General features: G+C 36.8%; 2 pseudogenes; both read right to left on the minus strand.

The window, feature by feature from the left end:
* Positions 1-5,435: 5,435 nt before the first annotated feature.
* On the minus strand, positions 5,436-6,356 carry LOC124959190 (olfactory receptor 4S2-like; annotated as a pseudogene).
* Positions 6,357-32,289: 25,933 nt separating this feature from the next.
* LOC124959191 (deoxycytidine kinase-like) lies at positions 32,290-42,549 on the minus strand (annotated as a pseudogene).
* Positions 42,550-72,089: the final 29,540 nt, after the last annotated feature.

The following is a 72,089-nucleotide window of genomic DNA, read 5'->3' on the forward strand; positions in this document are numbered from 1 at the left end:
TCTTAAAACTTATTGAGTTTCTCTATGAAGGCTTGCTTGGGTTTGGGAAAGGAAATTATGAAATAGGTCTGGAACATCATCCCCTAAATTAGGAGATAAATTGTGCATTGCTGGCATTTTTGTATAACAACAAACTGCTTCTGGTGGTCTTATTGAAAGGTATGGGATAGAAGTCTTTACCAGATCATTAGCTATATATAAGCTACAAGGGAGATGTATTAATTTGTTCAAGCAATGAAACCACTTTTGGCACAACAGCTGAAATTGGAGTTTCCATCTGATTAAGCATATGGAATTCCACTAGAATTTTGTCATAACCATCTGTCTTTTGCACAGAACTAGCAGTTCATTATAATGTGGTGAGAATCAACATTGGTGGATCTTTCAAGTCCCTGATGATGGCAGCAATCTCTGAAATCTCTCTAGGAATGCAATTGATCTTTGTAAATTGTAATACTACATTTACTGTGCAAAATAGAAGTTTGCTTTTGTTTCACTATTTCCCTGGATAGAGACAGTTCTACTAGTTCCTGCTTGGCCTTTTCCACCACAATATTCTTCCTTCCATAGGTTCAGTAGTCACAGCAATGCCTGATTATTTCAACAGTCTGACCATTCCTCAGCAGGTCACATATGTAGTTGTGGTATGTCCGGGAAATTCCATTTTTAGGGAAATATCCAAGAGAAATGAACACACTTTTGCACAAAAACTTATAAACCATGCTCCTGAAAACATTATTCAAAATAGCTAGAATCTAGAAACCATATACCTGTCAACTGATAAATGGAATATTATTTGATAATAAAAAGTAATAAATACTGGTAACATGCTGCAAAATGCATGAAAACTCTATGTAAATGATGATTAAAGAAGCATGTTACAAAAGGCCATATATTGTATGATTCTTTATTTGGCAAACATCTAGAAAGCAAACATACAGTCTAGAAATATTAGGATTTACTAAGGTCTGAGAAAGATGCTGGCTGTGAGTAATGAATACATTCTTCTTGCTAAGAGCATGAGTTTCTCTTTGCAGGATGAATGATGTTCTAAACTTAGGTTATGTTGATGCCTGCACAACAATGTGTTGTAAGTGTCCTTAAATTGCACACTTGGAGTAAGTGAATTCTATCCTCTGTGAGTTAAATCTTAACAAAGGTTTGAAAATATGTAAATGTAAAACCTAGTGAATGCTTCCATAGAACCTAAGGAGTAGAGAAACTGTCATGGCTGGGACTGTACCTCAGTGGCAGAGTGCTTGCCTAGCATGCATGAGGAACTGGGTTGTATTAGTAGCACCACATAAATAATAAACAAAGAAAATAAAGGCATTCTGTTCAACTACAAAAAAAAAATTAAAGTGTCATACTAGGAGAGAAAGATGTGAAAATATTCTGCTAAATTTGATAGAAAACAGGGATTAAAAATCCCTAGTTATCATTATTATAATTCAAAAGATCAACATTTTATTTGATAATTAAATACACATAATTCACACAGAGTAACTCTTACTAAGTTTTATCTTTGGGAAATGAAACACACATATCATGAACCAAGGCCACCTGCTTCTAATCTGTAACATGATGCCACATGGGCCACAGCAAGGACTTCTGCTTCAGCTTCTGCGGTGGTTTGTGCTGTTGCAGGGGAGAGGAGTATAGCCACTGAATGGAAGACACAGGAGGAAAAACTTAATATTCTTCATCCTGAAAATTAGAATGGTTTCCATCTTTTCATCAAAGAAGTTTCCAACCAAGATGCATCTTTTCTATCAATTATAACAAAAAGATATTTACAAGTTGGCTAATTCACTTGTTCTACTTTTTATGTTTCTCTGTCACCTCAGGACATCTAGAAATCTTAATGTTGTGAAATACAGTATGAACTTTGTGCACAATGAACACAACTACTTTACCAAAAATGCACATACAGATCTGTGGTTATAATCTACACCTGTCTTCCAGATATGGAGATACTAGCAAAGAGCCCTCCCCCTCCTCCTTCTTCCTCTTCACCATTCCAGTGCCTCTTCACCATTCCAGTGACTAAATTCAGGACTACCCCTAGCTCCCAGAGGTAAATTAACAAAGATCATTCCCAGAAGATAGTTCTTCCTAAAAACTAACAAGAGGATATTTATATAGGGATTATTTTGCTACTTTTAAACTTTGGGCATTAGGACTTATCCTTTAATACTGAGAAATATTAACTAAACTGCACACATAACAATGGTTAGACAATCTGAACTAAGGGGCACAGAGTGCTTCTCTATGTATATTTTCTCATTCCCCCACCCACCACCCTGGGCAGTGTGTATCAGAACTTGATCATTAGGCTAGCAGCAGAGGGGCACAAGAACACAAATACTGAAAAATGGGAGCAAGTGCTCAAGGATTTACATTTTGATGTGAGCCACTGGGTGTGCATCTTCTGGGTGTACTGTAGGAATATTTTAATTCATTGAGAACATGCATTCTTGCTAATATTTTAGTAGTAGAAATCTGGTAATGAAATAATCTTGGTGTTTTCTGTTGCTTTGTCTCATTTTAAATTTATCATTATGGGAATGCATTATTTTAGTTTTAATTCTACCAATGTCTATCTAGAGGTCTGTTGCCATTGGTCTTTGGTAAAATTTTTGTCCCCAAGAAAGGATAAAAGATTGAGTGGGTATGATGTATTCTTGGTTATCAAACATACTCATGTAGCTTTGGGATTTTGAATGGGTGAATATTCATGATGTGTGTAAAAGCATGATACATACAAGCTTTTTCTGATGTTGTATACATATATATACAACCTGGAGGGACACATCCAACTAAGCTGCTTGTGACTGAATGACTTTGTTACTTGCTTGTGTTTTTATTTTTCCTGTAATGCACACATTAACTTTTAAAAAATAAATGCTTTTTTTTTTTTTTAAGTCTCCAACCAAAGTCACGCCTGCCATTTTGTGACAGCAAGGCCATCATACTCCAGGGTGGCAGCCATGCTTATGCTCCTGCAGTCACAGAATCAAATGCTCTGTTGACCACCTCCTTCACTAGACTGGGGAGAGTGTGAGTTCTCATGATTCTCATTCATCTTCTTAGGAATCACAGCTCCTTTGATGGAAACTGACTCAGAGAAACTTTTATGAAAGAGTGTTAGTCTATAAAGCCACTGATGGAAAATTGTGTCATCTTCTATGTGTTCTACTTAATCTTTGAAAAGCACAAATCATTAAAATGGTACTTTCCCAGGGGCATCAGCATTCTGATATCACAAGTACCCCCAAGAGATTAATACATTAGTTCAATGGCATAATGGAAAGATTAGTATGGGAAAAAGTTATTGAATGGAAAACATACATATAACCCAGTTTTCTAAATTCAGTTCAGTTTTAGCAGAGCAGATGGTGCTGTTGGATTCCCATTTATGCATACATCTCTTGTTTTCTAAGTACAGCAAGAATCATCTATTCCCCATTTTTTAACCTAATTATGCAGATGTTCTATTGACTGTATGAAAATAACTAGAGGGCATAGTTAAAAACACAGATGTTTGCATAGTTCATATTCCTGGCTAAATGAGTCCAAACTGTCTTAGAATAGTTTGTTATATTTCCAGAAAATGCCAGAAGGTGATATTAATTATCAACATACTGTGAGGAGCATAAATCTACTTTTCATTTCGTAATTGATCTACTAGAGGCACATGGAAGCCCAGTGCATGCTTCTCCAAGCTGGAGCACTAGCCATGGATATGCATAGTTTTAAAGCAAGGCTTACACTTTTATTATAGCTACTTATATAGATGTCTTGCAGATCTAAAATATTTCCACCTTTATTTTTGGGAATTCACCCACACCAGATGTCACTTTTGAGCACCACAGTCTTTACCATATTATATTCCACCCCAACTATAAACACAATCCTAAGTTGATATAGCATCTATACTATTAGATTTGTGGATGTGACAAGGAAACAATGGCAGAGAGACAATTAGTGATATGTTTATTTACCATGAAGAATAATGTGCAGGTCATGGTTCATGGTGAGGAAGAAAATCTACCACCAGGGTACATAAAAGTTAACAATAATAAAAGAATATCTGTCCAGTATGGGACTCTTCTGTAATGCAGAAGTGGCTATAGTGTTTTTCCAGTCAAAGACAAGTGGCTCACTCTTTGCAGTAAAGCTGTTTGGCTCAAGTATTATAGGAATCATGGTTTTTGACATTTAATTTAATACCACTTAAACATTTAACACCTTTGCTTTTAATAAGGTTGTATTTACACTTTGGTTGAGTCACACTAGCCTAGTTCTCATATGTGACTTGTTTTCATCCACTCTATTGAGTTTGGCTACTAGTCACTTAGACCTGTTACAGATGGCAAGCAAAGATGAGAGTCAGAAGAAGTAAGTTAGTGAGATGGTACATTTGACAGAAGTTGGAGACAGTAGGGTGTGTATAAAGAAAATCAACCCAAGAATAGAAAAGACTTTTTTTCCCCAAGACCAACAAATGAAAGCAAATTTTTTTCTCTTTTGAGTTTGTGTTTTATCTCTAACTTTCTGAGCACACCTCTGATCTCATTTCAAGATTACTAGGCTGAGTTTTCACTATTTTGTGAGACTTACATCAAAATTCATTAGCTAAGATTTCATGTGTTTATATATTCTATCATTCATCCAAACTATACATTATTGATTTTTTAAATTATTTTTTAATTTGCTCTAATTAGTTATACATGACAGTAGAATGCACTTTGACACATTGCACACAAATATAGCATAGCTTTTCACTCCTCTGGCTGTACATGGTACAGAGTCACGCTGGTCTTGTGATCATACCTGTATATAGGGTCATAATGTCTGTCTCATTCTACTGTCCTTCCCATCCCCACTACCCCCTCCCCCTCACTCCCCTATGCACAATCCAAAGTTCCTTTGTTCTTCCTTACCCACCCCATAAACACTGTAGAACAGCATCTGCTTATCAGAGAAATTATTTGGTCTTTGTTTTTTGGGGAGTGGTTTATTTCACTTAGCTTGATATTCTCTGGTTCCATCCATTTACCTGCAAATGCCATATCCAAACATAGTTTTCAATGCCAGAAATAACCTCAAATATTTCAGAGTAGGTTTTTAATCACTTAAAGAATATGGCAGGAGACAAAAAGTGGGAGGAGAAAACACTGATGTTTACTCTGATCATGTTGAGATTCTGAGCATATTAAGACTCCTGTGATTTTGGATATTTAGAACATTATCTGATTGTGAAGTAGTCAATATAATGATCATGATTAAGAGTACCCTAATTCTGTGCAATGTGTATTTCTTGCATTTGTTACTTCTGAAAATTCTTTGATGTTATTATTTTGTTCATTGTATAGATGACTTAACAAAGCCTTCCACATTTACATTCATCCAGTTTGAATTATTATTTCCAACTATTTGCTGTCAGCATTCCAGAAAGCCTTCTTAACCCATATTTTTTTTCATGACATTCTTTACTTCTGCATTTCTCAGTGTGTAAATCATGGGGTTTAGTATGGGAGTGATAATGGTGTAAAACACAGCCACCATCTTATCCTTCGTAAACGTAACATCAGGGTGCATGTATGTGAAAGCACAGGGACCAAAAAAGATGATGACCACCGCAATGTGGGCTCCACAGGTGGACAGAGCTTTGTGTCTTCCTTCTGCCAACTGCTTTCTCAGAGACACCAGAATGGCAGTATAGGAGATGAGCAATATCACAAAGCTTCCCAGGGTGACGGTTCCACTGTTGGCTGTCACAACACCACTGGTAACACTGTGTCCATGCAGGCAAGTTTGAGCACAGGGTAAACATCACAGAAGTAGGGATTGATCTTATTGGGTCCACAGAAGGGTAGCTGAACTACTAGAGACACAGGGATGACAGTGTATATGAACCCACCTATCCAGTTCCCAGCAACATTTTATGGCACTTTTCCCTGTCCATGATGGTCATATAGTGCAGGGGTTTGCATATGGCCACATAACAATCATCTGCCATTACTATAAGGATAAAAATCTCAGTTCTTCCAAAGAAATGTACTCCAAAGAGTTGCAATATGCACCCTTTATATGAGATAGTTTTACTCTTTGCTAAAGGTCAACAATAATCTTGGGTGCTGTGGCTGAGAAACAAATGTCCACAAGAGACAAGGAGTTGAGAAGAAATACATGGAAGACTTCAGAAGATTCCCCATGAAGATGGTCAGCATGATGAGGAGGTTTCCCAGAAGAATGACTGTGTAGAAGAATGAGAACACCATCAAGCAGGCTCCTTCAACCTCTGGATTTTGAGAAAGGCCCCAGAAAATAACTTCAGTTACATCATTCATTTTCCATGTAATGAATCAAGTAGGTCAAATTACCAAACAGTTAAATTATCTGAAAGGAAAACATCAGAAAGATTATCAGCATTTATTTCTAATTCAGGATAAATTAATAATCACAGTTAAAAGTGGAAAAATGGGTACTGACTGCAGACTGACATGAATAATTACAGAAATTTTAATGTCTCCATTCTTATCCTTTACCTTAATAATATATGTGGTTTATTCACTTCAGATGAGGAAGCAGAGAACAGACAGACAAAGAAAATACCTAAAGTAACACATCTAACCAAAGTTCTCACATGACTAACATTTTCCTAGATTGACTTTCCTGGTTATGGACAAACATTTAATTAGTTCTCTTTCTGTAAAAGACACACATTCATATTTAAAGTGATCCTTTGTTTGGAGACAAGGTTTCCCTTTCTTTGGTGATGAAGTGAAAACATGCCCATAGGATCCCTTCTGAATTCAGCCAATTCTGGTCATTACATACACTCATGGATCCTTGGAATGTCCAGACTGGGTGACTTCTGCAGGCTCCCCTTCAGATCTGTGTGTGAATTTATGGCTTCTGTTTGAATTCAAGCTCCTGCAATGTGGAGTGTCTGAGCGTTCACCAGTATTTATTCTAGCACTATTTGTTACTAAACATTTGTGTAGTAACTGAAAACACACAAATTCCACAAAACTGAAAAATATAGAAAACACAAAAATGAAAGATTCTCCCTTTTTGTGTCAATATTCTTCATGTGTCCTTCCAAGTTTTCAAGTCTCATGCTAGAGTATTTTAGTTTTCTAATTTGGGGTGAATGTAGAAAAAGATTGTCCTTTAGTGATTATTATTATGGGTTTAGGAAATGCATAATGTTTCATGTAAATGGATACATCTCCATGTTGGAATTTCAGACACACTAGTGAGGTTACTTTTACGTTTTGGTAGAATGGCATACAGAGGAGATTTCAATGAGGGGTTTTCAAGGTTTTTCATGAACTCAAGACACTAGAGGATTCCTCTAGATTTTGATAGTCATCTCATCCCCTTAACATCTATCTAGTGCCTCACTTCCTACTGCTGTGGAATCTGCTCTCAACTAGTGTTTTGCAGGCTATGCCAGTCATTGTCAGCTTTATGACAACTACAGGTTTCATCAGGTCTGTGTACTAGAGGTTGTAGAGTTATCAGCACAGGTCTGCATACTTTGTGTATTACAAAATAGCAATACTAATGGTAATAATAGAAACAGCAATACTGCAAATCAGATCTAGAATCAGTCACATCCCCTGCTTCACAGGTTTCTTCCCCTGTTACTTTTCCTGCTGAACTTAGAAAACAGTACTATTCTCCACTGAGAGCACTTCACTTTACAAGAACTCAATTAACAGTGGTTTTCAATAGCTATCTATAATGTTGCTTGACTCTGTTGGAAGAGACAATGAGCATCCACACATAACCTGGGATCTGTTCCACTATTGTTCATTCTACAAAGTCCTAGAAAAATTCTGCTACCTTCTGAAGTCAAGACCCATCTCAATGTAATCCATTCTCCCCTTTCTGATCATTTCTAATGGGATTAAGTCTTTCTGTCCTTTGAAATGATTGGCATTTTCTATCCCTATTTGTGCTCCCCTGTCTCTTGGTTGTGCACTCATGCACTTTATTATTTATTATTTAAATTTCATTTCTCTATAATTTCTGAGAATAGTGTCTTCCAATTATATTACATATGTCAAAATATAGCCACTGAACTGAATTCCCCATGTTACCAAACACTCTATATTAGTTATAGAAGAAAATAATCTCACCATATTATCCAGGGCTTATATTTGTTTTTACTTTTCTGAGTCTTGCTGATATATTTTGGGTGCAGATTTGAGTTCTAATAAGAATGTGCTTGAGGAATTATTTTGTGAATAGGCCACATCCAATCAGAGAACATCCAATCACCTAAACTCAAAGTCTGCTAAAAAATCAGCATCCCTTCTTGTAGGTTCTTTCACGTAATGAAATCATCTGTTCTGCAATATATATTGGTAAGAAATGTTTTCTCCTCTGCTTATAAAGTTACTATGGAAGGAATGATGCAATATGGTAATGATTTTAGGGAAAGATTTTTTCCAAAATCTTTCACCATAATTACAACCAAACCACATACCTAAAGAGAGATGTAACCTACTGAATTCTTTTTCAATTATTTTTAGAACTAAAAGTGTCTGTTTCATTTTGAATTCAATTGACACTTTCATTTAGAACTGTTACCTAATTATAAAGCAATTCATCAAACATAAGTAATTTTAGGATTGCATATTGTTTCTTAAATTAATGACCCTGGCTCTATGCATAATATACCATATATTTTATATAAAATGTGTTACAATATGTATTTCTGTGTATTAAAAATGAATTAATCTGATCTTTAGAAAGCTCTCTTACAATGGAATGGATAGATTTGATGGAACTTTTGGGGTTCACTTCTTTTCTTTTTAATGGGATGTATGCATGAGATGAATTTAGGATACAGGGATGAATTGTAGTGTGGGCTATATATAATTCCTTTAGTTTTTGAGCTTAAATTATCCAGATTGACTCTTGTCCTAGTCCTTTTATTTTCCTCTCTGCCATGTCATGTGTGGAGGAGAAAAGGGTTAACTGTCAGAGGAGGATGTTGGCTGTATATCACTCAATCACCCCCAAAATTTATCTACTCAGTAAACACACAAGAGCCAATATTCTTTTTATATGAGAGGGGTCATGACTGGTCTGGCCATACCAGCTCTGGTCTCTTACAACAACAACTCACCCAACTCTTTTTTATTTAAAATATACAGGTAAAGGTGGCCAGGACTGGGAAGAGCTTTTTCTGTGATGGACAGAATAGGGTGGAGTTAGGGAAGCCACTGTCTTAGGGAAAAATTCCATAAGGAGACAGGGAACCACTCTGATACAGTGCACATACTTCCTGGCAGTTCTTAGAAGCCAGGGATCTGTGTCCTGTGGCTCAATCTAGTCTAATTCTGCTAAATAAAGGCTGCTTCCCACATTCCCCCTTTTTAATATTTTAAAATGCAAATGATGGGCAGTTATGTCGAGGTTTAGAATCTTGGGTCTGAGAGCAGCTCTGAGGTCCCTGCTCTTGGTTGGGAGGGCTACTCCAAGGTCTGGCTGTTGGTTCTGAGAGTATGGCAACCTATTATCATGACAGAAAAAGAATTAGTAGCAAACATATTATTCCAATACCATTCAGTTTAGGAAATACCTGATCAACCGGAAATGTAGAGTCCATGAGATTAATTCTATCTTTTGAATATACTGGGTGAGGTGATATGATTTTACAAGATCCAGGTTATTCTTACTGTTATGTCAAATGTCCATCAGAAGACTTTTAATTATCTCTTAGTCCCATTGGGAAGTATGATATTTAGTTGTAACAACAAACATGCTTGAAGTTATTATGACCTTTAAGTCTTTGTTTAAATGTGAGAGCAAAAGACTCATTACTGATATTTGTAATAGTAGCTGTTAAAGCATTTAATTTAATCTCAATTATTCTATTAATACTTAATACTTTCAGGGGTCATAGCATCTTAACAGAAGGAATCATGCCCCTAAATATAATGAATGTCGGAACAGATAGAAACCTAAAAGAAAAATTTAAAATATATATGAACCAATTACCATCAAAGAAATAACTGTTAGAATATAAATGTGAATTATTCATCTTTCTAGTGTAATATCAGTTTGTTAAATTCTAATTTGGCATTTATTGCATGGTTACCAGTAATGCAAAGTAATATCTAAGTAACAGGTAATAGTCCAAATTACATGGAGTTTCAAAAATCAGAATGATTGTATATTTAATCATATTTTATTCTGAAAATAGTTTTTAAACAACTCAACTATTTGTCTAGTTGCTTAGATCTTTTTCAGCATTAACAATTTAGATTAAACATGTTTGCTGGCAAATTCTTTTTAAGAAGAACTAAAAACAAAACATATTTAATGGCAATGTTGTCATATTAGGCTTTTCTGGTTTTGGATCTTCTAAAGGAAAATATTTTGATATGACTGCCTTTCATCAAATTTTTAAGGTCTATCCAAAAATATATCTGCCAACTTTAGAGATAATATGTAGCATTGTCAAGACATTTATATATTTTATCCATTTAGGAAAGGCAACAGATGTTATCACAGAAAGTTAAGGCAGTAAAATATTGGTGTATATGTCATAGAAATGACTGGCTTTATACGACAAAGTCCCATTCTAATAACTGTTTGAACATAAAATCCTATGTTCCAAGGACCAGTATAATTGACTGGCCTAGGTATTCCTTATGCTGTCTTTTTCTTAAAGGTTACATCTAGACAGTCAGAGAGTCTATCATGGGACCAGCATATAGGTAAGACAAGAGCTTCCATCCCTCTTGGGGAAAAATGTCAAAATACTTCCATATCCCATATTGTTAGACTTTAAATAAGCCAGTATCTCCTGAATGTCCTCTAAAAATATAGCTAATTTTACTTTTTAGTGTAGAGATTAACATAAAAAGTGTATAACATTTATTTAAATTTAAAATATTAAATAATATAATTTATTTATTTTTTATTATTATTTAAATTTGCAAGAGACCATTATTGAAAAGCTTTAGTTTGGGAAGTATCAGCTTAATAACATGTCCCTTTGTTGGGGTTCAATATCGACTGATCCCCAGAGAGTCAAAGTGCACACACAATAATGCAAGACACACAATGAGGTTTTATTGCAAGATCCGGCTTGGACTGCAACCAGCCTCTCAGACCACTATAATGACTGAGTGGGGAGTGGCCTCTAGGGGTGAGAAAGCACTCTATTTAAGAGATTTTCAAGCATTCACACACAAAGACCTGTATTTTATTGGTTAACATTTGAACAGCTGAACATTTGTCCTCTTTGGTTGGGTTCCACCAATCTATTTGATTCTCATTGGGTCCCACCAGAACTGAATGGTCCTGGAGGAAGAAGGGAGGAGGGAATGGGTGAACTTTATGCAGGAGATGAGTAGGGACTAGGCCCCCTTGTCCTTGATAGATAAGTTTCCCGGGCACCTGCACATTGCAGGTATCTAACCCCGGGGGCCCAGCACGTCCTATTTGTCCTGTATTGGCTCTTGAGGGTGCTCTGACAACCACCTGCATCCTGGTGATTAAGACAGTTTCTCATTCCTTAGTGTTTGCGTGTCCTTTCCTGTGGGGAGTTTTACAGAAGTCACCCTGTTCTCAACACCTGCAAATCTAATATTTTAAAGATTTCTTTATTTGGAAAATAAGGATATAATTAACATAAGAAGGACTAATTACCATGGTTAATTAAAATATAGTCATTGATGTTTTCATATAAATCAAATTTTTCTTTTAAAGAGAAATTTGAAATTTGGGATGCAGGGTGATATTTTAAAATAAGTTATTGTTAAACCAAATTGTATAAACCATAATGTCTTTGAAATTAGCCTTTTTTATATATAATAGAAATTCAATAGACAGAAGAAACTATTTTATTGTAATGAGAAATTCATGTTTTAAGTGTTTATTTTTCTTCTATCTTTTGGTTGAAGATCCAATTAATAGGGATTTTTTAAAAGATTTTATCTATATTTGTAAATAGCCTTTATGACAGAACTTAGTAGAATTCAAAGAATAAAAAACTTTTAATAACCTTTGCTGATTGTGTTAATTGTATATAGCCAATTTAATTATATATATAGCCAATTATATATAGTCAATTTAATTACATGTAAATCTTTTAAAAATTATTTTGTACAAATTTTGTTTTAATTTACTCCACATGTAATAGTCTTCTATTTTATTAGGTGAAAAAAAAGTTTTTAGACACTTACATATAACACCTGATAGTATAAGTGCTAGTATCTTGTTTCTCAATGAGAACATGGAGAATAAAGGAATATTAGATCTTATTTATATTAACCAAATTACAAATATGTCTAACATTTAAATATATTTTAGTTAAAAGTATCTGATGTTTTCATATTTAGTAGATGATGTTCCAATCAACAATCTTATAGCATTCCATCCTTTTAAATCAATTATCTCCTGTAATTAAAGCTTAGATAATTACATTTACATCAAATTAAATTTATTTATTCTTAATTACAAAAGTCAAGACATCAAACAAATGTAAATAATAATATTAATAATTTCTTTCCAGTTTTAAAAAAATTAGAAACAAGGGACATAGATAAATATTATAGAATTTAACAATTTTAGAATTTATTTGCCCACCTGGAAAAATGTGAATTAATTAAGAAGCCTTCTTACCTGGAAAAATCTGAGTTAATAAGTATAAAGAAACATGATTTATTTTTAGTTGTTTACCTAATATAAATTAAGTCATTAATTCACATGAATTAAAGTTATGTGGATCCATTTTTATTTTAATTTTAAAATGGGAGCATGTTTCTTGAACTGCAAGTAAATTTTGAGGTCATGTAAATATAGCATTTTGTGCACACATTTATAGATCAGTCAGGAAAAGGAAATTTTTATAATTTATTGTAAGCGAAGTTACACAGCAAAGAACATTTAAGTGAAGCTCTACAACAATGAACAAACATGCATTAAACATTCATTTAATTTGTCTAAGATCTTAAGATATAAAAAGAAAAATTTCAAAATATTTCTGGTTGCCAGGTTTTGTTCTGATGATTGTTATTCACCTGTAAAATCATCCCTTAAAAAGCAAAAAAATTAATCCACCAAAAAGCACAATCAGAACACCTTTATCAACTTCAGGAAAAAAATTCTTTACTTTCATTTTTTTGTTTTCTTTGGAACTGAGTGGACTTCTAATGAGCCTGAAGTTTTCTCCATTTACATTTCAATATGAGCCTTCACTGAGACCTGTAAGGAACTAAAGGAGATTAGTGGTGTAATACAAGGCTGCTCCCTGCCCTTTCCATTGCATCATAATCTAGCTTGTCAGTATGAAAGCTGCTCTCCCCGCCCTTTCCGGTGCAGCCATTTTCCCCACCTCCCAACTACTTGTCAGTCTGTGAACATCCTAGCTAGTTATTAGTTCATCAGTCAGCTTGCAAGTATCCTTCTCCGTTATTGGTCACCTGTTAGCCGGGCGGAATTCAACTGCTTAAGGGTAGCTACCCTGCCATCTTTTATTATGCTTTCTCTCCCCCTGACTCACTTTATTTCTCCTCCTCACTTTTCCACTCTGTCTAGCACGCACCCTTTCTCTTTTCTTTCTCTTTTCTTCTCATTTTCTCTCTTGCCCTGCAGGGAGACACTCTGTTTGCTTAATAAACTCCCTTATGTGATTTCCCATGTCCGGCGTGGTTTTTGTGGGATTTCTTACAAGTGGGTCCAGCAAAAACTTGATGCCAAGGGCATTTTAACCATTTCTTCTTATTTTTAGTACAGGTTTGTATGTCCAAGAAGATTATGGGACCTTATTTTCCATCACTTTTGAGAATGAAGCTACTATGGTAAGCTCCTTATGTATATATGCCACTGGCTGTGGACCTGATTTGTCTATGCTTGTCTGTTCAGTAGTTTTGGGTGAATATTTTTAGGGTTCTTTTTCTCTCAATGACAAACAGGTTAAATCTTGTTCCTTAGATAAGCTGAGAACAGGGACTTGAAGTAAGGTCCCTTTTTGATATTTTCAAAATCTTTAGTATGTTTTGGTTCTCATATCAGGGCAATTGTTCCTTGGTGAAGAGTTTTTTAAGGAGACTGTAAAGAGCCTTAGCTAATTCCCTATACCCAGGAAACCAGGACTTGCAGTATCCAGTTATCCCTAGGAAGACTATAATGCCTTGATATACCTTCTGTGTGGTAGCACGTACAGGATGTCATCTACATACTGGAGAACAATTACAAGTGTTTTATCTCTGAATTTTGTTAAGTCCTTAACTGGGGTTTGTCTGAACAGGTAAGGGCTATCTCCAAATCCCTGGGCATAGGTGTTAGAAAGTCTGAAAAATTTCCTTTGACTGCCAAATTTGACTGGGGTTTAGAGTTTTTTTCTCCCTGGTTAGGTAATTTTCTCCATGCACATTGTGCACATGTACTTATTTGAGCATAAGTTTGTAAATCATAAGTCAATTGTCTCAAATCAACAAATTTTCCTGAGCCAGAAAGCATATCCAAGGTAATCTGAACTCCATTCAATTTATTAATTTCCACCTAATCTGAACAATCTCTGTTCAATCAGATTTCCAGTTAAATACTCACCTCCAGAAAGGCAGTATAAGGAAAAGTGCAGTTCAGCTCAGGACCCGCTGTAACTCCAGCCTTTCTGACGGAACTGGTGCTCCATACGCCCAGTCGGTCTCAGTTGCGGCTCAACAATATAGCTCCCAGAAATCCACGATGGACACAGGACCTCACGCAAGAGACTTTATTATGTGGGTGACTACTGCATCTACTCTGGGGATGGAAAAGAAGGGAAAGAGAGATAGTGAAGCCAGAATTAAGGACAGGTAGTTAGTGTAGAAATAGGGAATCGGGTCAATTCGAGGAAATGAAGCCATGAAGCCATCTGCCTTTGGAAGTTGGAGACTGCCCCTGGAAGAATGGAATGTCAAGGATCTCTGGAGCCCATTGATTACCAAATTTACCTGCCTTTATCAAGGACTGCAAGCAAGGAGATGCTAATTAATGCCCCCTGGGCCCTTACCTGCCTGAATCACCTTGGCCCTCCCCCCGCCCATGGTTTCTCAGTAATGCAAAACCAGGTCTAGTCATGTAGGCAGGAAGGAGAGAGATTAGGGAGGAGAGAATTGGAGAACAAAAGAGACTTTAACCTATAAAAGATGTAGGGTGCGCTCACTTCTTGGGACTTTTAGAACATCAGCCATGGCCCCCTTCTCCCTGCCGGGAGAAGTCTGTATTATTCCCTTTAAATAAACCTGCTTAATATGCTTGCCTTGGTGTGCTTCTCTAGTGTTCAATCTTCAACATTAGAAGGAGCAGAACTCGTCACCGGTAAACGGCGGTATCAATAGCATGGATGCTTCTCCCAGATATTGGAATCTCCCGGTCTGCAAGGAACCAATAGCAGAGGATACTTGCAAGCTGATGGATGAACCAATAGGTAGCTAACATGTTCAGACTGACAAGCTAGAATGTAACCTGGGAAGCAGGAAATGGCTGTAGCGTAGGCCAGAAATTGCTGCAATGTAATGGGCAGGCAGAACAACTTTCAGACTGGCAAGTTAGGTTGTGGTGCAAGTGATTGGAGATTGGCTTTGTATTACAGGCAGGAGTTACCTAGGAGTGGTAGAGCCTCATTATATATAACTTTTAAGAGACTTAGTATGAATGTCATGTTCACTCCATACATAGAATATACAGATCTTAACTTCCTAAATTTTGTAAAAGGAATAGACACATGAGTTCTTTTTTGTCCCCTCATAACTTTGAGAATCATTTTGCTCAAAAATGGGGTGTAGCCTGAATTTTGCTAATACCTTTTCTGCCTTAATCACAGTGGTCAGAATTCTTGGTCTCCTGACTTCTCTAGGGGCAAGGCGAGGCACTGGAGTAGGATCTTTCAAATGTAAATTATAGAAATTCCATGCTAGTTCATCTTCCTCCACATCTGAATGCCTTCCAGTTCTCTGAATAGAAACTTTGCCACCACTATCAGGTCTCTGTCCACAGAAACATGCTTGTGGCTAGTTTTAAAATCCTTTTTCTTATATACCAACAATTCCCCAGAAGACAAAGTGGTCCTGGAGGACGAGAATTTCTGACTTTTAAACCTAAAGCTCTTAACAGCATTTCTAAGACTTGTGCTCAAATATTCTGAAACCACAAATCAACATCTTGTTCCAAATAGAAGTAAGTTCCTATTAGAGTCCAAACTAAATTCCCATAGCCTGCCATTGGGCTTCCAATCCCCGTGGTATTTCTCCTCCCATCAAGAGGCTTGGTCCTGAAGGCCTCTGCCTGAGCAGGGAGCAGCCATGTTCTGTAGGCTTCTGTCCTTCCCACCAGGGAGCAGAAACCATGCTATTTCTGGAGGGCTGGAAGCTGTGGCAGGAACACACATATTTAAACTAGGAAACTTCTCGAGGAATTTTCTCTTCTAAGTTAGAGATTTTCTCAGAATTCCTGATTAGGATGTTTTCTTCTTAGAATTCTAAACTTTTGCACCCTGCTAAGTCAAGTTAGTGCTCAGTCTCTTAAACTCACAGATATGCAGGCAGACCTGCCTGATTGAGTCTGCAGGATTTAAAGGGAGCAGGTCTCCATTTACATTTCAAGGACTGTAGGAATTGTGTTTTTTCCACTGAATTTTCACTCTGGCTAAGAATTGAATATAGCTGAATAGATTTATTTTTATTTCTCCTCTGTAGAGAGTGAATTCCCCAGGCTTACCATCACACAATTAAATTATCTTTCCTTTCTTACTACTAAACTTATTCACATGCACAAACTTCCCACAGAAAGGGACCGACATCCTTACTTTCTTCTTTCTTCTAAAACACTCTTGAAAAATCCCTGTCCAGGCACCAAGAGTGGGGGTCCTCAATGCCATGTTCAGCATGGAGGAGAAAAGGGTTAACTGCTGGAGGAGGATGTTGTCTTTATATCACTCAATTACCCAAAAAACTTATCTACTCAATGAACACACAAGAACCATTATTCTTTTTATATGAGAGGGGTCATACTGCTCTGGCCTCTTGCTACAACTCACCCAACTCTCTTTTATTTATAACATACAGGTAAAAGAGGCCAGGACTGTGTTTGTGCTGAAAGCCTCAGTTTTTCCTCCAGGAGGGAAAGGTAACAGGCCCCTCTCCACCTTCTTCCTATAGCTGTTTTTGTACCAAAATATTACATTACTTTCTTCAAAAAAAAAAAAAAGAGACCAGGACTGGGAAGAGAGTCTTATGTGATAGACAGGATAGTGTGGAGTTAAGGAAGTCATTGTCCTAGGGGAAAAATTCCATAAGGAGACAGGAAACCACTCTGATACAGTGCCACATACTTCCTGGCAGTTCCTAGAAGCCAGGCCTCTGTGCCCCATGGCCCAACTTAGTGTGATTCTGCTAAATAAGGACAGCTTCCCTCACTTATGCTCTTCTATTTTTCCCCTGAAAACCTTACCATAACAAAAAAAAAATGTAAAAGAGATCTTGTTCGTATTTTTGTCATCTGGTTTTAGCAGAGAAATTGACTCAAAAAAAAAAATCAAGAAGAAATTGTGTAATAGTTTCATGTTTCTACCTAGTTTATAAAGCATAAGAGCTCTGTGAGCAAATAGAAACCAAGCAGTCCATTTTGAAATTAATCTCAACAGTTCTGTTGTGCTTCACTCAGGGTTACAATTGATGACATTTAGAAGAAACTGTAATAAATATGTGTCATCCATTTGATACATTTTATTCTCGGTAGTATTTCCTTCCTGCATGCCTTTGTACTACATGCATGTGTCCTAAGGAATATTCAGCATATTAAAATTTTAATGTTCCTATTAAGACAGCAGTTGTTAGATCCATGAATCTCTTCCAGGAAGTGGAACATATGAGAATACACCAGTTTGCTTGAGTACCTTCATAAACTTAGGCCTATTTACAAAAGTTCTTCAGATAATACCCATTGGAGAAGCTCATGGAGTCTACTCTTGATTACTATGAAGAATATGAACACAATTCCTGAGAACTGAGACCCTCCATTTCTAATGAAAGTCTAACCCACAAAACTGTTATATTCCAAAGACATATGGTAATCAGACTGTCAATCTTGAAGTGTTCAATCCTTCCTGTGACAAGATAGTAAATTATAATTTTGGCTGACTCATTAATTAAAAAAATAGCATCATTTTTCATGTGAAACAATTAATTCAGTTATTGGAAGAACAAACTGAAAACATTTCTTCCTTTATGTTCTAATTGGAGTTTTATGAACTATCCATTGGAGTGGTATAAGCTAGTGTAAACACATTTCTAAGCAATTCCCCTTGGAATATGTAAACATAGCTTTCATCTTTCTCCATAGGCCAATTATTTCCTCATTTACACATAACCAGAAATGAAAACACTTATCACATCAGGGTCTCCAGAATTTAAAGTCTGTAGTTTGCAAGTGGGAATGCCTTATTAGTTCATTGTTCTGATGTCTCTACTTCCCGTATGGTGATCAGTTGTGAAGGTGATCTTCCATGCAGAAAAAGATAATCTTATTATTTGATTTTGGGCAGAAAGTTACCGTGAATATACCAGACTTCTCATGACATCTGGAAGTAAACCCAGTCAAGCACCACTAAGTCAGCTGAGAGCCAGTTGGTCCAAAGACCCATGAGAGACAGTTATACATTTCTTTTTTATCAATCATGAGCTTCAGAATGGACATTTGCACTGCAGCACTGAGCTTGCTGATCCAAGACAAGGATTGATCAAACTGTACAGTTGTGAAACTGGGGCCTGTGATATATGTGCACTGAGTAGAAATGACACTTTAGAAGTGTCTGATTACTGGATTTGTCATCTCTGCCACAAAAGTTTGTTAATCAAACCTACACTGGATGGCACCCTAACAGAGAGAGAACATCAATGTTCAACCTGCCTCACCATAGCCTCTAAAAGAAAGAAAAAAAACTCAACCCCTGATTTTCAGCATCATTTTGAATTCCTTAGTTTAAAAGATAATTTTTCTTAGAAAATAAAATTAGTATTCAGCTTTTAAAGTAAAAGCATTTTTTTTTTTTTTGCAAGGAAACAAGTTATCATTGTGAGTGAGTTTGCTCGAATTAGATTATGTGATTTCCAATAAATGGCCTATGGCTTAATTTTTACATAATCTTGGATAATTTCCACAACTCTCTGGTTTTTAGTTTCCTCAATTGTCCAACAGTGATTATAGAACCTAACACAAAGTGTTCTTGTATAAAACAGGCACAGATATGTATATGTAATAAAATATAAAAATTACCCAAGGGTTGGTTATTTTATTATTAGTTTTAAAAGGACTAATATAAATGGTGAACAAATATATGGAAATGTTTTTAATATTTCTAGAAATTAAGGAAATTTAAATCAAAACTACTTTGTGATTTCATCTCACTCCAATCAGAATGGCAGTCATCAAGAATACAAATAATGGTGAAAGCTGGCAAGGATGTGGGGAAAATGATACACTCACACATTCTTGGGATTGCAAATTAGTACAACCACTCTGGGAAAAGCCATGGAGACTCCTCAAAAGACTAGCCATAGAACTGCCACACGACCCTACTTTCCCACTCCTTGGTTTTATCTAGAAGAACTAAAATCAGCATACTCTAGTGATACAGGCACATCGATGTGCTTTCACTAATCACAGTAGACAAGTTATGGAACCAGCTCTGGTATCTGTAAATAGATACACATACAGTTTAACTCAGCCATAAAGAAGAGTGAAATTGGGACATTTTCTTGTAAGTGGATGGAACTCAAGAGCATCATACCAGACACAAAAAGTCAAGATTCAAATGTTTTCTTTCATATATGGAAGTTACAGCAAAGCAAGAAAGAAAAAGGGGGAAAAGGGAAGAATTCCATAACAACAGAAGGGAAACCAGAGGAGCAGAGGAAGAGGATTGAGTGGGAAGGAGAAGGAACAGGAAAACTGCAGGATGAAATTGACCAAATTATAGTATGTACAAATATGAATATGACACAGTGTATTCCATCTTTCTTTATATCTATAAAGCACCAGTTAAAACATTAAATAAATTTTTGGAAAGAAATATTTTGTGAATTTCTAATAATTATTTTAAATAAGGGGAGCCCACTTTCTTTCAATGTGCTTAACATTCAACTGAATATACATTTCAGTAGAACCTATAAAGCTTTAAAGTTTTAAACTACTTTTTATTGTAAATCCCCAAATATCAGGTAGATGATAAGATTTTTCATTTCACAAGTAGGGAACATTAAACCATAAAACCACAACAGTGGCTGGAGGCACAAACCAGAACTTTCTCAACATGAATGCACTAAAGCAATAAAGAAATAAAAAGAACCCCCATTCTTGGGAAGATTGAGGCATGTCAGGGTACAGAGAGCTCAGGGACAGTGCCCAAAAAAGTAGTAAGCTCTGCTACACAGTATCTGTGTACTAGAGAGAAGCCACCATCTCTCTTGGCAGCTTGTAGCAGAGGACAGGGAAAGGAATCACTTTGCAGCTGAGGTGTCGGGGTCTGGCAGCTGTGGGAGCCAGTTACTAGCATGGCTGAGTCTGGCCCTAAAAATGAGCAGGGCAAAAACATGTTGCATGACAGAGAATGTGCCAAAGTGACTAGGAGAAGTCGAACATAGGATTACACAGGGGAATACTGGTCTAGGAAACCCACCGAGCTTTACACTCTTCTTCTAATCCAGCTGTTTTCAGGACCTGCTGGGAGAGATGCTCCTGACTGGAATTCAAAGTGAGATAATCAGGGGGTGAGAGAGATGTAGTTTGGAGACTAAACCAGAGACCAGGAACCGTGGAGTCTGCAGGCAATATAGTGGGATAAGAACAGGCTTCTACACCACACAAGTGGAACCCAAAGAGATTCCTGTGGTGCAGTCTTCCAAAGTGGACAAGAAATTGCTGTGTCCTGGAGGCATGCTGACTTAAAGTCTCCAGTCCAATTGGCACCCAGCAATGAGACTGGAGCATATCTAAGTATACAACCTGCCTTAAGGAGCTCCACCTCCAGGACTCTCTCACCCTAGCAAACCCAACCATCCTAAGGGTAGAGACAGCATCAAACTGCAGACAACCCTGCTTAACTGCTATGAAAGGAAGCTGAGAAAATTTTGAACTCAAATGGAAACATTTGTTCAATTTTTCATCAGGATCTATTCCCTTTTTTCCCCTTCCCTCTCACATCTCTACCATTTTTAAAATCAAGTATTTTTCATGCATCAGGTTATTGAAGACTTTGATGTCTGAATAGTATATTACAGTTTTTTGTGTGTATTTTTTTATTTTAACTTTATAGGTTTTTCTTTTTCATTTAATTTTCAATTTATATATATTTTTCCTCTCATATTTTTCCCTGAATTCTATTACTTCTCCAGCTAACAGTCAACCTGTATTAATTCCTCATTAACTCTTCCAATAATTTTTTACTTCTATCTTCGCTCCCTCATCCTCATAAATGTTGCATCCTACACCACTTTTATTTCCTCTTGTCCATGATTTGAAATTGTAAACACTTTTGCAAACTTACTGTTTATTTCGTAGGAAATAATTGAACACACCATTTCTGTTCATTGAGACAAAACTATAGACATCTTAATAGGAGCTATTTGGTTTAAAGCTATGTATTATTTGGAGTGGGTATTCTTAATATTGGTCTCCCACTTAAAGGTGAGGTACTGGAAACCTTCAGGGCCTCTATATGTCTACAGGGTAGAAATTGTACTCAGATTTGCACTGCTAGATGGACAGACAAAAAACATGAAAAAACAAGAGAACAAAGTGCCCTAAGCAAACATAAATAATTCAATAATGTAATCTATTGACAACACAGTAGAAGAAATGTCAGAGCAGGAGTTCAGAATGTACATAAACTATTCAGTAACACATAGGATGATGTAAGGAGTGAAATCAGAGATAAATTTCAGGAGGTAAACAATTACTTCAATAAAGAGATAGAGATTAAGAAATCATTGTGTTTATTGTTCAGTCCAATTGTTTGATAATGTACTTAAACACTTATGATTTTATCACTATTTTTCTTTCTATATTAGAGTTAAAAGCATTGCTCAATTTCCTTTAGGCTCTTTTCCCTGTTTCTATTCTGTTTAGATTTGAAACTAGAAGTTCAGTTTATCTTTCCCATTGTCTATTTTCCAAAAAGAAATCAAACAAAAATCCTCAAAATGAAGGAATCAATTAGTCAAATTAAAAACTCAATGGAAAATAGGGCTGACAGACTAGGTATCTTGGAAGACAGAATCTCAGGCAATGAAGACAAAATATATAATACTGAAAATAAAGTTGACCATCTAGAGAAGATGGTAAGATCTTCCAAGATTTATTGGATAACACAAAAAGACCAAATTTAAGATTGACCAGGATAGATAAAGGATACAAACCAAAGGAATGCACAATCTTTTAAATAAAATATTATCAGAAAATTTCCAAAACCTAAAGAATGATATGGAAAATCATATACAAGAGACTTACAAACCCCAAATGTACAAAAGTACAACAGACACACGCTAAGTCACATTGTAATGAAAATGCCTAACATATAGAATAAGGATATAATTTTAAAGACTGGGAGAGAAAAAATATGAGATTATGTGTAGGAGGAAACCAATTCGGATTTCATCTGATTTCTCATCCCAGAACCTCAAAGTTAGGAAGTTCTGGAAAAATATATGCCAAGCTTTAAAAGAAAATGAATGACTCCCAAGAAATTACATATCCAGCAAAATTAAGTTTCAGATTTGAAGATGAAATAAAGATAGTCCATGATAAACAAAAGTTAAAAGAATTCACAAGAAAATCTACACTATAGAACACTCTCAATAAAATATCCCATGAGGATTATGAATTAAAAAAAAAAGTGAAAACCAGCAGTGCAAGTAACTACACTAAAGGAATAATTAACCAAAGGAGAAACCAATTCAAATTAGAAATCAGAAATACACCAAAATGACCAGGAATACAAATCATATCTCAATAATAACCTTGAATATTAATGACCAAAACTGATCAATAGAAAGACATAGCCTGGTAGATTGGATTAAAAAACAAGACCCAACTATATTCTGTCTCCAAAATACTCAACTCATAGGCAAAGTTATCCACAGACTGAAGGTGAAAGAATGTGATAAAGTATATCACTCTTCTGGATCAGGTAAATCAGCAGGGGTCTCTATCCTTATACCATAAAAAATAGACTTTAAATCAAAGTTAATCAGAAGGGACAAAGAAGAAAATTTCATAATGCTTAATGGAATTATACATCACAAAGCATAACAAATGTAAAAATATATGCCCCAAATAATGGAGTATCTATGTACATCAAACAAACCCTTGTCAATTTCAAGAGTAAAATAGACCACAACACAATAATACAGGGTGACTTTAACATACTTCTCTCACTAATGGATAGATCCTCCATACAAAAGGTAAAAAAAGAAAGTAAAGAATTAAATAATGCAGTCAATAATTTAGACTTAACAGACATATATAGGATATTTCATCCATCAACTGAGGAATACACTTTCTTTGTGGTATCACACTGATTCTACTCTAAAATAGACCACATCTTATGCAACTCATAGCAAATAAAAACATAGAGATAATACCCTACATTCTATTAGATCATAATGGAATAAAATTTGAAATCAACTATAAAATTAGAAATAGAAGCTACTCTAAAACCTGGAGACTAAATAATATGCTATTAAATGAGCAATGGATAGCAGAAGGCATCATGAAGGAAATAAAAAATACTTAGAGGTAAATGAGAACTCTGGTTTAATGTATCAAAATCTCTGGGACATTATGAAGGTAGTTCTAAGGGGAAATTTCATTGCATTGAGCTCATTCATTAAAAGAATAGGAAGTCAATGAATAAATAACCTAAAATAATATCTCAAAGTTCTAGAAAAAGAAGAACAAATGAACACCCAAAGTAGTAGAAGACAGGAAATAATATGAGAGCCAAAATTAATGAAATTTAAAAAATAGAAACAATTAAAAAATTGACAAAATGGAAAGTTGGTTCTTTGAAAAATAAATAAGATTCTTTGCCATGCTAACAAAGAGAAAGGGAGCAAAAACTCAAATTACTAAAATTTATAATAAAAATACCATTGACACTACTGAAATATGGAAGATGATCAGAAACTGTTTTGAAAATCTATACTCCAATAAGATAAAAAATCCTGAAGATGTTGACAAATTTCTAGAGACATATGACATTCCCAAACTGAATCAGAAGAACATATACAACTTAAACAAATTGATTTCAAGCAATGAAATAGGACAAGCCATCAAAAGCCTACCAACCAAGAAATGCTCAGGACCAGGTTGATTCAGAACTGAGTTCTAAAAACTTTCAAAGATGAATTCACAGCGATACTTCTCAAATTATTCCATGAAATAGAAAAGAAGGGAACCCTTCCAAATTTATCCTATAAAGCAAGTATCACGCTGAAATCAAAACCAGTCAAAGAAACATCAAGGAAAGAAAAATTTAGACCAATCTCCTTGACGAACATAGATGCAATAATGTTCAATAAAATTCCAGTTAATCACATACAAAAACATATTGAAAAGAGAATGCACTGTGATCAAGTGGGCTTCATCTCAAGGATGCAAATTTGGTTCAATATATGGAAAATCAAAAAATGTAATTCATCACATAGACGTAAAAACAAGAATCAAATGTATCTCTATAAATGAAGAAAAAAAATTGACAAAATATAGTACACCATCATGTTCAAAACACCAGAAAAACTATGGATAGTAGGAACATACCTCAACATTTTAAAACTATATATGCTAAATGCAAAGCCAACATCATTGTAAATGGAGAAAAATTGAAAGTATTCTTTCTAAAAACTTGAAAAAGTCAAGGACGCCCTCTTTCACCACTTTTATTCAACATTGTTCTTGAAACTCTAGCCAGAGCAATTAGAGAGATGAAATAAATTAAAGAGGTATGAGTAGGAAAAGAATTCAAATTATCATTATTTGCTGATTACATCATTCTATATTTAGAAGATCCAAAAATTTCACCAGAAAACTTCTAGAACTAATAAATGTATTCAGCAAAGTGACAGGATATAAATTAACACCCATAAATCAAACTCATTCAATGATGAATCCACTGATATAAAAATTAGGAAAACTACTCCATTCAATGCAGCCTTGAAAAAAAATATGTAGAAATCAATCTAACAAATGAGGTGAAAGACCTCTACAATGAAAACAACAGAACACTAAGGAAGAAATTGAAGAAGACCTTAGAAGATGGAAAGATCTACCATTCTGTTGGATAGGCAGAATTAATATCATCAAAATGGCCATACTACCAAAAGTATTACAGATTTAATGCAATTCCTTTTAAAATCCCAATGACCTTCTTCAGAGAAATAGAAAAAGCAATCATGAAATTCATTTGGAAAAATAAGAGACCCAGAATAGCCAATGCAATCCTTAACAAGAAGAGTGAAGCAGGAGACATCACAGTACCAGAACTTAAACTATAACAAAACATTAAGCATTATAACAAAAATGGCATGGTATTGGTGCCAAAACAGGCATGTAGCCCAGTAGTGCAGAACAGAAGAAACCGAAATAAAGTCACATGAATACAATTATCTCTTATTAGACAAAGGTGCCAAAAACATCCACTGGAGAAAAGATACCTACAGAACAAATGGTGCTTGGAAAATTGGCAATCTCTATGTAAAAAGACAAGTGAAGCAAATACCAACCCTGTCTCTCACCTGCATGATACTCAACGCAAAGTGGATCAAACACTAGATGAAAGGTACTAGAAAAACAACCCTGCACCTAAAGGAAGAAAAAGTAGGCCCAAATCTCCACCATGCCAACTTAGGACTGACTTCCTTAAGAAGACTTCCAAAGCTCAAGAAATAAAATCAAGAATCAATAAATGGGATGTATTGAAACTAAAAGTTTCTTCACAGTAAAAGAAAGAATAATGTGAAGAAAGAGCCTACAGAATAGGAGAAAATCTTTAAGTCCTGATCTCAGATAGAGCACTAATCTCCAAGATATATAAAGAATTAAAAAATAAAACTTAACACCAAAAAAATTAATCCAATCAATAAATGGGCAAAGGAACTGAACAAACACTTCCCAGAAGAAGAAATACAATTGATCAACAAATATGTGAAAAAAATCTTCAACATCTCTAGCAATTAGAGAAATGTAAATCAAAACTACCCTGAGATTTTATCTAAGTCCAGTCAGAGAGGCAATGCTCAAGATTACAAGCAATAATAAATGTTGTGGGAATAAAGGTACACTCATACATTGCTGGTGAGATTCTAGGAAACAATATGGAAATTCCTCAGAAAACCATTATTTGATCCTGTTATTATACTCCTCAGTTTACACCCAAAGGACTTAAAATCAACATACTGCAGGTACACTGTCATATCAATGTTTACAGCAGCTCAATTCACAATAACTAAACCCTGAAACATACCTAGGTGCCTTTCAAGAGATGAATTGATGAAGAAAATGTGGTATATATACACAATGCAATAGTACTCAGCCTTGAAGAAGAATGAAGTTATGGCATTCACCAGTAAATGGATGAAACTGGAGGATATCATGCTAAGTGAAAAGAGCCAATACCAAAGAACCAAAGGCTAAAAGTGTTCCCTGATATGGGGATGCTAAATCACAATAAGGGGTTGGGGGAGGGAGAAGATTAGAGGTATTTTGGATTAGACAGAAATTAGTGAAGGAAGCAGAGGGTGGATGAGTGTAGGAAGAATACTAGAATGAATTGGACATTGTGACCCTATGTGCATAAATGATTACACAACTGGTATAATTCTATCTACATCATGTACAACCAGAAAAATGTGAAGTTATACTCCATTTATGTATGATGTTTCAAAATGCATTCTACTTTCATGTATAACTAATTCTACTTTCATGTATAACTAATTAGAACATTTTTTTAAAAAAGAAAGGATCTCAGAATCAGACAGTGGTGGCCTTGACTATTAGCAGCACACCAGGGTGGGTAATGACCAGAGCAGAGCCTGAGCAGAAGAGTGGATGATTGAAAGAATACAGGTATCCTTATGTCCTGTGACTCCTCACAATTCAGAGGGGCCTCAAGGAGCCACCATGCTACCTTTCAGGACTTTCTGAATTGGTCCCTTGTATCTACAGTGCTCTTTTCACTAAGAAATCCTGCTCATGAATTCATTGTAGAGTTGTTACAGGGCCAGCGCATGTGGATGCATGACCCTTATGTGTTTTTATCAAGTAAAGTTTGCCAATAGCCTGATATCCACATTCCCAAACAGTCTTGGAGTGGTCCAAGATGCTTTCCATAACAGGGAACAGTGGCACACAGGCAAGTGACAAGAGAAGGTCCTATTCTTGTTTTAACACTAATACTCTCACAGAGATTTTCTCTAGAAAAAATAAAATGTTTGCTTTAGGTTCTTTAAACTTTCCTGATTTCTCAAAGAACATGTATTACTAGTTTTATAATCAGAGAACAAAACAAAAAAAAAATGATTTAAGATACAGATCCTTTAAAAATGGTGTCTGAGACCTATATGACATCCAAAAAGGTGTGAACATAGTGTTATTCCAAAGAGGTCCTAAGACAAGATGTGAGCTACTCAGGAGGTGGAGGGGGAAGTTAACTGTAGCCCATGAATTCTAGCCAGTCTATGTAACATAGCAAGATCCAGTTCAATAAATAATAATATAAGTTAAAAAAAAAAAGAACTGGCCAACTATTTAAAGAGCAATTTATGACATTAATTACAATAATCTAAAAGGTATAGAAGAAATGTTTGCTAACTGGATGTATTTTCAGAATAGATATACATAAAATTTTTTCTTATAAAAGCAGAAGATCAAAATAGATGATTCTACGACTGTTCAAAGAGATGGTTTTACCTAGACTCAGATAAAAACAAGACTGGACTGGAGATGCAGCTTGATGAGACAACAGTTGCCTTACATGTGTAAGGCCCTGGATTCAATATCCAGCAACCAGAAAAAGAAAAACAAACAGACAACAACAACAAAAAGGGCAGAAAGAACACACATATTTGTATCTGTCAATTTCAATCAAAATTTGAAAGAATATGCTTGTTTCTTGAAATCATGACAACAAATGAAAAATCTCTGATTCCAAATTATAAATACATATTTTAAGGGAAATAATGAAAAAAAAAGTTTGCTCTCTAGTTTACAAATTATATTTAAAATAAATAATCCAGATGGCTATCAGTGGATGATTGGATAAATAAATTGTTATATATATACAATGGAAATTTGCTCGCCATAAAGAAGAATAAAATTATGGCATTTGCTGGTATGTGGATGGAACTGGAGAACATCATGCTAAGTTAAATAAGCTAGACTCAGTCAACAGTTGAATGCAAATAGAGGAGAGATCAGTAGGGAGAGGAGGAGGAGGAGGGCATGGGAAAAGTTGGGAATGGTGGAATAAAATTGATTAAATTATGCCATGTACATATATGAAAATACTGTAAACTTTGCCTTTATATATTTTTATAAAGCACTTATTTAAAGAAAACTATAAATAGGAGAAAGACCAGTAGAGTAGAGGAAAGTGAACAGGAAATGGAGAAGAAGAGAGAAAGAGCATGTAGTGGGGACTGAAGTGGAGCAAATTACATTTCATGCAAGAATGATTGTGAAAAGAAACCCCAATAGTATATACAACTATAATGCTGCAATAAAAACATAAAACATACATTAAAAGCTAAAGCTGTTCATTTCCTAGTTCATTTATTTATCATATTGATTTTCTCAGTGTTAGGTTTTTTGAGTTCTCTATATATCCTGGAGATTAATGGTCTATTCAAGGTCTGTGTGGTAAAGATTTTCTCCCATTCTGTAGGCTCTGTCTTCACATTATTGATTGTTTCCTTTGCTGTGAAGTAGCTTTTTAATTTGATACCATTCCATTTAATGATTTTTTATTTTATTCTTGCACTTTAGGAGTCTTGTTGAGGAAGTCAGGTCCTAAGCTGACATGGTAAAGATTTGGGCCTACTTTTTCTTCTGTTAGGTGCAGGGTTGCTGTTGTGCCTAAGTCTTTGACCCACTTTGAGTTGAGTTTCATGCAGGATGAGAGATAGGGGTTTGATTTCATTTTGTCACATATGCATTGCCAATTTTCCCAGCACCATTTGTTGAATAGGCTATCTTTTCTCCAGTGGATGTTTTTGACACCTTTGTCCAGTAAAAGTTAACTGTCTTTATGTGGGTTTTTCTCTGTGTCTTCTACTCTGTACCATTGGTGTACATGTCTTTTGGTGGCAATACCATGCCATTTTTGTTACTATTACTCTGTAGTACAGTTTAAGTTCTGGTATTGTGATGCCTCCTGCTTCATTCTTCCTGCTACAGAATGCTTTGGCGATTCTGAGTCTTTTATTTTTCCAAATGAATTTCATGATTGCTTTTTCTATTTCTCTGAAGAAGGACATTGGAATTTTAAAAGGAATTACATTAAATCTGTAATACTTTTGGTAGCATGGTCATTTTGACAATATTAATTCTGCCTATCCAACAGAATGGTAGGTCTTCCCACTTTCTAAGGTCTTCTTCTTCAGTTTCTTTCTTAGTGTTCTCTTGTTTTCATTGTAGAGGTCTTTCATCTCTTTTGTTAGATTGATTCTCAAGTATTTCATTTTTTTAAAGAATAATGTAAATGGGGTAGTTTTCTTAATTTCTATTTCAGTAAATTCATCACTGATATACAGGGACACATGTGATTTATGGGAGTTGATGTTATGTCCTTGCTGAATTTGACACTTCATAGAAGAAAAAATGCAATTGATCAAAAAAATATGAAAAAAAAAAGTTCAACATCTGTAGCAATTAGAGAAATACTCTAAGATTTCATCTCACTCCAGTCAGAATGGCAATTATGAAGAATAAAAGCAATAATAAATGTTGGCCAGGATGTGTGGAAAAGACACACTCATGTGTTGCTGGTGGGACTGCAAATTGGTACAATCATTCTGGAAAGTGGTATGGAGATTCCTCAGAACACTTGGAATGGAACCACCATTTGACCCAGTTTTCCCACTCCTTGGTTTATACCCCAAGGACTTAAAATCAGTGTACTACAGTGATGCAGCCACATCAATGTTTATAGCAGCTCATTTCACAATAGCTAAACTATGGAACCTTCAAGAGATGAATGGGTACTTATACACCATGGAATATAACATGGCTTTAAAGAAAAATGAAATGATGGCATTTGCTCAGTATTTGGTTGGATCTAGAGAATATCATGAAAAGGTAAGTAAGCCAACCCCCCAAACCAAAGGCAGAATATTTTCTCTGATATGTGGAAGCTAATTCACAATAAGGTGGCAGGAGGGACTAGGAAGAATAGAGGTACTCTAGATTAGGCAGAGGGGAGTGAAGGAAGGAAAGGGGATCTAGGGATTTGAAAGATAGGAGAATTAGGAGAATGAATTGGACATTATTACTCTATGTGCATATATGATTACATAATTAGTGTATTTCCTACATCATATACAACCAGAAGAAGGAGCAGTTATACTTCATTTAGGTATGTTTCAAAGTGAATTCTAGTGTCATGTATAACTAATTGGAGCACATAAAAAAATCCACAACCTAGAATACTCAGAGTTATTATCAAAAAAAAAAAGCATAATTATACATTTTTGAAATGAAAATGAGAACCATATCACAAAACTGCAGGAAAATGTCAGATGCTTTCTTTCATACAATGATGAACATTCTAGTCCAGTTCTCTAAATTAACGGGGTCTGTGGGCAGCTGGAAGTTGTGCACATACTCAGAACGAAGCTTGAAAAGTGTTGGAAGGGTGTGGGTACAATCCCAATGGCAAATTCTATGGTAATTTTTGAACAAATCCAATAAAATAAACTTAGTGATTGTAAACTGTAATTGATTTAGTTTTTCAAGTGTGCTGAATTTTATTTTTATTTTTTTCAAGTAATACATTTTCTTAACTTAGTTTCAATTCTACAGATTAAAAGTCCCTAAAGTAAACATTTTAATGGTCACTAAAAATCACTGAATGAAAAACCTCTCTAATAAAAATCAATGTAGTTCCCAATTGCCATTTACACTTACATTTAACATTTTCATCATTTTGTGTTTATTTTTTATTCAGAATGGATTAATTCTACAATAATGTAATTACTTCAGTGATTTTAACTCACGTGTAGGTTATGAAATTTACATCTGTTTATTGACAAATGCTGAAGTTGTCAAATTTATTTATACCGAACAACCAAATGCTCACATATATAAAGACATAATTTATGTATGTATGGTTTTTACAAATAAAAAAACAAGTCCTCTTTTCAAACATCAGTGTATCAGGACTGGTTACCACTAAAAAAAATAAAAGAAAAACAAAAAAAAAAAAAACAGAAAACTTCTTTGAATAAGAAACCAAAAGCAAAAGATGGCATTTCAGAAAGGAAAATTATAGTTTCAAAATAAGTGACACTTCTTTGCATTTCCAAAGAATGTACAATGTTTTAAATGTGTAAAATAGAAAGGATACTTACTTGAAAAGATGCTGCATACCTTAACTTAAAAAACTAGAGGAAATAAAACACTCCTTATTTCTGTACAGATCTGAGATGAATCCGTGCATATTTTTATAATTCATGTAAGTCGTTTATGGAGAAGTGTACCTTACTAATGGCAGCTTTCACGAACTCTTCACATTTCTTAATTTTATTCCCTGATTCAATAAATGATACTGTTTTCATCATATAAAGCAAGATCATTTTTAGTAGTAATTTCTCTGAAAGGCAGGGAAAACTTCATGCTATATCCTAAAAAGCAAAGTACAAAGCAAAGAGCTATCGTAATGTTTTCAAAGTAGAACTATGTGATTTTATTTAAGTTTTAAACTAGCAGCCTGCCTAATTAATCCAGAGAATAGGGATCCACCTCCAGACTTCCTGTTGTAAGAGAGAATTAAATATCTAGTAGGAGATAATTAAATATCTTTGTTTTTTTAAACCATAAAAGGAAAGGAGGTTAAGGGAGAAACTGTTTTACATAGGGGAAACAACAAAAACAACCAAATACCTTTTTTCTCCTTGAAACAAAATTGGTTAAAAACCTGGAGTGTTGTGAATATTGAGTCAAGGATACACCAAGCTGAAGTGTCTGGAAACACTGGGCTGCCTGGATTCCTCAGCAAGATCACAAAGTACTCAAAAATTCTTTGACCTTTTCAAAGGTCTTTTAAGAACTCATTCACACCCAGAGTCAAGATTACTTCTCTTGGAGATAATCTATTTGTTTTCAGTGCTCAATGCAGAAGCCAACATTAGTGTTTACAGGGAAGCTTCTCTAAATATTGGAGAGAAATGCCTTGTTCTTCAGTTCTTCCTCATAAATGCATTCTACTTAAGTATTTCTCTGGAGTAGCTCAAAGATAAATGATTCCATCCAAATCAAGACTGTGACCAAATAGGTTAGTCATCCAGTTATGTCAGTCTTGATGCATCATTCATTCTCTTCATTCATGCAGTCAAATTTATGCAAATTATATGCAAAAAGATATACCCATTATTATCCAGATCATTAAAAACATACAGGTTTCTCTGCATCTTTGAACTTGCTATTGAGAGACAAGGTGAGCTCATATTTGATTGAACCAGGTATATAATAGGAAGATTAAAAAAAATTGTTCGGGTTTCTTGGACATCATCTGAAGAACATTCCTACCACCTTTCTGAGATGCCAGTTCCTCAAATTCATTTGTAGTACTTTGAAGATTACACCACCAGTCACAGCTTCAGGAACTTGATTAAGCTTCACAGACTTGATTAAGGGCATCACAAACATTAACTTCCTGTGCCAATGCTCCCTACCACAGAGAGGTTCCTGATATGAGTCCCTCAGAGCTGGTCATAGGATATGGGCAGGGTGGCCTTCCTTGGTCTTTTGGGTGCCCCAAGTGTGCACTCCTATAAATGCTTTAAATTACTTTCAATGTAGATGTCAAATATCAAAGATAGATTTTTAGTCACTAATCAAAAAATTAAAAATATCTTTATTAATTTCAATTCAGAGATGAAAAAACTTATTCATTGATTATACATTTTAATAGTTTTCCACTGCTTTCATTACAAAGACCAATCTTCTATTAATATTGAGGTTATTTGACATTTTCTTAATGTTGCAATTATTTCAAATATTTGCTATAATGGACTAGTGATTGGGATAAGGAATTTAAAAAGACTTTAAATTTTAATTTTATAATGATCTTCTGTGTTGGTACCATTAGTGTTTTGGGAGAAACCCAAGGAGGTATTGTGATAAAGATAGGTAGTTGGTAGCTTTACACCTCCCCCTGCTTAGATGATTCACTTAGACTACAATGAATTTGAACAGTACTAACCTACTTTATCCATAGCAAGGACATAATACATATTTCTAGATTTGCAATTTAAAAGCAATAATAAAATAATATGCTGAATATTCCAAAATCATGTTAACATTTCTAATGCATTGCACAATCAAGCACAATTAAGACTCTCTGATATGGTATGCAATTGAAGTTTTATGTGATATATTTTTCATATTATATAGTGTATTAATATTATAAATTCAATAGTAACAATAATTCATTAGTAACAAAATAATTTACTAAGAAAATCTTTGTAATTTTAATTTATTTCATGATGGCAAAGTAACAAGCAATATAAATTTTTACGTTCATGTTGTCATTAGTGCATTATGGTTATATTGGAGTTCATTTTGTCATAATCATACAAGCATGGAATTTAATTTGTTCCACTTCAGTTCCCGGTATTTCATCCCCCTATTCCCTTCCTCTACTGGTCTATTCATTTGTAGATTTTTGAATTTAGCGCTATACATCTGTATGTGCGTGTGTGTGTGTGTGTGTGTGTATGAAATTCACTGTGTATTTGGCCTAATTTGGGCAATTTGATTCCAACATTCCTCTCTTTTCCTTTTCTTCCTCTCTTCCCCCTCCTCTTCCCCTGGTCCACTTATCTCCTTTCTGTTTTCATGGGTCCCCTATTTATAATCTTATTTTGGCCCAGATTGCTAGTTTAAGAGAAAACATTCAACCCCTTTCTTTCTGAGTCTGACTTTTTACACTTAACATGGTGTTCTCCAGTTCCATTCATTTACTAGAAGATACCATAATTTCATTCTTCTTTATGGCCAAGTGAAGTTTCATTGTGTAAATATACCACATTTTCTTAATCTATTTATTGATTTATGGGCACCTGGTCTGTTTCCATTTCTTGGCCAGAGTGAGTTGTGCTGCTAAAAACATTTGTGTGTAGGTATCACTATGGCATACTAATTTCAGTTTTTTTGGATAAATACTGAGGAGTGGGATAGTTGAATCTCATGGTGGTTTTATTCCCAGTCTTTTGTGTTATCTCTACTCTGCTTTCCACAGTGGTTGTACTAATTTGCAGTCCCACCCAAAGGTCATGATGTGCTGCTGATATCCTGGGAGCAGAGAGGAAAGGACCCAGTGGTCTACCATGTACATTTTCATTTGAGCCTTGCAAGTACTAAATGAAAAAAATGCATTTCCTATATTTGCAGCAATTTTCAGAACCATAACTGATATGGAACATCTCTCTTTTGCATAATCCTCTGTAGATAGCTCTTTCACCCTTGGCCAGCACTTTAGTTGTTTGAGTTTTGAAACTTGATGAATAACTATAAAGTTTATCTGTAAAAGATAAATCCCTTAATTATCTTTCTCTCAATTATTCACCTAAACTGACATTTACCATTGTCTGCGCAGGTGCAAAACAATCCACTGAATTCTTTGTATTTTTAACAGAGTAATTCCTGTTCTAATCTAAGGTAGCAACTCTGGCTACTCACACTAATCAGAATCAAGTATCTCAGCCAGAACATCAAACTTCTATTTTGGCTGTTTCACTTGGATGAGAGCAAAAATACAGTGATTTCCACTGTGTCCTGGGCAGGAATGTTCTTTACAGAACCTATGATTCTATCTTGGTGAAAATGAAGACTATCAAGTGGGTGATTGGGAGCATTAACACCCCTAGGAAATCAGGATGTAGGATATGAGGCAAAGGGGACCCACAACTTCTTGGTTCAGTATTCAATTTATACTTAATTTAATTCTTAATTTAACTTTAATTCTGAGGACAAATCTCAATGCCTCCCTAAATTGACTTCTAGTTATTCTCTGAACTGAGCTCTTAAGAAGTTTTTTGTCTGTTCTGTCAGGATGCTGCTAGTGGGTAATATGCTACCTGGTAAGATAAGTGAATTCTGATATCATGCCAATATTTTCACATCTTCTTTGCACAAAGATAGGTAACATGTCTTTGTCAATGTTTAAGGGATATTATGTCAATGTGTTAGTTAGTTTAAAAGCCATAAAATGTTGGTATAGATTAAAGTACTGTGGAATCAAGAAGGCAAACCTAAATCTAAGTATTTATCAATTCAGAATGAGGAAAATTTGCCACCACCTGTTGTACAAGGGGTATGATATAATTAACCTATTGCCAGGTGAAAGTCTGATGTCTAGGGACTGATTTCATATGGAGTGCTCAGATGCAGAATGTGTAACTGGGAGGTTAGACACTCACAAGTAGTAGAAGGCAATCAGTTTTTCTGATTTGGAGCCCACATCATTGAGACTACACATAGCTTATATCTTTCCCCTACAAACCCTATATTCATATGTCTGTTATTCTATCATCTGATATTCATAGTACAGATTATATCAAAACAAAATTTAGCCTGATCATCTGGATATTAAAATCCTACTTTCTTGTATTGCTTTCTAGTTGGTGCCTGCTTCAATAGGTCTGTTCACATTACTCTTTCCAGACCACCTTGAAGGATCTTTATATCTTTCAGACACTTGGTCAACAAACCCAGACATTTTCCATTGTCTTTGAGTCAACAGATACCCATTATCCAGAGCACTTATTTCTCCATACAAAGGGAAAACAAGTTCATTATTTTGAAATTTAACATTGATTTAAGAGAGGTAGATGACATGAGTCAGAACCATCCATTTGTTCATGAAGTACCCTTGTTTTTGACTACTTAGGGTCTAGTTATTGCTAGTTTTAGTTAGTTCATCCTCCAAAATTTAAGACATGTTGACTTTGTTATATTCTTTTAATAATTGATAGTTTAATCTGAAAAGTCACCTGGCATCCCTGGTCAAGAGTCAGTATTTTTTCTACTTGCTGAGTAAAGTGAATTGATTTTAAGCTTCTTATTTAAGAAAATGAAGAACTATGCATTCACCTAGCATCAAAATTTCAGTGTTCATAGCAAATGCAAAACACCCACATTAAGAAGTTATGCCTGGGGGGCTGGGGATGTAGCTCAGTTGGTAGAGTGCTTGCCTCACAAGCATAAGGCCCTGGGTTCAAATACCCAGCACTGCCAAAAGAAAAAAAAAAGGAATTATGCCTGGAGTTTGACCTTCTTCATCTGTAATGCACTTGAATTTTGCAGGAACCAGACAAATTAATAAAAAGAAATATATTACAGAGATGATTTACTCTGCATTTCTTACATCTTTGATACTGACAATAATCGTGCAATGTCTGTCAATGTGAAGCATTGCTTCTGATTTATTGTATTTTCTGGGAGTCAGAAAATGCTTCAGGAACTTCTCGTTGTTACTCCCTAACATAGGGGTAGTATTCCAAAGGACAGAAATTGATAAAAAATGGACCAACTTACTGGTTTATTTAGAGATTGGAAAAGTAAACTGAGTTAAACTGAGTTGACTGTTCAGATGGTAAGATGTACTCAGGTGGTATCACGTGGCTTCCACATTCTCTTACTATAACATAGAGAACCTAATAGCATTTTAATTTCTTTTGTACACTTTTAGTTATGCACCCACGTATAATAATCCCTGAAAAATCTTAGTATCCTCTTTTCTCTATGAATTGCACCAGCAGAAGCAGTTCTTTGTTGGAAATATGAAAAGAATATTTTTTTATGCTCTCAGTATAGTGGTCCTACGTCAAGAGGATCCAACATTCAATCACTGAATCTTAGGTTTTAAAATTGACTTAATTCCAAACCTGGTTGAGTCCACAATTTTCTATTGCAGTTATTGATATTACTGTTTTCACCAATTATCATTATCATTAAACAATGTCTTCAAAATACCAGTTTCATGTCCATTCATTTGTTTTCCTATCATCCAAATTGAACTTAGAAACCTCAAGAGCTATTTTTCATTGTAATAGAGTCACTTGGGAAAAAGCACATGATTATACTTTTGTCTTGCTGTCATGATAACTGTATAAAATTTACCTCTAACAGATACTAACTGCTGCTTCTTTCTAGTCTAGAATCCCATCACTACAATTTATGCCAAGAAACAAAGTTTTTACAGAGGCATTTTTTTATCTATATCTATCACCAAGGGTCTCTGAAATGTCTGTACTCTCTTCCCAGTATATTTTTCTGTTATTACTGAAGAGATATGCCTTCACTGTAAACACAATCAATGGTGGGTTCTCTGGTCTTGGATTCTAACATTCTTATCACTCTGAGACTTCCAATACTTTCACAATACTACACCTAAGAACTTCTCGCACCTGCACTTCATTTTGTTGAGTGCTACTGTTAGTGACAAAATAAAGGCTTCTAGACCTTCCCTCACCTGAGAATATATTAATTTACATGGAAAAAATGAAATTAAGTTTTTTAATTAGCTGCCCTTGTAATAATAGTTTATTGTAGAGTAGTTAGATGGGCCCTATATAATCACAAGTTGTCTTTACCTTCAATATCTCTTCCCATAGTGAAGTGTTACCATGGTTCAAACTTACACCTTAGCAAAATCTTGCAAATTCCTCAATTGTATCATTTTTCCTAGAAGAAGATTGTACTTTCCTGCTTGGACCTTCCTTGCACTTTGCCTTTTTAGAGTCAACATGAGATATGGAAGAATGTTCCCTAAGGAAATAAATAGCCATCATTTCATGGCAAGATCTTCCAGAGAGGTACTAGCAGGGTGGTTGGACTAGGGAAGACTGCTCTCTGTCAAGGGAGAGGAGCTACTCATGACAACTGGAAGGATGCAAGTTGATTTATGAGTATGGTTCTTGTTCTTCCCCACACTAATGTCCTTATTTCAGTTCTCAGATTCCCACTCTTTTCCCATTAGAACACAGACTGTAACCAAAGAACCTGGTGATGTTTGCCATTCAGTCTTCTTTGCACCTTTCTTAAAAACCTGAACCTGGTATAGAGTTAAATCTTTGTCTGCAGGAGCTGTGATGACAGTAGATGTGGAGCTCTGTATTGCATGAATGTCCAGAAGTCACATGGGAGTGTGTCTGGGGAGGCACCTACACTGCATCCTCTTCATGTTCCTTTTTGCATCTTCCTTGTCTTAAAAAGAAAGAAGACACCAGCTAAAACTCTGCCCACTGGAATCTACTACCCTGCACACCTTACAACAGCAGAGTTAAAGTGTAAATTCTGTGCTTAACGATGAACCTCTTGAAAGGAATTTTTACCTTGAAATCAACAGAATATGAAGAAAAAAGGGATGCATACATGTCTCTATAGCTCATCATGGAATCCACAGTTTTTCACATTGTGGAATCCACAGTTTTGCATTACCACACAGAGAAACAGAAAAATTTGTCATGTCAAAACATTCTTAAGTTCCTGGTACTGTAAAATTTATCACATTTAGTACTTGTAATATAATGTAGCAATTTATAAATAGAAATGTAAGTCCTAAATAAACAAAAATGCACAAGCTTAATTTCCTTTATGGATAAAAATACAAATGAGGTAGCAAACAGAAAGCTGAAGCAACATGAGTGATCATGCAATTGTGAAAGGTGACATTGGTGGATCGTGACAGAGTTACATCCATCTCCACTGCAGAAATGCGTCTTTGAACCCAGTATCTCTTTCCCTGCTTGAGCTCCTCTCTTCTGGTTGTATTAAAAACTCCCTAACACAGTATCTGTAGTGTAACTATTTTTTTTTGTTTGAATAACAGAAATATTCTTTTTGTGTTTATATGTAATCTGTTTATCCAATGATGATCTTCCTAGTCCTGTCCATGCATTTATTACATCATGCTTAGAGCCATTAGACAGTCTAAGCACAGAACCTGGTAACTGTAATAGATACTAACTTCCATTCACATGTGGATTTCCCCTTTCTGTAGTAAATATTTTTTCTCCTCAATTGGGTTGAAATTTATCATTCTTCTTCCAAATTAAAATCATTTAAGAAAATGTCTAATCAAGTTATTTATTTTATGCTGACAAGAACAGAAATAAAATAAATTATTTTTAAAATGTATGATATTTGTCAAGATTCTTAAACTGCAAGGAAAATGAGTGTTGACAACTAAATAATGAAATAAGATCATTCTCTTTTATTGATTTATAAGAACCATCTATCATGAAGTAATTGTACTTAAATAAGTGGTAGTCATCAGAGGCCACAAAATATCAAAGGATCTTCCCCTTCAATAGTTAATGAACTTAGCCATTCCTTTAACTATATAATTTTGGTTTGTTATCAATCCTATTAGATTGTCCATGTTTACAACAAGGATATTTCTTTATATATTTGACCACATGTTTTAAGATAAATTAATAATCTGATGCCAATTTCTAATATATTGTGAATTATGGGTCTTTATTAAAATGTTTAATCACTGGTCTTTTTTCTTCTTGAATGATTTTCCATTTCCAGTTATTTCGACTGTCTCAAAACTTCAGGACTCAGCTGCCAAGAAAACTCTAATAGGTGGCCTTTTACTAGTATTTGACCCAATAATAAAATAATATTGATCTGTTGCTCTCTAAAGCCTTTCTTCAGGGTTTATCTTATAATTTTACTCACTATGCTGACATGCAATTTTGTGTGTACTTCTACTTTTCCTTCCTGGATTAGAATCTTGGAAAACTGTGAATTCTAAGACTTTTATTCTTCATAGAACCAAACCCAATGCTTTAAACAATGCAGTAGTTTAGTAAGTAAGCTAGTTTTTAAAAATGAATCATTGTTCATTATCTCTTAAAATGAAGTAGCATTTATCTTGTTATTTTGGTACTAGTCACAATTAATTTGCTGAGGTCTTTTATCTATCATATATAGTAAAGTGACTACTGTGTTCTTTATTTATAAAATCAGGAATAAAACCCAAAACAAAACAAAAACAAAACTGATATTGATTTTTTTAGCTATAATGATACTTTTTTAATTTTAAATTTAATTGGTTCTTTTTTGTTATATAAGATAATAGAATATACTATGATACTATTATAAAAGCATGGAAAATGATTTTCTCTAATTCAGTTCCCAGCATTTCCCTGTCCCCTCTGTAATAGTTAATCTGAATTGTCAACTCGATTGGATTAACAGATGCCAATGATTAAGATGCTTCTGGGTGTGTCAATGAGGGCATGTCTAAGGATGATTGGAAGGTGGGATAGTGAACTGAAGTGAAGATCCTCTCTAGGCATGGACAACACCACCTAATAGGATGGTGACTTGGATGAAATAAAAGTTGGAAGACTAAGGAGGCAGATGCAGATGGAAACTTTACTCTTCTTGAATAGGTTCTTGACTGCTTCTTCTAATGTCTGAGGATATTTGACTCTTGCTTCTTCACTCTTCCAAAGCACACTCTGCCAGTGATTCTCCAGGTATTTTCCAGAAGCCTTGGTCTCAGACTAGGGTAGCACTGTTGATCCCTCTTGTTCTGAATCTTCCACCTCTTGAACTGTGCAACTACTGGGTCTTCCAGTTCTCCATCCTGCAGACAGTCATTGTGGACTATCCAGTGTCTGGTGGTGTAAGCCAATCTAATAAATCCCTTTTTCATAATTTCACTTCCTATTGATTCTGTTCCTCTAGAGAACCCTGACTCATGCACCCTCTTTTCCTCCAACTCCTGTGTTCCCTTCTCTACTCTTATTGATCTGTTATTTATTTATAGTGAGATTCATTTCATATGAATTGGGCATTAGCTCCATGGCCTGGAATACATTATGTGTGATCTTCATTAGCACCATGCTGCACCAAAGACACTGGAAGTCTGCCCCCATGTGTATGATACCCTTAAGCATTTCTTGAAGAAAAACAAGAATCCTTGGCCTTTAAGGGACACAAGAAGAATCTTGACATTTTTGTATATTCTAGTTACTAACCCATGATTATGTCTATGACGTGTGTGTGTGTGTGTGTGTGTTTCCAGAGGTGTGTTAACACCTTTCATCAGATTTCCAAAGGAATCAAACAGAAAAATAGATAACAATAACTGAAGGCAAGAGAGCCCCAGTATCGTAGCACATCTTCTAGTAACTACCACATGCACCTCAACATTTCAAACAAGATGAGGCAGCTTTAGGATGACTGCATTGGTCAAAGCAATAGTAAAAACACAACATGCTGGAGTTGTAGGTAATGGAGAAGAGCTGAAAGAAAAGTAACCAAGAAAAGGTGGGGACTAGGTGAGGGTGGGATAGAGTGTCAGAGCTCCTGCAATGCCTCTAGGTTCCCTAAGCAAGAAATGATGCTTTCCATAAAGATTCTCTCTTAAAGGACCCACCCCTTCCCAAGCCAATTACACTAGACTTCTATCATTAGAAGAATCCCTCTCACTTTCTTTATAGAAGTTACCAATTCCTGGGAATATTAACTGGCAGTCCCAATTCCTTTACCCTGAAACCCTTGAAGTATGATATAATTGACCCTCCTTGAGCTTCTCACTGTATGAAATTGAGCCTCATGGATTCCTGCTGTCCATCAGAGATCCCCTGGGAAGCAGCCAGGAAACCAAAAGGTTGTCATAAAATTCCATATTCACTACCTTTCCTTTCTATATCCTGTTTCCCCAAGGTCATGAAATAAATATTTCACCATTATTCTTTCTGAATCTTCCTTGACAGAAAGAAGGAGCATTGTGGAACACTAAGGACACAAATGGACAGATATTTCGTGAAAAATAAGATTGAATATTTACAGATATTTAGTGAAAGAGAAGACTTATACCCAAAATATTTTCAGTAACACCCCTACCCATGTTATCTTTCATCTTCATTATATATCACAATGCATTTTTTAGTTTCCTCATTGTCATATTTGATCTAAATTTTATCTGAAAAATAGTTATTCAGCTTCTTAAACTAAATCTCAGGAGTACATCAATTGCAAGTTACATTCTTATTTTAGAGACATGTAAAAATTAGTAATTCTATACTGTAATATGTATTATTCTACTCATATATGTCACTTGGAGGTATAAAAGTGAGCATTCTCCATAAGTTTTGACAAGGTCACTATTCTCTATGAGCCTTTTCTCTATTTTTAGACACAATCTAAGTTTCTGGTTCCCATAGCTCTCAGTGAAACTTACCTTCTCATCCAACTTACGTGAAGTGTTGAAACTCTTCCAAAGTCTGCCATCTCAAGAAAGGGTGAAAAATGTAAAGAGAGAAGCTTTCCTCTTCCCATATAACAAGGGCAGTTTTTCTGGGCTCACTAAGTGTTTGTTTAATTCAAAAGTTTGCTTTACTTCAAATATTAAATTTCACTCAATTTTCTATAACAACAATAAATCTTTAAAACGTGTTTTTTTTCTGTTTCTTTTCCAGAGGATATAGGAGTAGCTTATTCACAAGAAATCTATTTAAAATACATTGGATTAACATGCAATGATTCATCTGTGAGTCACAAACATGGGAATAATCTCTCCCTTACTTGTTAGGGGACTCTGTATTTGCCTTATCTGTTCATCTCCTTTTTATAGCAACTTTCCCAAATGATCATGAAAAAAAAAAACTATCCAACCTCCAGAGGGAATTTTTTAACACATAAGAATGAATAATATTGTCACCTTAGCACTATTCCGTAAAGATTCTCTTCCTGTGTTAAACATCCTGGAGGTGATACATTTAACTTTTGGTTTGTTTATTTAGCCTATGAGAATATCAAGACAACCTTCCTTATACATAGTAACTGGGTGGAAACAAGGATGAGAAGGTGTCAGCTTCCTCAGGCACATGGTAGTTCCAGGAAAAAAGAAGAAAAGTATAAATGGATGGTGGAGAAGGTGAGGAGCACAGGAAGAAGAATGGATAGTGTCACTGGTACAGAAACATTGGGTTACCAAGAAATGACTGCCCTAATTACCTTTCCCTGCATTAGGAAACACACTACTCTAGCTCCCTAGTGCCTTTGCAATATTTTGTGTTTTGTTTCTGGTGGCGTTTTAGCTTTTAAAACAATATTTTCAATTCATTTTTTAGAATTTGATTTCCTCCATTTAAATTCCCAGTTCTACTTTGTTCCTTACAATCATAAGTTCTGGCATCTAAAGCCCAGTCACATAAAAATATTGATTGAGATGATCAATGATTAACAAATATTTTTTTTGCATAAGACTAGAAATGAGCAAACAATTCTTATTTCATTTTCTCAGAATCTTAAAAAGTTCTATACACTCCAAAAACTTATTGAAGGTAAGACTCATGATTTTTATTCTTCACCATAACTACTACTGTTAAAAATAACAAAAAATAGGGCTAGATTATAACTCTGTGGTAGAACAATTGCCTAGCATGGGTGAGTCCCTGGGTTCTATTGCCAAGGCTGAAAATAAAGTGAGTATGTGGTATATGTGTGTATGTGTGTGTGTTTGTGTGTATACATACACACATGCTTGCAGATACATAGTATGCACTTAATCAGTTAAGTGAATGAGTAAATAAAACACATTGAAAGAAATCTTGAGTAATATTTTATAATTTTTTTTCTGAAGAATTACCTCTGCAATGCTACATGAGATAAGTAGAAGATTTTGAATTAATATTAAACAGCTCATTTAGAAGAACAGCACATAAAGGTGAAGTCAGGTGCTGGGACACACCAAATACTTCTCCAAATTTCCTTTCCATCTGTGATTTAACACTTATAGTCAACAGCACAAGGAGATAGCAGATGAAACATTGAAGAGACCAGGCTGTCCAGAGCAGGTTGCAATCATTTCCCTGATATAATGTGGAAAACAGTATCAATAAAGGCATTATTCAATCTTTGGTGGACATTTGCCATTTTATGCATAATACATAAACACTTCTGCAGATGTGTCTAGTCTGTGTCATAGGATACAAAACCCAGATTGTGAAAACTGTCTTAGTAGGCTCCGATCATATCTGACCTGAGTCTGTCATCTTTGAGTAACTGAATCCTGATTTTCCTTCAAGTAACCACATCTTTTCCATGTTTTGGTTCGTAAGATCTGGGCACAGTAATTTCCCAAGTGTGAAAATATGACTCATACCTGTTTGATCAGAAAACATGTTCCTCAGATTTTAATGATTGGCTCAGGTATCTGTTGGCAAGCAAGTGCAAAGGCAACACCTTTCTCTACATCCCTGAAAACACCACAATTTTTGCTATTAGAATTCCTGAAAGTTCAAGGCCAGTGCTGCTGTCAATCTCACCATAAATGGAGAGACAAAGAGAAGGTAGCCAACTTGGAAAAGAGCAGAAGAAACCAATTCCTATAATACAATTTCAAAAGTAGAATTCATCTATTTCCAAACCATTTTATCATTTAAAAAAATAGACAATATTATTGCTTTATACATTTATTAAAATGAAATAAAAATCTAACCTATCCATACCAAGAAATAAAATATTGCCAATATTTACTCCTATTTTCATTTCTTCCCTATTCTGCCCACTGTCTCATCTTAAAAGTGATCAACATCATGAGTTTTAAAATGTATTATTATCTTGATACTTAGAACAACAATATATTTGCCATATATATATTTATTTTTAGTTTTACTTGTTTTTGGATTTTAAATAACTTAGTATACTATATACACACTTTTAGTAATTTTATTTTTATTAAGAAACAAGTTGCTTAAGTTTATTTTTTTTAAGTATAGTTTTGGATTCATTTTCACTCCTCTAATTGCCATTTTGTATTGCATTATGTTATTATTTCAAAATGTGTGTATTTCTGGTTCTGTCAATGAACACTTGACTCTGATGAACAGTATATTTTGGAGTATTTTGAATATATGTTCTGGAAGGGCAATTAATGGGTTGCAGATTACTTGAATATTTGATTTTATAAAATAATGTATATCCACCAGAGATCCAGGAAATACAATCTATCTTATGCACCAAAAAAGAAGAGAACTGGAATAATTGTGAACTGAATTAACTTCCACACGGAGAGTAGAATTAAGTAAAAACAAGTTCTATTTTCCCTGGTCATTGTTTTAACTAGAAAGTAGAAAAATGTGTTATGCACAGAAAAATGTGTCATCCACAAAATAACCTGACATATTTTTCATGGTTAATTTCAAAATGTCAGTTCTTAGTCACTTTATTATATCATATGTAGAATAAAGTGTCTTGAACACTAAAATACACTGATATCCTGAGAAAGGAAAATATGTTCTTTAAGTCATAAAGACTTCCTATTATTTATTAAATATTATAAAAATATGTAACCAAGAAAGTTAAATATGATATACATATGCTTCTATTGATGAGAAATATATTTATAAAAAAATTTCATCTATGCTTACATAACTATATTATAGATGACTTGCAGAAGTTAGCAGAGACATAATAATGAAGAATCTCACAATATTTTATTAAAACTTACAGTTCCTTTTATTTTAGAATATAACCTGGACTCAACATCTACCTATGTAAAACAAGATCTCCTGTTTGGAAGATTATAATGAAATATATCATCTTTTCTTAGTTCAATAAATAAACTTCTAGAACCTGGAGTCCCAAATAAACCCAAAAGGATTTAATGGCAGACTCTGTCTACAATTATGTTATTCTATGAGAAATTCCTTAAAGTGAAGAGCTCAAAAAAAGCCACTAATAAAAGAGATTTACATTTACAGCATGGTCTCTGGGGAGGCCTTGGACAACCCAGCATCTCCCACCCTCCAATGCACACTTCTTGCTTGCAGTTCTCAGAATAACTGAAATGTGCTGACATGTAACATCTTGAGCTGAGGATTCATATCTAGATTACCTCGGCTTTGTTCTTCTTTTTTTTTTTTTGGTTTGTTTGTTTGTTTTTGATATCTGATAATATTTCTGTCCTGCTAGAAAAATGTCTGCTGTTGTATAATACCTAGAGAAGACTGCTTTGGAGATTCCTCAGCTGTAGTTCAACAGGAGACACAGGTGAGATTGTAACTGCTCAGAGCAGCTTTTCTGAGCCTTTACAAGCAGCTTGCTGTGAATCCTGGATTTTACTGCACCTTGCTGGCATCTGGGATTAGTGAAGTCTCCTTAGTTAACTTCTTTTGTGGGTATTCTGTCTCTCCAGAACCACATAATTGGTAGAAACTGCAGTCAGAGGAATAGTAGGCTGGTGTGTTTGAACTCCTGTTCTTGGTGGTTGGCATAGTGATGATACCTGCTACCTGCCATTCAGTAGGTACCCCCCTGGGATTGATAGCCTGTGAAATGAATCTGCTTCAAATCTTTCATCCTATTTAAAAACCCACTGTGATTTGTTAGAAGTTTGATAAAGGATTTACATGCCAACTGTTTCTTCAGGGTGTCATTTTGTTGTGCCCAAAAGCTCGAGACCCCACAAAGACCACCACAGACCACGATCAATGCAAGCAACAAAGAGTCATTTATTAGCAAGCTCGAGCTTGGTCCTCTGCACCCTCAAAAACCGGTGACGCTAAGAGGCCCCAAGCCCTCGTTAGCAGGGTTTTTATAATGAAAGGCAAGCAGTTTTACAGTGTTCTTTTAATTGGTTAACATTTGAACAGCTAAACATTAGTCCTCCTCTGGTTGGGGTCCTGCCAATCTATTTGATTCTCATTGGGTCCCGCCAGAACTGAATGGTCCTAGTGGAAGAAGGGAGGAGGGAAGAGGTGAACTATGCAGGAGATGAGTCGGGGCTAAGCACCCCCCCCTTCCTTGACAGATAAGGTCTCCAGGCAACTGCAAATTCCTCAGACAAATATCTCTTAACAACCTTGGTAAGCACAGGGGACCCAGCAGTCCTGTTTGTCCTGTATTGCCTGCATCTGGGTGATTGAGACAGTTAGCAGCACAGATACCACCCTGTTCTCAACAATTTCTTGGGATCATGAGCTGTCCCAATGATAATGATGTATTCTTTAGCTCAGCCCTACTTACAGTTCCTTAGAACTCTAGCCCGTGCTCTGGCTGCTGAAGTGAGGAAGGGAAAAGAGCATTCCCCAAGGAATATGGCAAGCTGAGGTCAGTAGCTTCTTCCAACATGGTCTCTTGGTCTCCAAGGCTGATAAAATGTTTAATTATTTAGAAAGTTTGCTGCCAAACCATTTCCACACTAACAGGCACTGTTGTTTATATAATCCCCAGTGATAAATTTCAGCAGTTAGTGGTTTCTTGGAAAGAAGCTTTGAAGCTGAATCATACTATTGAACTACTGAAAAACGTCTCCAGCTAACTGACCCCAATTCCCTTACCTTAGTAGAAGGTTCTCTGAAGTCATTATATCAGTGACCTTGCATGGTGTTTCTGCCTTCAGTGTCCTGCCCAGTCAAGAAATGTCACTAGGACCTCTTTCCTTTCTCCCTGTCCATAAGTTCATGTCAATTCTCTGCCTCTGCAAGTCCCTCTCCTGAGATAACTGTTATCCCCCTCTCTCTCATAGCATGAGCACCGCTCCATCCTCTCTCAAGCCGTCTGTCCCTGGGAATGTCCACTGTTCACATACAGGGCACCTGACAGTGAGTGCCTTTATACTGTGTAGATATTTGTTTCTCAAATGTGAATATCTTGTAAATACTGCCTTTTATTTTAGACTCTTCTGAAGTTCTACTTTGTTCTTGACATTCAGCCAAATTCATTTATTCATTTAGACTTCACACTTTGAAATTCAGAATGGGAAAACCACCCACAAGTGTGTCATTTCTGACATCTCTTCCCTTAGGTCTAGGGTGGCATAGGCTATGGTCATGTCAAATGTGTATGGTTCTGTTACTGTTAGTCAAAATAATCAGATTCATTGTCAATACCTGATTATTCATTCTTACTTGTTGCTGAACATTTCAAATGTAACTTGAATAAATTATTTCCTTATTTGTTTCTTTTTTCCACTTTGGTTTTATCTTGAATATCAAACATTGACCAGATTGATATTCTTATAATATCAACAATTATAATACTAATTTTTTTTTCAAAAATTAAACACAGATCTGATAGTTCCAGTTACTACTGACCCTAAATCAGTCAGGAATAGAATGTTTAGGATCACACAGCAAAATGAAACTGCACAAGTAATTCCCTTTTACTTTTTATTTTTAATCTCAGACTTTATTACTATAGAATGAAATCCTGCTTTTTCCTTTTACCTGAAAATAATAAAATTTTCCAATCTTTATGGCATAGTTCTGTAAGATTTTTAAAGCACATACATGTATGATCCATTAAAGTATATGAAATTCATCTTTTAATAATATTTTTATTTTCTGTTGGTTTGTGGGTTTTTTTTTTGGACATCTGTAGAAAATGGTGACCATTGATAAAGAATCTAGGTAAATTTCTCCAGAGCTGTTGAGAAAATACATCTTTTAAAATAGAAATTTATCATGTTTGTGGATAAATAAATTAAGAATATGATCTAATAAGTGATTCAATATGATTTCCTAAATAGGAAATGGAACAAACCATGCCCTATAATCCCTGATCAGATTAGAATAACCTTGTTAATTTCTGAAGTTTTACTAGCCTTTTGATTAATTTAGCCCTTACGTGATTCCCGCTAGGTGGAGCTCAAGTCACATACGAAACCAAGTCTCAGCTTCAAATTTATTCAAGGATTTTACCGATTTGCCTGGTTTCAGAAAATGATAATAGATTGTGTGCTTTTTTGAAAAAGTTGAGTTTAATTCTGTGAACACTACTTTGGGACCAATAACTGGTCTCACATTAGAATCGTGACCCGGGTCTCCTGTGAGCTCTTAAAGCTGCTAAAGCATGATCATACCCTTGGTCCAGTCTGAAAGGACTGTTTTACGTCATTGGTTCTACCTTTTACACTTCAATAGTGCCTGCCTTTTTCTTCAAGCTAAGCTGATGACTTCACTTTCTAAATCATAGAGATCCTTGAACAATCAGAACAGAATTAACTCACTCTTTCTTTCTTTCTTTCTTTCTTTCTTTCTTCTTTCTCTTTCTCTTTCTCTCTCTCTTTCTCACTCTCTCTCTCTCTCCCTTCCTTCCTTCCTTCCTTCCTTTCTTCCTTCTTTCCTCTCTCCCTTTCCTTTATACCAGGGGCTGAACCCAGGGGTGCTGATCTACTGAGCCACATCACTTACACTTTTTTTTGTTTGTTTTCTTAAATTTTGAGACAAGTTCTGGTAAAGATTCTGAGACTGGCTTTGAACTTGCAATCCTGTTGCCCTCAGCCTCCTGAGCTGCTGGGATTGCAGGTGTGCACTGCAAGAACTTCCAAAACACCTACTACCCATCTATCCACCAGCATCTGGACTCACATAGTCTCCCTGCCTATTACTACAGAATGCTGCTGCCTATATACTGTGTTGCTTATGCTCAAGTTCCCACAGCCTAAGGAGTAGATGAAGCATTCCAGTTCTTAACTTCAAACTCCAATATTCTGCATGTTGATAAACAACTTTATTTGGTATGTAAATCTCCCTAACTTCAGCTAATCCAAATGCAATTGTATTTTTAGTCATGAAACGATAATTTGACTAAGTTGATGGAAAATCTTGACAAAGTTGTCACAGCTCTCCAAACTCTGTGTCTTCTAACAATAATGGTTCCTCAGGGAAATTAAAAATAGACACTTCAGAACGGAACATGTAATGATTCCCTTAACTTTATACTTTCTGTTAAATATTCTTATTTTCCCAAAACCTCCATGTGTCTCTCAACCTCTTTTGAATCTGTTGAAGATCAACTAATGGCATTCCCACTGCTGGGTAACTGCAGGCTTAAGAACAACAGTACTGATTAGTTTTTGAGCAGTTCCAGTTATTTTTAAAAATTATAAATCTTGAAGAATGCTATAAGCAACAATCAAAAAATTCAAAACTGACAATAGTTGCAATTGTTGCTGAAAATTAGATGTAACAGAAATAAGAATATGAGGTAACACATATCCTAATCATTAAATTCAGTGTAGTCAATTCCCAATGAAAGGAATCTGGCCTCCCAACCACCCGTCAATCTGCGCTACGCCCGCCTCTCCCAGTTACAGGAATTTCGGTTTACATTGCTGTAATCTTCCTGCCTCCCACATTGCTTTCTAATATGTCATTGGTCCATCAGTCAGTCTGTAATAATTCTCCTCCACAATTGGTTCCTCCCAGCCCACGAAATTCCAATAACTGAGGAGAAGCCCTGCGCCATCTACTTCTTTTCCTTTCCCCTTTTCCCGGAACGGGCACGATTTGTCCGCATAAAATAAAAGTTCCTCGTGTGGGACCTGTGTCTGCAGAGCGTTTTTCTGGGAGTTATCAATGAACCAAAACTGCCCCTAACATCTGGCCTAACACCCAATATGATTATATTTCAAAACAGCATGTTGTTCATAAGTACATAAAATTTTTATTTTATACAAAAATAAATAAAAATTAATAAATATGAACATATGTATATAAAATAAATATAAATATATAATAATAAATGTAAATATTTTATTTATATATTTCTAAGATGTTTACATTTTAAAATAAATTTATTATAAATATTTAATTATAATAGAAGTGGATGGAATAAAAAATTTCTTATCATGGTTAGTGTCACTCCCTGCTAGGGAGATTGGGATACAACCAACCAAAGGCAAGTGTCAGCTTTGGAGATTAATTGGCAAAATTTTATTCAATTCAAAACATAAGTAAGTTTAACAAAAAATATTAATGAAGGTAGGTCTGACTGAAATGCCAAGAACTCAATGAGGAAGGTGCTGAAATAATTACAACAGAGATACACACACATACACACACACACACACACACAAAACAGCAAATCTGGAAATGACAGGACACAAGGAGGTCACGTAAGTAATTTTGACAATCTCAGGATAAAAGGTTTCTACTTCATAAATTTACTTAAGGAATCAAGTCTCTCTTTTTGCTTATGATACAGAACTCCTCAAGGATGCAATGGTCATCCAAGACATCTGGTACTTTACAAGGAAATCATTCCAAAGGGAGAAAATAAACAATGCATATTAAGAAGCATACAACTCTGTTTGGAATAACACAGGATGAACCTGCACATTCCATTAAGAAATGTGATCTCATGTGGATAATTAAAGCAGGAGATGAACAAAATTTCATCGAATACTCCCATGAGCCAGGCTCTTCCGAATGTATTTTACAAACCTTTGAACTCTCTTTCTTTCAATGGATAATGTTAGATGAGTTTGACAGCTTTTCATCACTGTCACCAAAATACCTGACACACTACTTGAAAGAGGAAAGAATCATTTTAGCTTATGATTTCAGAAGTTTCAGCCCATGGTTGACTAACCTCATTGCTCTGGACCTGAGGTGAGGCAGAACATCATGGCAGATGGGCGTGCCTGAGGATGGAGGAAAGCGGCTCACCTGTGGCAGCTTAGAAACAGAGACAATGGAGTATGGGGAGGGGCCAGGTACATGATGTGCCTTTCTAGGTCACACCCCAGTGACCTACTTCCTTCAAATGTGACCCATCCCCTACAGATTCCACCACTTCCCAATAATTCATCAACTATGAATCCCTCAATATGTTAATCTGCAGATGAGATCAGAGCTCTTATGATCCAATCACTTCCCCAAATGTCTATTTTGGAAAACTGCTGAATTTTGAGGGAAAAAAAAAAAAAAAACAAACTTTAATACATAAGTCTTTGGGCAGCACTTAATATGCAAGCCATAAGATGAGAACCACACTTGTAACAAACATTTTTATTGAAGAGTGTGTTGCTGATAACTATAAACTTAATCATGTAAAACAGATTTTTAGAGCATTTTCATACTGAACAACTGAAACTTTGTACCTATTGAATAACATTTCCCAATTCTCTCTTACCCTAACTCCCGGCATTCCCCACACTACCTTCTGTTTCTATGAGTTTTGCTGCTTTAGATAATTCATATAAGTGGAACTGTGAAGCATTTGTGTTTTTATAACTGACTCAATATTCATCAATGTTGTAGCATGACAGGATGTCCTTTGAATGGATGAACAGTATTCCATTATATGTATCCACACCACATTTTCCTTATCCATTCATCCAATGGGCATTTAGATCCATTGAAGTTCTTGGCTATTGTGAGTAAGGCTCATTGAAACTGATTTCAATATCATGGATAAATTCCCCATAAGTGGAGCTACTGGAGTATTTTTTTAATTTTTGGGAAAACTCCATATTTTTTCCATAATGACTATTCCAATTTGCATGCCCAAAAACAATTCACAAGGGTTCAACATGTTTTCTTTCCTTTTTTCTTTCTCTTCTTCCTTTCCTTCTCTTTGTTTTCATCTTTGTCTTCTTCATGTTTATATTTTTCTTCTTTCTATGGATAATAGACATTTTAACTTGTATGAGGAGATATCACATTGGTTTGATTTGCATTTCCCTGATAATTATTCATATTAAACATGGCTACTTATGTCTTCCTTGAAGTAATATCTATTCAATTTCTTTGCCCACTTTTTAATCAAGTTGTTTATGGATTTCTAAAATATTGTTTCTTTGCTATTTATTGATTTACTATTTGGTTGTAGGCATTCCTTTTATGTTTGGTATTAACTCCTTATCAGGTATATGGTTTGCAAGTTTTTTCTCCTATTCAAGCTTTTAACTCTAAAATTTTGCAACAGGATTATGAGTTAGTTTTATATCTCATTTTACATGTGTAGGAAAACAGGTCATATGAGAATAATTGATTACCATGTCTTTAGGACAGTGCCTGTCTTCTTTCTACAATGTTACATTGATACATTACATGGTTCTGAGATAAAGAAATGCAGGGATGACCTTAGGCCACAGTGTCAAAGTTATCTTTTGTGTTATCATTTCTGGATAACTGTCTTTCCATTTAACTCTCAACTGATCATCAGATTTGCAGGTTTCCCATCCTCACTTCCTCTTGTTGAAGGGCAAAGCAAACTGATGGCTTTATTCCCAGTGAAAAGTCTTTCTCCATTATCCTATTTACATTTTGGAAAAGATATACAGTTGATAATACATCAACTAATTTAAAAAAATGAAAAGCCAGCTAATGGTATACTCTTAGATGATATGGCACGCTACTTGCTCGACTGGAGATTTCAAGAAGTAAATAGATATTTGTGTATTACTCCTTATTTTCCCCCATCATGAATAGGTAATACTATGTCTTGTCTAAGTGGCTCCAGTGATCATTAAATGTGATTAATTAAAAAAAAAGTCCATAGAAAAGACTGCCCACTCTGAAAGATTTAGGTTCTAAAAATTGAGATGATCATCCTGTTCTTGATAGATTTATAGATGTTGAGCATACAGGAGTCAATGTGAATGAAATCTGGTGGAGTGGAGGGCTGTTGGCTTCTATTGTCATGATTTCTTTGTCTTCAACTCTTTCATGAGAAGGGCCACAGTCCTGCAGTTGCACCCCCAAGGGATTTGCTTGTGAATAATTACAGCACACCCTTCATGGGAACTTCTTTATCCTGACAGATGGCCTAATGCCTAGGTTTCTGACTGTGCACTGGTGTCCCTCATAGAGAAATTCATACTATCAGATATCCTTCAGGCTCTGGTCCCACTTATGTCCAGAGTTTTACTGCCATAGTAGCCACTATTTAAGAGAGTCCTGAGCAGGAAAAAGTCAGATTGGGGTGTGCATGTGTGTGTCAGAGGAAAAATATCGGGTCCCCTCTGGCCGCAGAGAGAGACACGACAAATGTCTGAAGCTTTGGAAGTTTATTGTGCACAGTTCCTTTCCTACGCTTCTCTTACCCCTAGCTTCTGCGCACTCCCAGCTTCCCTTTTCCCAACTTCTTCCACTCCCACGTACTCCCTCCTTCCAGCTCAGCTCCAGCCGCTTCTGCTGCTGCCGCCGCTGCCGCCGCCGCCGCCTCTTCCGCTCCATTCGTTCCGTTCCCCTCAGCTTCTGCTCCCTACTCTCCCACCCACCAGGCTTATATACACTTCAACCAATCAGGGGAGAGTACACAAGATAAACGCGGACAGCTGCAGGTGCAGGATGGGTACACGAGGGGGCATGCTCTAGTCACATCGTTAACTAGCCAATCATTGGAATTCGCTGGTTGTTTACTGTATAGCTGGCCGCTTTTGGCTCAGCATCAGGCACCATCTTGACCACGTCCGAGGCTGGGGTTCCCGGGAACCCCCACAGATCCCCCTTCTTTAATATTAAACTAAGGCTCGGGACCATGTCTGTCTTAGGCTGAGTGGTCAGCATATGTCCTTACCCGTCATCAGAGCCTGCAGAGCATGCTGCAGCTCCTGTCTTAGGTCGGTACACAGCCACCTCCTTCATTACCCGTCTTTGACTACCGATCCAGCATCAAGAGCCATACTAATGGGGGGCTGTCGGCCTTTAGGGCGGTCATGGCCTGATGAAAAATAATTTGATCTCTCTATTGGCTAGCTTGCAGATGCATGCCAAAACGAATGAAGAGAAGAAGGCCAAGGCAGAGGGGTATCACCATAGCTCCTAAGCTTGCCCACTGTTTGACAAATCTATAAACAGAAGAAGAACCTTATAGCCATATTAAATACAGAAACAATATACATCCCAATGGAGTTACAATACGGGTAACACAAAGCAGCTCTCAGGGAATAAACGCATCCCAGTCCCAAAAGTTCTTGCAAGGTATCCACTTGTTCTTATAGAGTCCATTCTCTGATAGAGTCTCTATGGTCTGTAAGGCTGCAACTGCATTCTCGGCCGAATGATCGTTGTTATGGTTGTGTCAATGCTGCTACTGCAAGGACTGTGGTGGCAATGATCACGGCTGTTGCAATGTCAAAGCCTCTTCTGTTTCTTGATAATAGCACTGGCAATTCTATATCTGCAACAGAAACTAGGACTGGTAGGAAGATAGAAATGTGCAAATTGCACGGATGACAAAAGAACCGTTCCAGTATTGTGAGAGATAGCACACAGTTAGTGAACAGTTAAGAGGTGTTATTAGAAATGTTAGTTGGTAGAAACATAAAAGGGAGGAAATACACAAGCTGATGTAGGAGGAAAAGCAATATCATAGCTAGGGTCAGCAGAACGCGTTGCTCTACTCTGGGTCTGATTTGTAGTATGATTCCAACGGCAAAGTGCAGAAATTCCTCCTGTTAAAGCAAAGAAAGGCTAGAAATATCCTTATCTCCAAAAGCAGCACGACCTGAAAAATCATCAGTAGAACTGACAGACTTGTAGAGAAATTGGTGAAAAGCAAGAAAAGGAAGGATAAAAAATATGTTAGTCAGAAATGAAAAATATGGCCAGGCTAACAATGGCCCATAGGTTCCGGGTTTGCCTTTCCGTCTGAGTTTTTGTTATTGGAGGAAGGCTCAGACTCGCCATTGTGAGGAGGAGCAGCATCACTTGCATGCTGTAAAACTCTGATTAGCCTTTCTGGAATCCAGACTGGAGTCTGTTGATCCTGTGGGAAAATATAAACAGACCCTCGGACCCAACGAAGGACTGGATCCGGTCCTTTCCAACAACCTGTCAGGATATCTTTCCATTTTGCCCATACTTGAGGAGTATTATGGGGATTATAATGTCGATCAGCTGCAGAATGGCCGTCCCTATCCAGAGTTAAGAAATTTAGAATGAAAAGAACTAAATTATGTTTATCTTTAGGAGACTTGTAGGAGGCTCCTATTCCCCCTTTTTGTTTATTTAAACAATTTTTTAAAGTAAGATGTGCTCTTTCCACAATGCCCTGTCCCTGAGGATTATAGGGGATGCCAGTGACTGATTGGATGTTAAATGTTTGTAAAAACAACCGGAAGCTTTTGGAAGTATAAGCAGGACCATTATCTGTTTTAATAACTTTAGGTATGCCCCAGCCAGCAAATGCTTGTAGGCAGTGTTGAATGACATCTTTTACCTTTTCTCCAGAATGAGCGGAAGCCATAATGACCCCTGAAGCAGTGTCTACTGACACATGTACATACTTAACAGTACCAAATTCAGAAATATGGGTTACATCCATCTGCCAAATATGACCAGGCAGCAGTCCCCTGGGGTTAACTCCAAAGGATTGTACTGGGATTAAAGGAGCACAATGTTGACAATTTTTTACTATTTGTCGAGCCATACATTTAGATATAGGAAATTTTCTGCTCAAAGTAGTGGAATTTACATGAAATTTTTCATGAAAGAATTTTGCCTGTTCCTCTATGGAAAAAACAAAAAGTGATTTGGTGGCCATATGTACCAAGTCATTAGCATTGGCCAAAGGTCCTGGTAAATTAGAATGAGCTCTAATATGTCCTACATAGAATAGATGTTTACGCTGTAGGATAAGGTTTTGTAGCGTAGTAAAGTAAGAAGCTACCGTGGACATGGAAGAAATATGGGGTACCGTTTCAAGAACCTGTAAAGCATTAACGATATATAAGCTATCAGATAGAAGATTGAATGGCTGATTATCTGCTAATTTAAAGGCTAATATTACAGCTGCAAGTTCAGTAACCTGTGCGGAGTTGGGTGGAACTATTATGGTGTGAAGTTGTTTACCGATAAGTACTGCACCTACTCCATTTTTGGAGCCATCAGTAAAAATGGTTACACAGTCTTTAAGAGGCTGGACACTAGTCACTTTTGGAAAAACTATGGGAGTATTTTTACAGAATTGAATCCAGGGATGTTGGGGATAATGGTTATCGAACTGAACTGAAGTGGTACAATATAATACTGACCAATCATCATCATTATTAATTAACCATTTAATTTGCTGAGTGGAATAAGGAGTTATAATAATAGACGGATGAATTCCAAAAACAGTAATGCAAGATTCTATTCCCTTGAATATTACCTGGGCAATAGCTTGGGGATATGATTGCAATGTTTTAGCTGGAGAGCTAGGGAGATTTATACTTTGCAAAGGTCCTCCTTGCCAAACTATGCCAAAAGGGGTATGCTTCTCTGAGATTATGATTAAACTTAATGGTTGAGTAGGATCACAACGATCAACGTAACACTGCTGAAGTCTATTCTCTACTAGCTGTAAGGATATCCGTGCTTCAGGAGTAAGTTTCCTAGGGGAATTCAAGTCAGGATTACCTTTTAATATATCGAATAAAGGTTTTAATTCCCCTGTGGATAATTTTAAATAGGATCTGATCCAGTTAATGTCACCTAAGAGTTTCTGAAAATCGTTCAAGGTATTCAATTGATCTGTCCTGATGGTCAACCTTATTGGTCTGACTATAGTAGCAGTGAGCCTTGTACCCAGATATTCTTGGATCTCCTCTAATTGTAATTTTTCAGGGGCTATCGTTAGTCCTCTCTTTTCTAATGCTTGAGTTATAAATTGTAATGCTTCTAACAAGACTTCTTTTTCTGGATGGCAAATAAGTATGTCGTCCATATAGTGATAAATCAACAATCTCTTAAACTTTTGTCTAGTAGTTGTTAACGCTTTATCTACGTATATTTGACATATAGTAGGACTGTTAGCCATACCTTGAGGCAACACAGTCCATTCGAATCTCTGGTCAGGCTGAGTGTGATTAAGAGAGGGCAAAGTAAAGGCAAATCTCCAACAATCATTTTTGTGTAAGGGTATAGAGAAAAAGCAATCTTTTAAATCCAGAATAATAGTAGGCCAATTTTTTGGTAGTGCAGTAACAAGAGGGAGTCCACATTGGACGGGTCCCATAGGGTACATTTGTTCGTTTATGGCTCTTAAATCATGTAATAACCTCCATTTTCCTGATTTTTTCTTTGTTAAGAATATTGGAGTATTCCAAGGAGAGGTAGAATGTTGTAAATGACCTGCTTGTACCTGCTCTTGTACTAACTTATGAGCTGCCTCTAGCTTTTCTTTTGTTAGGGGCCACTGTGGAATCCAGCGAGGCTTATCATCTTTCCATATTATAGGGATTGATGGTTTGTCAGTGGCCCCTAGGAAAAACCCAACCCATGAGAATCATTTTTTGGTGGAGGTAAAGGCAGTGGTTGGGTAGATCCTTGGCTATGTCTTCCTAATCCTTTTTTATCATCATAATTCATATTTTGTAACATATTTCTTACAGGAGTCCCTTGGTAAATCTGGTCAGTGGTGAGTTTCATATCCATTTGCTGCAGGACGTCTCGTCCCCATAGGCTAATAGGAACATTACAGACATATGGCTGAAATATTCCTGTGTGTCCCTCTGTATCTTTCCACAATAATGAGGAAGCACTTTGATTGGGGCTCTCTGCTACTCCTAAGCCTCTCAAGCTCTGAGCTGCTGTGATCAATGGCCAGTGCTTTGGCCAGACCATTGCACTGATAATACTTTTGTCTGCTCCCGTATCTAATAAACCTGTAAATTCCATATTTCCCACTTTTAATTTTAGGAGGGGCCTCTGTTCCATATCCATAGTAAGATTTATTAAAGTGGTTCCTGTTGATCCAAAACCTCCTTGTCTTTTATTTGTATTTTCACTGGGCCACAAGGAATGTCGACTGGGCAATATAAGCATTTGTGCAATGCGATCCCCTGGAGAGATGACCGTAATTCCTTTTGGTGAAGAGACCAAGGCTTTTATTTGTCCAGTGAAATCAGGATCAATAACCCCTGGGTGTACTATAAGTCCTTTTAGTGTTGAGGAACCTCTACCTAGTAATAATCCTACACTGTTCTGTGGGATTTTTTCATACCAATCAGTATCAATCATCTGCACCCCCATATCTGGGGTTAGTATGAGTCTGGAGGTGGCACAGATGTCCAATCCGGCACTTCCTGAGGTGGCTCTGTGCTCCCCTTCTCTGTGGGAGGATACCACCGTCGGGGAACTTGTTGAATTACCCCGTATATTTGTTGCGGGCCCCGGGGAGGGCCCTGTCTCCCGTTTTTTTGAAGTTCAGGATTCGACCCTAGGAAATTATCCTCCCTATCTCTAATAGGCTGACAGGCACTATTCCGATGACTTCCTCTTCTGCATCTTGGACATAGCCCTGGGGCATAAGGTGTAACAGATTTTACTATAGTTATCTCTTATCTTTTGTTAGGGCATTATCTCCTTGCTGCTGATTTTGTGCATCTATTGAAACGTATTGGCCTTCTCCTATTAACATCTCAACATTTCTATTGGGAAACCTTGCCACTATGTTTCTGCAAGCAGTTTCAACAGCTATTTCTTGCCACTGAGCTTCTCCAATTAGCCATTGTTCTCCAGATAACACTGCTCTGCATACCTGTCTCCAATAGTCTTAACTGCCTCTTTAAAGTTTTCCAATGGTTGATGGTATCCCCATTTGCTCCTCAACTACGGGCAGGTTCTACAAATTTTGAAGCTCTTTTTATTAGGCTTAGGTTTCTCCTACCTTTTCCCCTTGTTCTTAAGTTTTCACTACCACTTGGTTATTTCTTTTTGGGGGTTCTTTGTGTAAGACTTAGTTCCCTTTTTTCCCTTGTTCTTAGATTTTTTGAGCAATTATTTTCTAGGCCACCACCACTCAATTTTTCCTCACTTTATTCTCTTTAAGCGTTCTTTTCTGTTACTATTAGACCCTGTTCATGAAGATCCCCCTTGTGGCACACTGAGCGGCTTTTCTTACTTTAGCTGTTTTTTTTTTTTTTTTTTTTTTTTTTTTTTTTTTTTTTTTTTTTTCTCTCAATGGCATCCCATTGTTTTTTAATGGTTCCCTGAGGGATTGCTGCATTCAGACCCCATTGTTACTAATTTGAATAGCTTTAGTTATGGCAATTACAATAACAAACAGTGGCCTAGCTGCCAGGAGCAACGAAATTACTGAAGGGAAAACTATCAAGTGCGCATTAAAATTTTTATAGCGGCTTTTCACATACTACCTAATTGGACCGCTCCAAGCGTGTTTCTACTTTCACTTTAATTAGACCGCGTTCCACGCACCAGGACCGCTGATGGCGTGTCCCGATACCCCCCCGACCCGCGTTCTACGCGTTAGGATCCCGGTACCCCTCAACCCGCGTTCCACGCGTCAGGACCGCTAATGGCGCGTCCCGATACCCGCGTTCCACGCATCAGGACCCCAATACCTTTCAACCCGCGTTCCACGCATCAGGACTCCTGATACCTTTCAACCGGACTGCACTCCGCGTGTCCCCAGGACCGCCAATGGCGCATCCTGACACCCTTTAACTTTTTTATAACCGGTTCAACTTGTATACAAAAAAAAATTCTTTCAAATATCTTACCTTGTTTTCTTTTATAAGGCCTTCATCCTCCCGGGTTTCAGCACCAGTTATCGGGTCCCCCCTGGCCGCAGAGAGGGACACGACTAATGTCTGAAGCTTTGGAAGTTTATTGTGCACAGTTCCTTTCCTACGCTTCTCTTACCCATAGCTTCTGCGCACTCCCAGCTTCCCTTTTCCCAGCTTCTTCCACTCCCGCATACTCCCTCTTTCCAGCTCAGCTCCAGCCGCTACTGCTGCTGCCGCCGTTGCCGCCGCCACCGCCGCCGCCGCTTCCGCTCCGTCCGTTCCGTTCCCCCCTCGCTCTCCCACCCACCAGGCTTATATACACTTCAATCAATCAGGGGAGAGTACACGAGATAAACACGGACAGCTGCAGGCGCAGGATGGGTACACGAGGGGGCATGCTCTAGTCACATCGTTAACTAGCCAATCATTGGAATTCGCTGGTTGTTTACTGTATAGCTGGCCACTTTTGGCTCAGCGTCAGGCGCCATCTTGACCACGCCCAAGGCTGGGGTTCCCGGGAACCCCCACAGAAAAACAGTCAGAAATTGACAACAAGATTAATGCAACAGAAGGAAATTATTATTCACAGGTCCCAGAGAGGTTAGCAGTGTCCATAGAAGATGGAAAGCAAGTCCAGGGGTAGCAGAGATCCTAGCCACTGGACCTGGGATCAAGAATAAGAGGACATATGGAACTATGTTTTTGTTAAGGTTCATGGGCTTTATTCCTTAGGTTTTCAGGCACGGGGCGTAGGTTGGCTAACTTAAGGAAAACTCATGAGAAAGAACTGATTTATGAGAATGGAATAGTTACTGGTTTTATCATAGTCAGCAGCAGATTTGGGGTACATTGGGTTGTGGATCAGTAAGTTGAGGAGCAAGCTGGGTACATCACAACCAGGCACTGATGATGGGATATCTGGATTTTAATTTAATTTAATGTAAATGCCAAGTCAATAACTTCATTAGGCAAATTTACAATTGGAAGGAATAAACATTATAAAGCATCATTTGAAAATGGTAAAATATTATTTGCAAGTGACATTCTTAACTAACTGAAAATGTTTTAAATAATTTTTAAACCTGGACAAAAATGTTCTAATCACAATGGCAACTTTTTGGGCTCAAGTATGCCGCCTGAGCGAGAAATGGACTATAGACATGATATTTGACTCAGGTCCCTTCCAGTTTATATATTCTAGTCACTTTAAGATTGTGGTCATCATGTAATTGAGGTTCAGATCACAGCGAAGGAGCCAATGAACAAAGGGTTAACAATGAGGTATAGCTTTTGACCTGTGAAGAGGCCTATTGGATTGACCCAGGGACACTCCCGCCCAGGAGAATACCCTATTAGAAACCTAGGTAGGTGAGAAGGCTTGGTTTAGAGATCTCCACCTTCTTCAGGTAGAACTAGTCTTGAGGAGTGTAACCTGAGTGACAAATGGTGCTGTGTCACCACTCCTCAATGGCCAATGTGTGCTCTTACAGCCCAGGTCTGGCACTCAGAGCTGAGTGCATACTCTGATGTGCCTCCTAAGAAGGATGGATGAAGACATTCTGCTTTCATTTGAAAATAGACCACAGAAATTTGAAAGCAAAGACAAAATGCATTAGTGAAGGCTCTACTTGGCTAACACTTTAGCAGTTGTTCCTAATTGGAGAGAAGGCAAATCCCTTGGTGACCAGGAAGGTGATTTCCTTATTAGACTCAGAGAGTTGTAAAACTTCTGCTTTAAACCTTTCTTGGAAAGCAATAAAAATATCCTAGTTCTATAAATTTGACCAAGATTGAATTGATAGATGATTTTCCCCCTGTTCCCTAGGTATCTTTCCTTTACAGTTAGAAGAATCAAGTTGAAATACTTTCACCTGGTCCTTGGATTATTTGAAGAAGTTTACTTCATGTGAATGAAATTTGGATGTGAGATGATCACAGAAGACCTCAGAATTTTACAGTCTCCACTTTCAAACATCTATAAAACCTGCACTCTATCAATCATCTTTTTCGACTAAGTATTTAATAGGTAGGTTTAGTCATTGTGTAGAATTGTAGATAGAGAGTACCTGAAAAGTATGATTAACTGAATTGATTTTGCATTAATTTCATTTAGGTACATATATACCGGTTACTCCAAAGTATGTCAGTCATTCATACTCAACACTTGTTTGTTTATCTGTAAATATTACTAAATCTCTGGAAAAGGAACTTGAGGGACTTCAGTTTATATTTGTGCTTAAACTTGTGTTAGATCAGATTACTTTCTTTTTCTTATTAGTGCATTATAATTATGCATAACTGTAGAGATTTTGACATATTTATAAATGCATGTAGCATGATTTGTTATTTTGATACCAAAATACTTGTACTTGTACTTTCCCACCTCCTTTCCCTGATCTCCCATCTTTAATTTACTGATTTTTCTTTGTTATTTATTTTTTGATTGATGCATTATAGCAGTGCCTATAAGTGGAAGGGTGACATATTTATACATGTATCTAGCAGTTTGGTCAATTTCATTCTGCAGTTCCTCTCCTTTCTCAACCTCCTCCTTCCCCCTTGATCCCAGCACTTTGTCTACTGTCCAGTTTTCCCTTCTACTTTCAAGAGCTCTTCTTTAATTTTCTTTTCTTCTTTCTCTGTAGCTTCCATACATGAGAGAAAACATTCTTCTCTTAACTTCTAAGTCTGGCTTATTTCCTTTGGTGTGATGCTCTCCAGTTCCATTCATTTACCAGCAAATGACTTAATTTTATTCTTCTTTGTGGCTAAGACTCCACCAAGTACTGATACAACATATTCTTTATCTATTTGCCTTTTGAATGAAACCCTCTCAAAATAAAATAAAATAAAATAAAAATTGAAAAATAAAATAAACATTGAAAAATAAAGTGTATGATATCCAAAAAGTTCTCACAGGCAGGAAGAAAGGTAATACGTACATGAAAATGGTTACTAAGAGACACTTTTCTGCATTTTTTTCAATTTTACTTTAACCTTTATTTTCTCCTTCTCCCTCCTTTCACACATACCCTCTTTCTCTCCCCCTTGGCTTACATATCTTTTTCTCCTGCTCTTGATACCGCTGTTTACCGGTGACAAGTTCTGCTCCTTCTAATGTTGAAGATTGAACACTAGAGAAGCACGCCAAGGCAAGCATATTAAGCAGGTTTTATTTAAAGGTAATAATACAGGGAGAAGGGGGCCATGGCTGATGTTCTAAAAGTCCCAAGAAGTGAGCGCATCCTACATCTTTTATAGGTTAAAGTCTCTTTTGTTCTCCAGTTATCTCCCCCCTTATCTCTCCTTTCTTCCTGCCTACATGACTAGGCCTGGTTTTGCATTAAGTGAGAAACCATGGGCAGGGGGAGGGCCAGGGTGACTCAGGCAGGTAAGGGCCCAGGGGGCATTAATTAGCATCTCCTTGCTTGCAGTCCTTGAAAAAGGCAGGTAAATTTGGTCATCAATGGGCTCTGGAGATCCTTGACATTCCATTCTTCCAGGGGCAGCCTCCAACTTCCAGAGGCACATGGTTTCATGGCTTCATTTCCTTGAATTGACCCGATTCCCTATTTCTACACTAACTACCTGTCCTTAATTCTGGCTTCACTCTCTTTCCATTTCTTTCCATCTCTCTCTTTCCTTTACACAGGCCCACAAAGTAATTTCTCTCCCTCCTTCTATACCATTGGCCTCTAGTTTTTGACCAAAAAAATAAAATGCATTGTTTCCCTTAAAATTTAAACATGTATAATATTAAGTACTAAGTTAGATTGATCGTTTTAATTTTGAAATCTTTTTTTTTTCAATATTTCCCTATGTGTCAAAACATAGCTTCCTCATTTAGTCATGTCTCTATCCACAAGAATGGCTGCTAGTGTTGGTGGCAGTGGGGTGACAGAGACAATAACAGTGGCATTGTTTTAAACTCACAAATTCTTCATCATAGCTAAGGAAATGGGCCAGGTACAGCAAGTTTTTTAAAATGCTCACTGTCAATGCCAGTGCTTAGGAAAAGTGAGGGAAGTGGACTGGCAAAAAGGAAAGCATTAATTATAATTATCCCTGTCCTCACCAGAACAACTTTTCAAAGAACAGTTCCTCACTGATGCACTGTGAGGCAGCTGAGAGGCCAAAGTACTGTTAATTGTTTTGATTTGAGCTCAGGCAAGTATAGAAATGCACATGCTGAAGGACAATATAGCAAGTTAATGGTTTCACTAGACCTGCTTACCAAAGAAATAGCAACCAGACTCTGGTAAATGTGAGGCGGTTACAGTTTCTCTCATCTTCGGTTGCTGTTTTTGAAACTCAGTCAATAAAGATACATACTTCATAAGACTGTGATAATTAAGTGAGAAAAAGTCCTTTGCACATTGCCCTTAATTATTAGGAGGCAATACAAGTATGATAGCTATGGTGTATTAATTGCACTGCTATAGAAACTTGTCTGAATCTTCTCTGCCGCATCCGGCGTGGAGGAGGAAAGTGTTGACTGCCCCAGGAGGATGCTGGTGATACTGCCATTTACCGGTGATGAGTTCTGCTCCTTCTAATGTTGAAGATTGAACACTAGAGAAGCACTCCAAGGCAAGCATATTAAGCAGGTTTTATTTAAAGTTAACAATACAGACTTCTCCCGGCAGGAAGAAGGGGGCCATGGCTGATGTTCTAAAGTCCCAAGAAGTGAGTGCACCCTACATCTTTTATAGGTTAAAGTCTCTTTTGTTCTCCAGTTCTCTCCCCCCCCAACTCTCCTTCCTGCCTATGTGGCTAGGCCTGGTTTTGCATTAAGTGAAAAGCCATGGGCAAGGGGAGGGCCAAGGTGATTCAGGCAGGCAAGGGCCCAGGGGGCATTAATTAGCAGCTCCTTGCTTGCAGTCCTTGATAAAGGCAGGTAAATTTGGTAATCAATGGGCTCCAGAGATCCTTGACATTCCATTCTTCCAGGGGCAGTCTCCAACTTCCAGAGGCAGATGACTTCATGGCTTCATTTCCTGGAATTGACCCGATTCCCTATTTCTACACTAACTACCTGTGAAAAGACCCCTGCCCCACCAGCTCAGGCCTATTTTAAGAGAAAAAGAAAAATCATTAACGGGGCATGCTAAAGGAATTTATCTGAAGATTTAGCTAAGAAAGGGCAGGATAATTGGGAAAGTCAGAGCATGTCTGAACTAACAGGAGCTGATAAGCAGGAACTATAAAACTGTCCTGTAAAACTTCTGATACCAGATTCCTGACCAAGGACAGAGTAAATAGGATGAGATAGCAAAGGACTGTAAATGACAAAGTAAAATTATGGCTTGTGAAAAGTGTTATCTTAAGTTCTGAGCCGCTCTGACCCCCCCCCCCCCGGAGGGTTATCCTTAGTAAGGTTCCTTCTCGGGTCAGCTCCCCTGGACTTCACAGATAAGATGAGAGAAGTCTGTGTTTATACATTCTTTACCATTTTTATGACCCGTGCTGCAGGCAAGTAGGGAAAAACCTGTGTTTATGCAGGTGCGGAAGTGCGAGGCTGCGGGCAATTTGGGGAAGCCTGTGTCTCTGTCTGTGTCTCTATCATCCCCCCCTCCAGTTAAAGTAAATTTATGGCTTTTCCAAGGATGTCTAAATGCTGGATTCAAAATAACCAATAAGAAACCTGTTGCCTACCGTGCGCGAAACCTGCCCCTTTACCCTATAAAAAACCTGTACCCCAAAGCCCGGTGTGCCACTTCACCGAAGCTCCGGCTGAGGTTTTGCTGCACACCCGCAGGCGCCTGTGTACCTAATAAATAGCCTCTTGCTTTTGCAGCCAGTGTTCGCGTGATTTTCCTTGGACAGGGGGACGGAGGGTCTTTCATTTGGAGGTTCCATCGAGATTTGTGTTCTTGCTGCCCCGAATCCCTGCCCGAGGAAATTCTGGAAGAACTACTGAGAGGTAAACTGGCCAGCTCGAGCTCGTTGTCGTGTTTGTTTTGTGTTTCGTGTTTGTTTCTACGTTTCTTGAGTGCAGCATTTGTATGATCACGCGTGGTCACTTTGTACTTTGGGCAGCCCGAGAAGGAGTTGACGAACTCAGACTTCTCCCCTGCCACCCTGGGAGACGTCCTAGGGGTCTTGGTGCCTGATTCGTCGGGACTTGTTTGGTGCCCGATTCGTCGGGACTTGTTTGGTGCCCGATTCGTCGGGACTTGTTTGGTGCCTGATTCGTCGGGACTTGTTTGGTGCTCGATTCGTCGGGACTTGTTTTTGGCCGGAGGGGCTTGCACTCTCCGACATTTGATTTCTTCGGTCCATACCGAAGACACGCAGCATTTGTAATCTGTTGTCTGGTCTGTGTTTTCTTGTGTCCTGTGCCTGTTTCTTAAATTCCTTTTTACCAGCGAGACTGAAATGGGGCAATCCATGGTAACCCCCCTGAGTCTCACCCTCGACCATTGGCAAGACGTCCGGAACTGTGCCGGCAACTTGTCGGTCGAGGTCAAAAAGAAGAAGTGAGTAACCCTCTGCACTCTGAATGGCCAACCTTCAACGTAGGCTGGCCCAAAGAAGGGTCTTTGCGACTCTGTCGCATTTGAGTGACTCTCACATCTGAGCAGCTTCTGTGCTGCATTCTGGTGACTTGTCGCTTCTGGTTAACTCTTGGCCCCATTTGGGCATTGTGTTGCACCTGGGCAACTCTTTGATATAATTGGAAATTGTTTGTTTTTATTGACAAAGTACCAGCTAGCCAATTTTTGATTTAGCGCGCTACGTGTCTGTCTGTTTGTGTATTGTACTATATGGTCTTTACTCTTGCCTTCTATTAAATTCTTCATTGTGTTAATCCAATCTTAGGCTTAGGGATACTCATTGCAGGGTACTTTACAGTCCTTCTCCTTGTTCCTGAGAGATTTGTTTACTCCAATCCCCCTAGGCAGAGAGCTCAGCAGCTCCATTCCTCAAAAGTAGTGAGAAATGATGTTTTGTGATCTTCTGCATTCAAACCTAACCTGATTTCTCAACCAGGAAGAAAAAGGGTTAAAAAGTCCTGGGTGATCCTCCCTCCCCTCTGCCTGGCCTTGCCAAAGCCTGCATTGGAATGTAAACTGCAGCAGTCTCAGTGGGAAGGGGGGGGTAACCTGAAGAAAAGAAAAAAAAGGTGTCCATTTTAAACTTCTACACAGAACTAACTCATTTTCTAGGATTCTTCATTTGTTTTGTTTTTCTTTAATGCTGTATTTTTGAGCTCATAATTTTGATCCTGCATACCTAGGTTAATGATTTTTTCTTTTTGATCAGTTCTATTTTTATTCAACTAGAGTTTATGAACATCTGTTACATTGCAATGGAGATTCACCTATAAAGTTAAAATTACAAGGCCTTTGATTTTGTGTTATTTGTATGTCGTACTAATGTCATGTTTTGTCTGTATCAAAACTGAGCGCTCCTAAAATTAAAATTTAAAAATGGATCCAAATACTTTGAATTCATGTGATTTAAAGGTTCAATTCAAATTGGGTAAACTAATGAAAGTAAAATGTCTTTGAAAATAACTCACAAGTCTCTAGGTGGTCAAACTAATGGAATGTTGATGTTAAACAATGTCTAATATCAATTGTTTCTAGGACTTTTCTTCAACAGGAAAAAGACAACAAATACTGTTCAGGACACCTGCCTGCTTTCTTGGTTTTTACAAAATAAGTAAATTAGAGTTAACATGTATGGGATTACTCAAATGTGTTTGTTGGTGACATCTGATTAATTTGCAAAATTAAAATGCTCATTGTTAAATAACATCAAGTACTCTTAACTCCTCAAATTCCATGGGGTATCATACTTAAACATTATTGGTGTTTTCATAGGTTGGTAAATAAAAGGTTCTGGGTTTGAAAATATATTTAATGAAAAGAAAAAGAAAATGTTTCTGGGTAAGAAAGTGCCTGTGTAATGAAATACATGAGGGTCTAAGTAAGTGCTAAGAAAGTCTGTGTGTAAGTAAAGGGCAAGTTTCAACAAGTTTGTGTGTAACTAAGTTGGTTGTATGTATGTGAGACAGCTAAAGCTATTTAAGGTTTTTCCTAAGGTGAAATACTAATGTTCTGATATAAACCAAAGTTTAATCTATATGGTAAAATAGCATGGTTAAATGGCAAGGATTTCTTAGAAACACTAATTTACTCTTAACTTTGTGTCTATTAAGATTTATTCTTTAGAACAATTAGTCTTAAAAATTGGGGTGTATACAATTATGGTTAAACAACTGTTAGAGTATTGTACTGTGTTTCAGAGTCCACATTTAAAAAAAAAAACTAAATTTGGTAAGATAAAAGTGTCAAGGTAATTGTGAAATGGTTTCTAGTTGTATATTAAATGTGTTCATATTTTTCAGGTATACAAGTTTTAAAGCAGGGAATTCATCAAGCTGCTATTCTCCAGATTAAACTTGTCTGTAATGGTAATTTTAAACTTATAAAGAGTAAATTTTATTGGGGATTAATTTCTATCATTTAATGTTCTATTATAGGACCTGTTATCAATAGGGTATATGTAAAATTTGTTACTTTTTACACTGAGATAAAGAACTTCAAATATAAATGTATTTATAAAAGTTAGAGCCTGATTTGTTTAAAGGTTCATATTGTAGAAGGTGAAAGCATTTTGCTACACAAAAGTAAACTAAAAGCTCTCTCAGCCTTTCTTTGATTCATGTTTTAGATACAATGTTAAATTGTGTTAATTATAAAGTTTATATAGACTCAGGAAACAGTATATGTAAACTACTTAATGATATTTAAGGAAGAAGCAAAGATCAACATCAGAATTAGAACATTTAAGATTTGTAAGGAGCCACGCCTTACCTGAGATAAGGCTCTGCCTCCCACCTTACTGCATGTTAGAGTGACTCCAAAATAAGTCAGACTTCAGCTTATTTAGAGTTATAATCAAAAGATTGGTTTTTGTTGTAAAATTACTATGATCTCAAATAGGGAATATAATGTGGTTCTCAGTCAAAATTCAAGATAGCTATTATACAAGCAGAATATATTTTTACTCTTGCTAATTTCATTTTGTAAAACTGTTACCTGTTAATGTTTTGCAGAAGTAGCTGCTTCAAGAATACACAACCTAGGTAACTTATGATAATAAGCCATCACCTATAGAACAGATAGTAGTAACTTCCAGTACTAATGCAGACTCCAGTTAGATAAAAGGGTAAATAACTGTAAAGTTATGGACATTAAAGTTAAAGCCCAGTACTCTTACTTTATGACTGGTGAAACTGGCTTGCTGGATGATTAAGATCAAACTTAGAGATTGGAATTAAATACAGAAGGCAAGATAGACCAATATTTGGATCTTTTGCCCTCAGTCAGCCTGAACCCAGGGAATAAGAGAACTTCTCTAAGGAGCTTTGCAACTCTGGGTCACACAACCTCCTGATCAAGGAGATTGTTGAGACTAGAGGATGAAAAATCACTCAGTGCATCTGCTGCAGAGGAGGGTCATGGAAAAAGGGAGACATCCCTTGATGCTTCCAAAGGAAGTCACCTCATCAAGGAGACCCTACCTAACCAATGGCACTGGTGGAGCTAAGAAGCTGCTCTTAAGTTCTCTACAAGTGGCCCCTGTGGGAACTCAGCTGACTCCTTAACAAGACAGGAACCAGGTCAATTTGACCAGCTTGATCTTAGACACCCAGCAAAACAGTTAAAACCAAAATATAACCATTCTTGGGCATTTAAGAGAAATAACAGTTAAATGTAACTTAAGATGTACACTTGTGTTAGTCCACTAGAATAAAAACTGGAAGCTACAAATGAAAGAAAGATTCTTCAGCAAATGTGCCTGATAACTATCAAGAGAAACTGCCAGAGTCAGAAGTTTTTAGTCAGTTTAAGGCCTGCAGACCTTCCTAAGCTATACAGGTAGACTTGATCTATGTTTGCTCATATGATTACCTAGCCCTAAGTAACAGAAGTATAGAGCTCTCTACTAAACACAGGTTATACCAATAAAGGGATATTTTACAAAATCAGATGACTTAACTAGCTAAACTATATTTTTTGGGATATCTATGACATTAAGAGTTAAATGTTGTGTTTACATTCCTGATAACCTGGACAATGTTAAAGTTCCCAAATAAAGGCCTTGTCCTTTCCAGCCTTTGCTAGGCCTAGTTATGGGAACAATTTCTCAATTCTTCCACCCGCCTGGTGAGAAATTGACTTCTGTCATTTTCATGATACTCAGTGGCATGCTCCAGATGCTGCAACATTTACTTTGTACTAATTGCATTTCAGTACTCATGTCTTTTTGTTCTTCTATCATAGAAGCACCCACCCCCAGATGACTTTACAACCTGCTCTTCCCCAATCAGACTTCTACCTTGGACCCCTCGATTGACCCGATTTTTTAAAAAAAAGGAACTCCAAACTGCTTGCCCCTCGCTGCCCCCTTTCAGCTTCGAAGCAGCCAGAACGACCGACGCCCCCTTTTCCTTAAAGCAGTTGGGAGTTCCTATAGCTAAAGAGGGGAATGAAGCCAGAATTAAGGACATGTAGTTAGTGTAGAAATAGGGAATTGGGTCAATTCGAGGAAATGGAGGCCATAAAGCCATCTGCCTTTGGAAGTTGGAGACTGCCCCTGGGAGAATGGAATGTCAAGGATCTCCAGAGCCCATTGATGACCAAATTTACCTGCCTTTATCAAGGACTGCAAGCAAGGAGATGCTAATTAATGCCCCCTGGGCCCTTACCTGCCTGAATCACGTTGGCCGTCCCCCTGCCCTTGGCTTCTCACTTATGCAAAACCGGGCCTAGTCACGTAGGGAGGAAGGAGAGAGAGGTAAGGGGGGAGAAAACTGAAGAACAAAAGAGACTTTAACCTATAAAAAATGTAGGGTGCGCTCACTTCTTGGGACTTTTAGAACATCAGCATAACTGAGGCAGGATGGACAAATGGATATAAGATTCTATCCATGATAAAGAAAAAGGGGGGAATGAAAAGACCCCTGCCCCACCAGCTCAGGCCTATTTTAAGAGAAAAAGAAAAATCATTAACGGGGCATGCTAAAGGAATTTATCTGAAGATTTAGCTAAGAAAGGGCAGGATAATTGGGAAAGTCAGAGCATGTCTGAACTAACAGGAGCTGATAAGCAGGAACTATAAAACTGTCCTGTAAAACTTCTGATACCAGATTCCTGACCAAGGACAGAGTAAATAGGATGAGATAGCAAAGGACTGTAAATGACAAAGTAAAATTATGGCTTGTGAAACGTGTTATCTTAAGTTCTGAGCCGCTCTGACCCACCCCTCCCGGAGGGTTATCCTTAGTAAGGTTCCTTCTCGGGTCAGCTCCCCTGGACTTCACAGATAAGATGAGAGAAGTCTGTGTTTATACATTCTTTACCATTTTTATGACCCGTGCTGCAGGCAAGTAGGGAAAAACCTGTGTTTATGCAGGTGCGGAAGTGCGAGGCTGCGGGCAATTTGGGGAAGCCTGTGTCTCTGTCTGTGTCTCTATCTATCATCCCCCCTCTCCAGTTAAAGTAAATTTATGGCTTTTCCAAGGATGTCTAAATGCTGGATTCAAAATAACCAATAAGAAACCTGTTGC

The sequence above is a fragment of the Sciurus carolinensis genome, chromosome 11 (genome assembly GCF_902686445.1).
Source record: "Sciurus carolinensis chromosome 11, mSciCar1.2, whole genome shotgun sequence".
Classification (NCBI taxonomy): Eukaryota; Metazoa; Chordata; class Mammalia; order Rodentia; family Sciuridae; genus Sciurus; species Sciurus carolinensis.